Genomic DNA, 60948 nt, shown 5'->3' with positions numbered 1-60948 from the left:
TGCAGACAGGAGGAAGAGTCACCTTACAGAGGAGCAGTTGGTCAGGCTGTCTTGGCGGGGAGAAGGGCTCCTGGCCTCTGTGCTCTTCCTCCCAGAACCCCGCAGCCCAGTGACGCAGAAGGAAAGGATCAGAAGAACCCAATCGAGGGCCATGTTCTCAGAATTGTCAAGTTCACCGACAGCAAGGGAGGTGTGAGAAACCGCCATGACCAGCCTGAGGAGACGATATTAAACTGAATGTGGGGTTCTGGACGGCCTCCTAGAGTGGCAAGGGACCTTAGAGAAAAGCCTAGAACATCTGAGAGAAGTAGGGTCTTCTCATAATGATGTCCTGATGCGGTCGTTCATTGTGACGTCTGAACTAGACCAATCTACTCTAAGATGCTAACAATAGGGGAAGCCGGGTGTGACAGATGAAGGAACCCTGTGTTACCTTCACGATAGTTCTTAGATCTAAAAATTTTCTAAAATCAAAGATTTTACCAGGGTTGGTACAGTTTCCCTGATGTCATCAGTGTCTCAGTTTCCATCTGCCTTCATGTGGCTTCACCTTTACCATGTGGCGTCATCCTCAAGGTCACTTCTTGATCCAAGATGGCTGCTGGGGCTCCGGCTGTAGTGCCTGAGTCCCATATGAGAAGAAGGAGAAATAAGGGCAACTGGGCATTCCTCCAAGCTGTATCAAAATCTTCTAAGATATTTCCCAGAAGGATCACCTAACAAGAAGCTGCAGGAGAGGCTGGGAATATAGTCTTTGAGGAGGAATTTGCCACCAGGGATAAAATTGGGTTTCAGTCAACAAAGAAAAAGGAGAGAAAAGAATTGCATAGGCAACTAGCACCCTTTCAGGGCTAATGTGATTCCATTTTCTAGATAAGCAAGCTGAGGCTCAGAGAGTCCAGTGACTTGCCCACAGCCTGAGGTCTGGGCAAGAGTTTCTGGAAGATAAACTTGAGGTCAGAAATCACGTAAGCCTATGGCCCTAACCATTAGGCTATGGTGCCTTATCATCAGAGTAGCAAGGTTAATTACGTGACATAGGTGAGGCTGCTCTGCCGAGCCTGAATTGCCCCGGCAGCGTGCGGGGGGGGGGGGGGGGGCTCGATTGAGAGGCCTTCGCACTTGGGCCCAACGTGCACTTCTCCACCACGTGGTTGTATTTCACCCACGTAGACACTCCTCCCTCCCTCTACCTCTGCGTGGCTTGGCCTTCACTGAGCAGGAATTCATCCTGACATGCCAAAGCCACCTCTGCCCTTTTCTCATGACCCAAGCCAGTCGTGATCACAGGCTCTGGAATTGGTCTTGCTTCAAATCTGGGCTGTTGACCTTGATGTTACTCAACTTCTCTGTGCAGAACCTGAATCTGTGAAATGAGGAAGCTTACTACCTCTCTTACAGGATCGCAGTGAGGCTTAACTGGGAAACGGATGATAAGTCTAAAGCACAGTGCCCGGCCCAGAGTTAGTCTTCACAAACATTAATCTTGGGTGCCCGTGTCACGCAGATGATTTATGGTCCCCTTGAACTATTGTTTCAGGAATCTATTCAAAGTGAAAGAAAACAATTAAAAATTTCTTATGGGGACCTCATTAACCACCTCCCCCACTTCTCCCCTGATGCCAGCTTAAGCAAGAGCACAAAGCACCGCTTTTCAGATCTGGCTCAGACTCTAATTCAGTCATGAACTTGAACTCGTGGTGGGAACCTGGACAGTGCTGTCCCCCCTGGACTTGGTTTGCACAGCCCCTCCAATGGGACATTGGTGCTATTTCGGGGCCAGATGTGGCAATGGTGTAGGGAGGACAGTGTGCGCTCTGGAGACCTGGGGACCAGGCTCGGCCGGGGTAAACAGACCTGCAGACAGCTTGCAGTGCACCCTGACTGGGACCGTCCCCTCCAGGACTGGGACTTCCAGGACTCAGCTCTGCAGGTCTGTCCTACATGTGCTGGGTGGCTCTACATAAAGCCCGCCTCTCTGGTCCTCGGTTTCCCCATCTGCTCACTGAGGTCCCCCCTTCCCCCCCCCACTCCATCCCACACGGAGAGGCCACAGCCTGCCCCCGGCCACCCAGCTGCACTGATTATCAAGAACCAGATGCCAAGTCCAGGGCTCCTTCTGCCCAGAGGCCCCCAATAGTGGCAGCAGGGCCAGAGGGCCACCACTCACCCCCAGTCTACCCCAGGCCCCCCAGTACTGTCCCCCTGATGAGCACAGCAGCCAAGAGGAGGCAGTTATAGAAAGGGACCAGCCCCAGCTGGCTTCATGGGAGGAGGTGCCCCTCGGGAAGGGCAGGGAAAGTCCCCTGGGGGCCTGAGGCAGAGCCCTGGCCTCCTTCCTGGGGCACGGGCCAGGGGTGATGGTCTCCACCCACCCTCTGCCCCCAGTTCCTTCCTGGTCTGCTGACACCTGCCCATCAGCTGCGTTCAGGAGAGTGCAGGACCCCAACACAACCCATGAGGACATCAGGCTGATGTCCACGGCCACCGTGGCCCTGATGCATGTTCCCACGCCCACACCTGTGCACCAGGGCGTGCCCCATCCTGGAGGAAAACAAAAGGGACTTCCCACATCTGGAAACTTGCCTGTGGGCTCACGGCTTCGGGCACTGTGACTCTCGGGCAGGTTTTAGGTGGAGGCCCAGGAGGTGGGGGACAATGAGCAGGTCAGGTTTCCCCAGTGTCTCCTAGGAAAGCACACTTACCGTGTCTGGCAAGTCCTGCCCTACTGTCCCTTCCGAAAGCTCGGTGACGGGAGATGATAATGAGGAGGAGGAGGATACCATTAGCTCTTTTATTTTTCCAGTTTCAGGGATCAATCCCAGGGTTCAACCCAGGGGTGCTTAACCACTGAGCCACACCCCAGACCTTTTTTTTTTTTTTTTTTCATGTTTCATCTTGAGACAGGGTCTCCCTGCATCCCTAGGGCCTCACTTAGTTGCTGAGGCTGGCCTTGAACTTGCGATCCTCCCACCTCAGCTGGGATTACAGGCGCCCCACCAGGCCTGGCTTTAGCTGACATTTTTCGGAGCACCCTGCTAGGGATCTGACCTGTGGCTCTCACAGAAGGGTCGGTAGTATTAACAGTCCTGTTTCCCAGGAGACTGCGGCTCAGAGAGCTTACGTGACTTTTCCAAGGACACCCAGCGAGCTAAGTAGCAGGGCTTAAGTAACAGGGCCGGAATTGGGATCCCGAGATGACCAACTGTGAGAGCCACGCGGGCCCCAGAAGCAGGTCTAGGAGCCAGATCATTTATCAGCCGAGGGAACGGAGGTGGGTGAATAGGAAGTGGTTGGGGACTTGGGGACAGCCTCAGGGAGCTCCCAGCAGGGGTCTCACCACATCAGCTCTTTGACCAACTGGAGAGACGCAGCGCCATCCTGGTCCTCAGTTGTGACCACAGCAGCTCAGCAAAGGGGACTCTGGCCAGGGTCCCCCAGCTGGGGAGGGGCAGAGCTGGGTCTGAGCCAGGGGCTACTGGCCCAATCCTGTGATGCCTCCCTCCTCTGGGGTCCCAGACCTCAGCCCAGCCCTGCACCCCTGGGGAACCTCCCTGGCTCTGGGCGGAGCATGCTCAGTGGTGGCCAGTGCCCTGACAGAGGATGGGTTGGCAGAGGGACAGAGGTGACAGTCTGCTAAGAGACTCGGGGCTGGCCGCACCTCCAGGGCTTCTCTGGGGAGGCCTCCTGCAACAACCAGGCCACCAAGCCCGTCTGTCCTCGGGCCTCGGTTTCCCCGTAAGTTCAGGAGTGGCTGGACTCAAGTGTCGCTAAGGCCCCTTGGCTCTGGCATCGTGGCCTCTGAGGCGGCCTGGAATGTCATCTGTTGCTGCATAACACATCGTCACCGACTCGGTGACTTAGCGCCCACAGATTCTGTCACTGCCTCTGCAGGCCAGAGGTTGCCGCCCAGCCTCCTCAGGGCCTTGCCAGGCTGAAAGCAAGGTGTGGGGGGGCTACGGTCCTTTTGGAGGCTCAGGGACCTCGGCCAGCTCACTCAGGTCATGGCAGAGTCCAGTTCCGTGGGGCTGTCCCCTCTGAGGAGCGCCGACTTGCTGGCTGTGGGCTGGTTGGCGGGAGTCACTCCCAGCCCAGGAGGCCCCACGGTTCCTCGCCATCCTTCTCCCTGTTTCTCACTCTCCACTCAACACAGCATCGTCGGCCCCCTCCATGGGGAGACCTAGAGCCTGACCCCTTTCCCTGCCCCGCAGCCTGGCTCCTCCATCTCCCGTAAGGACTGTCCTCCTTGGGACCTGCAGCCCTTCTCCACTTGCAACTGGGGACTAGTGACAAGCCTGATCCTGCCACCACCCCCACCCCCTCAGAACCCTCCCAAGTGTTCTCAGGGTACAAGCCCAGGTCCCCCCACCCCTGTCACCACCTCCATGCTGTTCCTCGGGGGGCCCAGCTCACTTCCCCTGCCTAGAACATTCTCCCTGTAGACATCCCCGCGTCCTTCCAGCCCCTACTGAAATGTCACCGCATTGGGGAAGCCGTCCCCACCTCCCATTTCAAAAGCAGGGTCCTGGGTCCGGTGAAGTTGAACTTGGCCAGGTGCAGCCCTCCCACTCCTCAGCGTTTACTCAGGAGAAGCGAAGCCCGTCCGCACAGGAGTCACGCAGGGAGGGACATTCACAGGCGCCTTCTCTGTAACAACCCAGGAGTTTCCCCACAGGCTGCGTGAACCAGGGGAACCAGGCGTCCACACCGCGGGCCACTCAGCCCTGGCCAGGACCGAGCTGCAGAAGGGGGCGGGGGCATTTACGGGAACTCCGGAAAAGACGGACCCCACAGCAGAGGGAAACGGCCATCTCCCAGGCGGGGAGGGTGGGCGTCGGGATGTCCTGGCCAGGAGTGTGAAGGAACTTCATGGAGCGGCAGAAACTGTCCCACCGCTTGTCCACGACAGGGAGACGCGGGGACACCCGACTATCAAACTCAATGAGCGGCAGCACCCGCCTGTATCCCAGCGGCCTGGGAGGCTGAGGCAGGAGGATCAGGAGTTGAGAACCAGCCTCAGCAACTTAGTGAGGCCCTAAGCAACTCAGCAAGACCCTGACCCTAAATAAAACCTAAAATAGGGCTGGGGACCGGCTCAGTGGTGAGTGCCCTGGTTCAATCCCTGGCACCAAAACAAAACCAGAAAAACAGCCTCACGGGACTCGGTGAGTGGAGAAGGCTGCGCAGGGCTGGTCCCCAGTCCAAGGGCAAAGCCCGGCCCCTGCCACCTCCCGCCCTTTTCTCCCGGGCACTTTCACCCTCCGTGGGTAGGTGGGTCCATCCGGGTCTCCTGGAATGCCAGCTCTGCAGGGCGGGAGGTTTGATCTCCTGCGTCCTCTGCGCCTTCAGGTCCTGAGGAGGACTGCGGAGGACTGCAGGTCCTCCAGCTCCGAGCGGCTGGACCCGGCGGCGTTCAGGGGCCCCTTCGCCCGCGTGGGGCTGCAAGACAAGCAGGACACACGCACGAGGGCCGGGGCGCTGGCCGCTCAGGCATCCGGACGCCTCCCCGCTGTCGCGCCCACCGCCAGCCCGGCCCAGCCCAGAGCCTGACGCACTGCCGGGCTTCCCCACAGGTCGGTGCGGTGCGGTGCGCGGAAACCGAAGCACCCCTGCGGGGGCGGAGCCACAAGGCCGAGCTGGGCGGAGCCCCGCGGTGGCCAGAGGTGGGGGGATGGGGCCGTGGGTCTCAGGTCTAGTGCTGATCTGCCTGGGTCAGTTTTCTTAGCTACTTTCTCTCACTTCGTTTTAATTTTATGTTTTCTACATAGTCATGTGCGTGAATTCAAAATTAAAAAGGTACAAAAGCTAAAAAGTAAGTAGTGCCCTGATCGCGGCCAGGTGGGTCCCAGTCCCTCTCCCCAGGGACGGCTGATGTGCAGGGTTCCCTGTGTGACTGACTCTCCAGGGGGATTTCGTGCCAGTCCTGGGACTTATAGACCCATGGTCCTGTTTCCAAACAGTAGACACCGCGGGTTGCTTCACACTTTGCTTTGCTGGCTGACCTGGGTACTCTGTGATCTGCTTGTTGAGTGAGCAGGGTGCATTTTTGACGGCTGCATAGGATTCCGTTGGGTGGCTGGGCCCCAGTGTATCTAACTATTTCCCATGGATGATCATTTCCAATCGTCTGCTATTACAAACAAGGGCATAATAAACAGCATTGTGTGCTCAACAATGAGAGAACAGCACCTAGTAGCCATGTTTGACAGCCTTGCTTCTCGAGACAACTTAGCAGCTCTGGTCTGGACAAGCCCATGCTCCTGGGTGGGGACAGTGGGCTGTGTTAGGGCCTCTCCATTTACCACTGTCCCACCCCCAGTTTGTCAAGAGGAATGTGAGACCCAGACAAAGAGAAGCACACCTGCCTGGGTCACAACAAATGCCACAGGGTCTCGAGCAGGGAGGGGCGAGAGTTCTGCCCTGCCTGGCTGTGACCTTGAACCAGAGCTTCCCCTTTCTGAGAGCAGCTGGAAGGGAGGCGAAGGGCACCCATTTCACCCCATTTCACAACAGCACCCACGGCCACGAGCCAGCTGGAGTTCCCAGCTCTGCACGGTGGGGGGAGGGTGGGTGTGGCTTGAGAGCCACTCATCAGCTGATTCAAAATGTTATTCTAAGTGTGGAATATGGGGAGCAGATGAAGTGTTCAAAACACCCATGCAATGTGTCCTGAGATTCTGGGATGGGAGATTTGTCCTTTGAGGAGCTGCTGGGGGTGGGGGGAGCGAGTGGATCTGAACCCCGGGACCTCCCTCCCGGTCTCCGTACCAGCAGAGCTCCCAGAGAGCCAGGCCCTGGCAGAAACAGAGGACATGGGCAGGGCCAGGTCCAATCTGGGCTCCGAGGTAACTGCACCCCATCCTAGCAATGTCCCCTCCGTGAGACAGCTGTCCTTCCGAGCCTCGGTGTCCCAACCACTAAAGGGGTGCCCTGTGGGGGCAAAATTCCACTCAGGTCCAGGCAAAGCTTTGCGAGCCAACGGAGAGGCTGCTGGGGGTGGGGATTAAGGGATCACCCCGTGCATCACACAGGGTTCGGCGTCCAGCAGGCCTGCTTGTCCCTAGAGCTGCCAGCTGTCAGGTGGCCCTGCTCCAGCCCAGCGCCAAGCTGGCAGGCTCCAATGACCCTGGCTGCAGGCAGATGCCACAGGGGGTGGGAGCGGAGCTGGGCTGTCTCCAAACCCCAGGAGCCAGGGGCAAGCCCGGCCCTTCCTCCCCTCAGGCCCTGTCCCCTCCACAGCCTGGGGTCTGCCTTTCCCACCCAAGAACCTTCCTGGGGACCTCAGTGCCTCACAGGTCAACTGGGGAAGCCGGGGAACAGAAAGGGAACAGGGTGTCTGGGTCACCCAGTGGGACTCAAGCCCAGACCCCAACCTCAGGAGCAGAGTTTTCCAGCAAGCCACTCACTGGTTCCTGCCACTCAGCAAATGTTGACAGAGCACCTACTTGTGATGCCAAGGGCTGGGGACACAGCCTAGAGCCAAGCAAAGTCCTGCCTGCTGAAGCTGCTTTCAGTGACACATACAGAGTCACATAACGTGGCCTCTGTTTAAGCCAGGAGATGATGTAAGCTACAAAGAAAAATAAACCAATGTAGGGAAGTGGATAGACTGTCCTGCTGAGGGCTCAGCTGTGGGGGTGGCAGTGAGTGGCCAGGGATGGCCTCTCTGAAGAAGAGACAGGGGAACAGAGACCAGAATGAAGGAGAGAGTGAGTTGTGTGGATATCAGGGAAGAATCAATACTGGCAAAGGAAACAGCAAGTGCAAAGGCCCCGCGGTAGGAATGTATCTGGTATGTTCCTGGAGCAGCAAGGGGAGAGGTGCTGCAGCAGAAGGATACAAGGGAAATTGGAGGAGTAACAGTACTTGAGATCATGAGGGCCTTGTCCAGCAGTTAGGCTGCTGGGTTTTAGTCCAGGCATCCTGTTAAGTTAGACCCTCACATTGTTCCAGGGCTCCCAGAGCTCTACATGACCTGGCCCTCGTGCTCCACCTTTGCTGTTCCTAGAATCTCCTATTCTCAGCACAGGGCCTTTGCACATGCCTGCATATGGAATCCTTTCCTGCTCCATCACTTCTTCTTGTGGTCAACCCCTGCTATCTTGCCCATCTCAGGCTCCCCAGATCGGCCTGGCCAGCTCAGCAATTCCTCCCTCAAGCATGGAACCTGAAGTTCTCAGCTCACCCCTGACACATGACCCATCAGGCCCCTCCAATGGTCCCTCCTCTGAGAAGCCGCTCCCTTCCTCCCCTGCTCCCCAGCCACCCACAGCCTCGTCACTCTCCCCCAGGCCTCTGTGAGCCCCTGGAGGGACGGGAGACCCAAACATACACACCACAACACAGCCCCGAGCCGCGTGGGCAGGGGGTGGTTGTAGCATGACTAAATGGTCCCCATTTTCTCTATGTGAATGGATATGGGCTCCCTAAGGGCCTGAGATTCCCAGACCGGCAGAGGGGTTCCCAGGTAAGTGGACAGACCGGGGGTGGATGAGGGGAGCAGGGGCCACAGTTTCAGCTCTTATCCCTCTTGGGGATGCACGTGGGTGTCTGGCTACCACAGTGCCCAGAACCCAGTGAACACAGTGGGTGCTCATAGATGCTGACCTTACAGAGCTTGCAAGAAGTTCTATTGATGGACTTGGCTCCAACCCTAAAGAGAAAAGGGGAAGCACTTGAAGAGTTTCAGGAAGGAGATCAGCTTCAGTAACTCAGCTGCTGTGTGGGAGGTAACTGTGGGGGAGAGTGTCAGACAACCCAAGCAAAGGGACAAGCAAAGCAGGTAGTGACCCAGGAAATGCCACCCAAATGTGTGGCATGGCTTAGCAGGAGAAACAGTATTTATAAAGTCATGATATAGATTACACTAAATGTTCACGTAACAAAAAAGTGTGATCAACGTAGAATGGGAGAGGGGGTGAGGGACCCTCAACCTCCCTTGATAGTAATACAAAAAGCGCTTACAGGCACATCCACTGCGCTCAGCACTCCGCACGGTGATCCTCCTGACAATCCTAGATGCTCTTATTATTCTCATTTCACCAATGAGAAAACTGAGGCCCGAGGAGGCCCGAGGTCCTATGGCCAGTAAGGGCAGATTCAGAGCCACACAGTCAAACGGCAGAAGCCACACTGAAGACATCAGACTGGAACATCGCTCAGCCTTGGTCTCCTGAAATGAACCAACAGCAAGACAAGCAGGTGACTTAAAATAGGGAGGAAAGGGCTGGGGCTGGGGCTCAGTGGTAAGCGCTCACCTGGCATGCATGAGGCACTGGGTTTGACCCTCAGCACCACATAAAAGGAACATAAAGACACTGTGTCCACCTAAAACTAAAAAAATAAATATTTTTTAAAAATCTGTATGGAGGAAAGTACCCGGAGGAATGGCTTCAAGAGCTGAAGGTGGTTGCCTTGGGGAAGTAGGGCTGGGAGAAAAGGATGGAGCCAGAGAATGTTTTTATTAGTGCTATTTATTTATTTGTTTGTTTGTTTTTATTTGCTTTTTGTGGGCCGGGGATTGAACCCAGGGGCACTTAATCACTGAGCCACATCCCCAGCACTTTTTATTTTTTTATTTTGAGACAGGGTCTAAGTTGCTCAGGGCCTTGCTAAACTTCTGAGGCTGGCCTTGAACTTGGGATCCTCCTGCCTCGGCCTCCTAAGTCACTGGGATTATCGGTGTGCACCACAGTGCCAGGCTCATGCTGTTGAGTTTATATAGATATATAGAGATGTCCGTGAAGCAGAGGCAGGAATTGGCAAGAGAAGGACACCAGGGAACTTCCCAAGGTGATGATGATGTTTCATATCCCGACTGGGGTTTGGGGTACAGCATGCACTTGTCTAAACTCAGCAAGCAATACATTGAAGAGCTGTGCATTTCGCTGTAAGTAAATTTTAACTCCAGGAAGAAAAAAAAAAAGGGAACAGGAGCCAATATTGAACTCTAGCTAACGATACCCATGCTCAAGTGCCTGGAGTGAAACCCACTGCTTGCAACTTTGAAAAGCTTTAAAAAAAGAAAAAGTGGTATTAATGGAAGGGCAGAAGGATGGCTAGATGGGTGGATTCTTGATAGAGAGGGACAGCAAAATGTTAACAATTGTGCACCAGCAGGTGGGTATGAGTAATTCTTTCAACTTTATGTTTGGATTTTTTCTTAATAAAATGCTGGGGGAGCTGGGCGTGGTGGTGGCCCACGCCTTTCATCCCAGCAGCTGGGGAGGCTGAGGCAGGAGGATCACAAATTCAAAGCCAGCCTCAGCAACTGTGAGGCACTAAGCAACTCGGTGAGACCTTATCTCTAAATAAAATACAAAATAGGGCTGGGGATGTGGCTCAGTGGTCGAGTGCCCCTGAGTCGAATCCCTGGTACCAAAAAAAAATAGAGAAGAAAGGAAGGAAGGCAGAAAATGGTGGGGGAAACATATGAGGGTATTATTTGAAAAATAATATTGCATTTTTCAAATCCTGGACAGGGCATTCTGTCTCAGGTCCAGATGGACCCACACACCTCTAGCCTTCCCTTCCCACATGTGTGCCTGTGGGTCACCACACTCTCTCCTGGTCCCTATCCTACCCTGAAACCCTGGCGTTCAAGGACCTCACCCTGTCTGCTGCCCAGGCCCAGGCTGTCAGGCAGGACAGGGGTGATCTCCCTGTCCTCCTGAATGCCTCAGTGGCACAAGCAGACCATGTCATCAACAATAGCTCCTGCAGCAAAGGCCACCCTTGGCCAAAAGACTCACTGAGGTCCAGTGGGGAGGGGCTTCCCCAGGCGCATCACCTCTAGGACACAAGAGAGCAGCCAGGTTTTTGCCTCTCAGTCCCATAGGGATATATATAATTAGCTGGTGGGAAATAGATCAGGGAGCAAATCTCGTCTCTGCCTAATTAGGGGCTAGGCAGCTGGGGCCAGGGGGCCCAGGGGAGTGCTGCCTTGGAGGCTGGGCAGCCCCCGAAGACCAGGCAGCAGCTGCTGGCCCTCACAGGCGTGAAAGCAGCGGCCCACCCTCCAACTGGAGCCGGAACAATAGAGGGGCTGTTTCTGCAGATCCCAAAGCTGGCAGAGGGCGGGAGGGGGAGCCCCCAACCTGCTCCCTCTGCAGGCCCCAGAAGCCTGGAGGAGGGGGTCCTCCCAGGGCCAGGCAGCACCTGTTACAGAAATCAAGGCTGATGACGCCTCTGCCCCTTCCCCCACACCCCCCCACACCCCCCCACACCCCCCCCCCCCCCCCGCTCTCTGGCCAACAGATTGATCCCCTCTCGCTCATCCCACGAGCAGTCCTGTTCCCGGGGAGAAGACCCCGAATACACCCACTTTATGGTACAGGATGCGCCTGCCACGCCTGCCACACCTGTTCCCGCTCGGCTGTTCTGTGCCCTCTGGGCACCTGGGAGGGGCTCAGTAATAACAAGAAGGACACTCTGCCCGGATGGGGAAGGGAGGGGAGGAGTGTACTGGAGAATCAGGGACCCAGGATGCCACCGTGACCATGGCATGCCCGGGAAGTCCTGCAGGCCCGCTCTGTGACAGCCCACAAGTCATCACCCTTCCCTGAGTTCAACCTCCTGCTCTGAGGTGATACATCCGCTCTCCAAAGGTCACCCTGAGAATTCAGTGAGAGGATGAGCCCAGCACCTGACACTCTCAGGAGCCAGGGGCCCCCACCAGTCTGCGCCTCAGTCCTTCGTATGTGACAGGCAGCAAGCCCACCGCCTTCTGGGGTAGCGAGGGGCGAGGACCAGCAGGTCAGCAGGGCTCCTGATGGGCTGGTCTCTCACTCCTCAAGGGGAGCCACCTTTATGGCCTGGGTCTCACTGGTCCCATCTCTCTTTTTGCATGGGGATCCAGGGGCCCAGTTCCTGCACTGTCCACCTTGTGGGGCACCTGTGGCAGGTCACAGTCCTCCTCATGCCTCAGTCCCCACTCTCGTGAGCTCAAACTCCATCATCTTCTATTACCCGATCACCCCTTCTTTCCCAAACCACGCAGCACGACCCAGGTAACAGGGGCCGGGTTGTGGCCAGGGCGGACAGACAGCTGGGCTGATCTGGATATCTGTCAACAGCCCAGCGGAAATCTCCTCTTTATGCTTAAAATAAAACCTACATCAAACCTGTCACCAGAGCCCCCATTAGCGCTTCCTGTTCCTGAGTGCAGCAGCCCAGGCAGCTTGTGCAGGAGGAAACACTGCCCAGCCCCCGACTCCCACCCTGGGGCAGGCTGGCCCCCCCAGGATGTCGCGCTCCGTGTGCCTGGCCCTAGCCAGTCCACCAGGCAAGAGTGGTTTCCTGGCAGGTAGCTAACCTGAAAGGAGACTAGGAGGGGCTGGGACCTCACAGCCCAGGGCCGGCTCCTCCCGCCCGGCCCCCAAGTATTAGGATACAGCATGAAGGGCCCAGAATACAAGAATACAACACAGTCCCAACTAGGGTCTGTCCCCCCGGCTCCCCCTCTGAGGCCCAGGAGGAGGACTGGTATATCCAGGATCACCCAGAGTTAGAGGTAAGGCCACCCATGCTATACTGTCCACCTCAAGTACCTCCTCCTCCAAGTACTCCAACTTCCCATCACACTCTGTGGCCCATGTGACCCTGAATCCAGTGCTTTCCCTCTCTGAGAGTCCTGCCCCCTTGGGAACTCGGCAGGGTGGGGATGGGGGGACATTCAAGGCTGCCAGACTTCTACCACCGGCCCACTTCCTGGTACAGGGGAAGGCTGTGGTCCTGTCCCAGCTCTGTCCCCTCTCATTGGCTGGATCTGTCTCCTCCTCTATGAATAAGGCGTTCTGAGGACCCTCCCTGGGGCAAGCTCAAGCCAGCCACTGACCTCCTCTACTCCGAAGCTTCCTCCGTCTTCCCCCTGTGAACACAGAAGAGTCTGAAGGCCCAGCCTCAAGAAACAAGCATTTATTAACCAAAGGGAGGGAAGTCAGAGCAGTGCAGACCCCAACCGGCCCCTGCAGCCTACCCACCTCAGCCAGCTGCCAAGGAGCAGGAAGAGCAGCAGATAGGCCCCTTCCTCCCGGCCACCCCCCACCCCAGGGTGAGTTCCCAGGAAGCCAGGGCCCACTGGGTAAGGAAGAGGAAGTCAACAAGGGACAGAAGACAAGGAAGGAAGGAGGAAACAGAGTCACTGGGTAGACAGGCTTGGCACATCCCTCGGTCCCCCACTCCTAATGGGGAGGGCTAAATGGCCAGATGCCAGCCCCAGCACAGGAACCAAGCAAGGGTTTTGCCCATGTCAGAACCCTTGTATGAAGGGAGGAGGGTCCAAGGCCAAAAGCAACCCTCTCCAGGATCAGTCCTTGCCAGAGGATCCTGGTCTAGGTGGAAGCTTCTGCCTCTACACCAAGTTCAAACAAGGAAGCTGCCTCTGGTCTGTCCAGAGACCCAGGTAACAGATGCAGGAGAGGTCAAGGGCCAAGAGCCTCTCCAAGATCTGTCCTGTGGTGAATTTCAAGTCTTAGAGGGCTAGCCCTCGGCTGCTGGGCTCTCCCGTGCCTGCCGCAACCCATAGAGCCACTTGATCACGCGGGCATTGCGTTCTACCACTGACACGCCATAGGGGACCCGCTCCTGGGTCCGCTCCTCCACAGTGGCAGAGCTGCGGTGGGAACAGCCCCCCTCAGAGCTGCCCGGCCCAGCACTGGGCCCCGCCAGGGACACGATGTCCGAGCTGGCCCGTGCCAGATGGGCCACCCCCAACCCCCGCGCCTCCTCTGGATCCAGACCACAGAAGTTAAAAAAGCGCTCAAGGTCGGCAGCTGCCCTGGAGAAGCGCTCACTCAAGTCCGACTTGGAGCGTTGCAAACCCGGTGGCCGGCCTGGGCTGGAGGCGGCGGTGGTGCCAGGTGATGGGCAAGGCCGGGCAGGTGAGGCAGGCAGCGGGCGAACATCCACTCGGCGGACCGCAGCTGTGCTGGGTGGTGGGCGCGGAGGTGTGGCTGGGGGGTGCTGGAAGGTTCCCTCTGCCCGTCCGGGGGTACGGCTGGCCTCGGCAGGTAACACAGGACTGTCACACAAATTGATGAGACTGCTAAGGATGTCCAGGTCCAGCTGGGGCCGGCGACCAGGGCCGGGCAGGGCGCGGCGGCTAGGCGTGAGCACCGTGCGGCGAGTCCCGGGGCTGAAGAGCGGCTGTTTGGACAGCAAAGGCTGCACCGGTTCCTGGCGGGTGTTCGCTACGTGCAGGCTCTTGACGTACTTGGCCTTGTCGGCCTCCAGGCGCTCCACGGCACTGGGTTTCCGCGCTCCGCCGTCCGCTGGCCTCCGCAGGAGGTAGCCGGGAACCTTGGTCCGCAGGCGAAAAGGTAAGGAGGGGGCGGCGGCGGCCGCGGGGCTCAGCGTGTCCACCGGCATGGCCACTACATCCCCCGAAGGCACGCGTTGGGGCGGACCAGAGAAAGGGGAGACAGGGATCCCGGCACAGAGTTGGCAGCTGGACGCCGGCAATGGCTGGGGGAAGGAAAGAGAAGGGCCAGAGCTCGCTCAGACAAAGGCTCACCCCCCGGCTGCGCGAGGATGAGACGCCCGTCTTATTATAAACTGAAGGCCACGCCCCGCCCCGCCGGGAGCCAATCATCAGGCTGCGAGCAACAGCTGAAGGCCCATGGCCCCACCCATATCACCTCCCTCCGGCAGGGCCGCATCAGCCCTCGCAGAGAGAGAAAAGGTGTTAAGACAGACAGGGCCAGGCCCACCTTCAAGGGAGCAAAGCAGACTCCAGGCTCTGTGACAGGCACCAGCAGGCAGAACCTCAGCGTCCTGTCAATGGTCCCATTTTGTGGATGGGGAAACTGAAGTTCAGGGAGGCACCCAACTTGCTTAAGCTAATCCAGGCTCTGCCTTGCCTCAAAGCAGGGAGGTGCTGGTGACAAGGGTGTTGAGATTAAGTGACCAAGAGAAAGGGCTCTAGTCCCTCTGCACCTGGATGCCCACAGGAGCCTGGTACCACCTCCACCCCTCACCCTCCCGGGCAGGAAGCTGCTCTGTGCTCATTCACTTGCCTAGACACGCCATGCCCCAGGCATGGGAGCTGAGCTGTAGGGGAGGAGCAGAAAATCCCCACCCCTACCCCAGAGGAGTTCAGAACCAGTCAGCCTCCAGTGTGGGACTCCGGCTGATATGATCCTGTCAACCCTGAGTAATGCTGCTCCAAGGTCACACAGCCCTGTACAGGGGACCCAGCAGGTGCTGGAAGGGCAGGCACTCTCAGGCTAGAGGACCCACACCTGAGTGCACAGGTATCCACACGGCCACTCGTACATACATGACGGCCTCATGTCCCAGGGATAAGCTAGCCCTGTCCCCGTTTCCAAGTAAGACCCAGGGCCCAAGGTTCACCACTTTCCCCTGTCCTTCCAGGGCCCTTGGAGATGGAGCAGAAGAAAACCCACCTACCAAGTCCCAAAACTTTTCATCTGCAAAACACAGGGTAGGCATTTAGTCTAAGTCCCCAAAGGGATCTGCAGTTCAGGCCATCTAGACCCTGTCCAATTAAGTAGCCACTAGCCCCATGGGTCTATTCAACCTTTACCAAAAATTCAAATTACATAAAAACTTAAATTCAACTCCTGAATCACAATAGCATCATTTCAAGTTCTCAAGAGCTGCGTGGCCAGTGGTCCCTGCACCGGGAGGCTCACCTTCAGGTAAGGCTCGAAGCCCATGTGAGTATTCATTGAATCAAAAGGTACACAGGAGCCAGGTGTGAACGCTGACGGAGATGAAGCACAGAGGGACACCCCAAGCCCTCGGCAGGCACACAAGGCACAAGTGCACGCAAAGTCTACTTTCTTAACTCTGCATCTCCAGTAATACTGAATTTTAAAACACCGCCCATTCTGGACACACAAAACATGGCTGCAAACATATCTGCTCCCCCTCACCCCAGTCTCCAGCTTGAGACCTCAGCAGCACTGTTGGAGTACAACCTCCCGGGCTGGCCCCACAGCCAGCGCTGCCCCGGAGGGAGAAGGGATGGGCAGGTGGGAAGGGAAGGCCAGCCCCACTCAGTACGGAACCCCAGGAAGGTCTGAGGGAGGAGCGGCCCTCCCAGCTGTGTTGAGGTGGCCAGACTCTGCCCCGCCCCCCCACTCCCCATCGGCTGCTGCCACCCAAACCAGTCAAACCCGTTGGTGGCAGAGGCGGATCCCTCCCAAGCACCAACTGGGAAGTGGGGAGGAAGGAGGTCAGATGAACAGGGCCAGGTCAGAAGCCCCTCTGGAGCTCCGCTCTGTCACCCACTTCCTCTGACCGAACCTGCTGACCCCAGGGTCCCCTCCAGCTGAGCAAGTCACCAAGCCCAGCTTTGGAGCACTGGTCCAGGGCCGGTGCTCACCCACCCACCTAGGTGCTTGCCCTGAGATGGCTTCGGGCAAGACACCAGGCTCTCAACACACCAGGTTTCCTTATCTGTGAACTGCAGCTAAAAATAGACCTCCCTGGGGAGTCAGGTCGCTCTAAGCAAGAAGAGATGACAGGTCAAGAATGTCTGCAGCACCTGGGGAAAGGGTGACCCTCCACTCACTGTCCTGTGTTATGACTCTGAACATCAGACACCAGCCCCTCAGAAGCCTGCTCCACAAGGGCGTCTAAGCCCCCGTCATGAACAGAGGCGCACAAAACAGAGGTTAATCAGTGGGCAGACCTGCACAGTCCCATGTCACGGTGACCCCTGTGAGGAGAAGCCTTGGCCCCAATCACCAGGTGGAACTATGTCCTCTCTATGGCCTCCTCCCACCGCCCAAGGCCCCACCCGTGGATTTTTCAAATGCTGCCCACATAACCCAACAAACCCTTCTCCTCCCTGGGCCTCCCAGGCCACCTGGCCCACCCTCCCCAGCCCCTTCTCCTTCCCCAGCCTGCATTATCCTCGGGAGGCCATGGAATGGGTGGGGAAACCGGGGTTCCAGGTTTGGCAGCTGCTCCCCCTCACTTCTGAGAAATCCTCTAGCAATGAAGTCCTCTAGAGAAGCGGCATGCTGTGTGACACCCAATACCGGCTGCCCTCTCTGAACCTGGGTTGACCTTTATCTCAAATGAGGGGACTGACAACACGAGTCCTGCGACCCCGTTAAGTCTGAAGGGGAGCACCTGCCCTCGAGGTCCCTGCCACTGGGGGAGGGAAGAGCACGGGGGTTGCCCCCACCAGGGCCAGAGGACCCTCTCCCACCCCCGCCAGCACCTACCTGGCTGCGCGGTATTGCTGCCCGTTGCTGCGCTCCTCGCCGGCCCACCTGGTGCTCAGGTTACCCGCCTTTGCGCAACTTCCGGTGGCTGTGGGCAGGTGAACCCGCCAGCCCGGGTATTACCCAAAAGGGGGAAGTAAGCCAGGCAGGGGCTGGAGCCAAGCCCCAGCGCACTGACAGCTGGCTGGGTGCCAGGACGGCAGGGGGCTCCTCCTCGGGACAGCCCACAGCACATGGGGCGACATTCAAGCCCCTTTGACGCTGTCAGGAAGCACCGAGGTTAGGGGTGGCAAACCGCGCCCCTCCCTCAGTCTCAGCCACCCTGAGTCCTTTCCCCGTGCAGGGCTGCGAAAGTGGCTTTCCTGGGTTAATTAACCCACTTGACTCTCCCTCCCGGACCGGACGCAATGAGGTCAGCTCCACTGTTATCCCCAGTGGACGCAGGAATGGAAAACTGAGGCTGGGAGGGGCCCAGCCTCCACCCAGTCCCCCAGGCCGACCAACCTGGGCACTTCCCCCCAGATCAACTCCTTCTCCCTGGCAGCTCTGGGGGTTGCTGCCCCCTCTAGTCTATGAAGGAGGAGACTCGGACATTGAGGGACAGGCCAGTGTGAGCTCCAAGGGCCAGGGCATGCCCACAGCGACTTTGTCAAAACAGGAGACATGGGCAGAGCCATAATAGTGACCGTACTGGAGTTCAAGACCAGGCACTTCAGTTACTCAAACCCCCAGGCCTCCGGGAGGCAGGCACTCTGTGACCCTATTTCCCAGAAGAGGCTGGGGCACTGAGAGGGCGATGGCTGTGTCCCCTCAGCCACCCTGAGCCCCCTGTGCCACCCAGGTGGGTGCTAGATTAGGCTGTTTTCCACTGGGATCCCGAGGCCCAGGGAAAGAGGTGTCTGCAGGCCTCAGAGGGAGGAAGGCCAGAGGAGTCGGGTCCATTTCTGTGTCTGGGTGAGGCTGGGCCAGAACTAAGTGGGGGCACTAGGAGGCAGGAAGTCAGCTTTGCTCTAGTCCTCAATTTTAGGGGACTGGATGTAAGACCATTGCCCCCAACAGTGGCGCACAGGCTCCCTGCTTGGTCCTACACTGAGGCAGCAGTAGGTGACAGGGAGAGGAACCTCCTGAGGCACTGGTAGGACACAGAGCAACAGACGATTCCCACAACACAGGGAAGAGCCAGCCTCCTCCCCGCGGCCCCTGCTCCAGGCACTGTTCTAGACTCCAACACATGGTCACTTACCTCATTCTGACACCCACTCACACTCATTCTCACTCTTCTGAGGCAGGTACTACCATTATGCCTGTTTTGCAGATAAGAAAACTGAGGCACAGAGAAGTGAGGCCACCTGTTCAAGGTCACACAGCAGGCAAACAGCAGAACCAGGATTTGAGCCCAGGCTTGGGTTGGGGGGTCCGGGGGAGGAAGAAGAGTTTGCAACCTTGGGCTTTGACCACTCATCAGATGTATCCCCCAAGGAACCTCTAAAGAATCCACAGCCTCTTTGTCTGGGTCCCAGAAGGATGGCCACCTTCAGAAGTATACCCAGGCTATAGTTCTAGGCCTCAATTTCCTTAGTTGTAAAATGGGGAAAATAATGGCAATGTTTTCCCAACAAGCCAGACCTCATCACTGCTGGGCTGAAACCTTTCTGTGGTCAAGGAGTGGAGCTCTCCAGCCCCCCAGGACCGAGAACTTGCTTACCACTCCCACCTTATCGCCAGCCTCTTTCCCACTCCAGCCACAGAGCCCGCCCTGCTGGCCCTGAAGGTGCCGAGTTCTTTCCTGCCTCAGGGCCTTTGCACCACTTGCTCCCTGCCTGCAATCTCTCACTCTATTGCCTCAGATCTCACTTCAAATGCCAGCTTCTCAGAGAGGCCTCTATGCCCACCCCAAGCAGCTTCCACCAGTGCACTCACCCCTTTTCTTCCCTTCCAAGCATTCACACACCCAGTCACTTTAGATGTTCATTTATGTGTCGCTCCCACTGGGCTCCGCCACACCCTTCCATATTTTCTCCCTCTGGAGACCAAACACAAGAGGAAACAGAGTGATGTTCAGCCAAGGGGCTGAACTGGGAGCTGGGCCACCATCTAGATGAGCACATTAAATGCACACAGCTTCTCTGCTTGTCAGTCGCACCTCAGTTAAAAATGAAGACGGGAATAAACCAAAAGGCGGTCAGGAATGACACGGAAGTGCTCTTGTGACTTCGGTGCACCCTGTCAGGAGCGTCTGACAGCAGTTTGTCCTCAGCGATGACTGATTAACTGGGCGAGGAAATGCCTGCCAAGTTTCCCCTGCAACATTTTTATATTTATAAAGTTTCCCTTTATAATTTATAAATATAAACATATTTATAAAGTTTCCCTTTATAATTAATAATTACCTGTGGGAGGGAACAAAGCGACCAGGCCCCTCGCCACCAGCCCCTCCCACCCCACCTTGCGGCTGGCCTTCCCAGACCTGCCCCCCTGGCCCAGGTCTCCTCCACTGCTGGGGGACCCTGGCCACTGCTGGTCAAGCCCCGTTCTTCCTCCACAGACACCAACCCAACCAAAACCCTCTGCTGCGGGCAGCGCCCCACCCGCCCAGCCCTGTCCCCTCTGTCGGGTGCTGCAGGGACTCCAGAACCAACCTGCTCGGGCTCCAGTCCGAGCCCATCAGCAACTAGCTGAGACCTCAGTAAATTCCTCGCCGTCCCACACCTAAGTTTCCCCATGGTCACCCAGGGTCCAACAGTGACTCCCACCCAACACGAGGCCTGTGTGTGGCAACTGCCACCAGGGTGTGAGCTGTGCTCAATGTCCGATCCCGCAGGTCTCCAGGGCTCAGCTCCTGGGCGAGGCCTCCATCAGCCCAGAACTGCAAGCACAGCTGCAGAGACAGCAAGTCAAAGAGCAGCACGAGAACAGTAGGACCGGGGAGTGCTGTGACCAGACACCCTCCACAGACACACAAGCAGCCAGGAGTACAAGACAAGATGCTCAAAGCACCTATCACTAGGCAAATGCAAATCAAAGCCAGGAGACACCACCTTACAGCCATTAGGACAGTCATTATCCAAAAATATACCAACAGAAAACAGCAAGGGTTGATGAGGACCTGGAGAAATTAGACCCTTGCGCACTGGTGTTGGGGATCTAAAATGGTACAGTGCTGGGAAAACCAGTATGCAGTTCCTCAAAAAAAAAAAAAAAAAAAAAAAAAAAAAAACAACAGTATGCGCAATGTCGCGCTCTGTAATCCCAGCTGCTTGGGAAGCCAAGGCAGGAGGACTGAGTTCAAAGCCAACCTCAGCAAGGCCCTAAGTAACTTAGGGAGACCCTGTCTCTAAATAAAATATAAAAAGAGCTGAGGATGTGGGTCATTGGCCAAGCACCCCTGGGTTCAATCCCCAGTACCAAAAAGAAAAAAAAATTAAACAGAAAATTGCCATAGTATCATCCCTCAATTCTGCTTCTGAGTGTATACCCCAAAAAATCAAAACAGAGACTTAAAGGAGTATCTGTACACCCTCGCCCATAGCATCATTATTACATCACTAAAAGGTGGAAGAGGCTCCAGTGGCCCAGGAGGCTGAGACAGGAGGATCATAAGTTCAAAGCCAGCCTCAGTAACGGTGAAGTGCTAAGCAGCTCAGTGAGACCCTGTCTCTAAATAAAATACAAAATAGGGCTGGGAGCTTCTTCTCCACAAAAGAAACAATCAATGAGGTGAAGAGACAGCCTACATTTTGGGACCAAATTTTTGTCACACGCATGTCAGATAGAGCACCAATCTCCAGGATATATAAAGAACGAAAAAACTTAACACTAAAACAAACAAACAAACAAACAAAAACCCCACCCAATCAATAAATGGGCTAAGGAGCTGAACAGACAATTCTCAGAAAAAGATATACATTCAATCAACAAATATATGAGAAAATGTTCAACATTTCTAGTAATTCAGAATGGCAGCCATCAAGAGTACAGACAACAATAAGTGTTGGTGAGGATGTGGGGGAAAGGCACACTCATACACTGCTGGTGGGACTGCAAATTGGCTTTGGAAAGCAGTGTGGAGATTCCTTGGAAAACTTGGAATGGAAGCACCATGTGACCCAGCTATCCCATTCCTCAATCTATACCGAAGGACTTAAAATCAGCACACGATAGTGATGCAGCCACATCAATGTTCATAGCAGCTCAATAGCTAAACTGTGGAACCAACCTCGATGCCCTTCAGTAGATGAATGGATAAAGAAACTGCAGTATATATACCCACAATGGAATATTATTCTGCATTAAAATGGAATAAAAATGGCATTTGCAGAAGAATGGGTGGAGTTGGAGAATACCATGCTAAGCGAAGTAAGCCAATCCCAAAAAACCAAAGGCTGAATGTTCTCCCTGATAAGTGAATGTTGATCCATAATGGGGGGAGAGCGTGTGGAGAAACTTTGATTGGGCAAAGGTGAGGGAGGAGTGAAGAGGGAATATTCGGGCAGGAAAGATGGTGGAATGAGAGGGACATCATTACCCTAGGTACATATGGTATGATGTTACATCGTGTACAACCACAGAAATGAAAAGCTGTGCTGCAATTGTGTACAATGAATCAAAATGCATTCTGCTGCATACATATCTAATTTTAATTAATTAATTAATAATTTTTTAAAACTAGGAAAATAAGGCTGGGGATGTGGATTAGTGGTTTAGTGCTCCTGAGTTCAATCCCCAGTACCCACACAAAAAAAAAAGGTGGAAGAGACCCAAGTGTCCATCAATGAATGAAGGAATGGATAAGCAAAACGTGGTGATATATATATATTAAAAATGGAGAAAATCAGGGCTGGGGCTGGGGCTCAGTGGTAGAGCACTCGCACATAAGGCATTGGGTTCAATCCTTAGCACCACATAAAAATAAAATAAAGGTGTTATGTCCATCTATTATTAAAAATATATATATTTTTTAAATGTAGGAAATGGGAAGTCAGTGTTTATTGGGCATGGAGTTTCAGTTTGGGAAAAGTTCTGGTGGTGGAAGGTGTTGATACTTTCAACAAAATGTGAATGTACCTAATGTCACTGAACTGCACACTTAAAAAGCAGTTAAGGTGGTCAATTTTATATACAAGCAAATGGGAGAGCAAAAGTCTGCAATCTGGAACTCCACAGGCTTCCTAGATTCGAATTCCACTTCTAGGTGACCTTGTGCAAGTTTTAAACCCCTCTCGCACTGTCCCTCTGCAAGACAGAAATGGTATCAGCAGCGACTCCACAAGGAGACGAGGGAATGAAATGTGTTCATACTTGTAGAGTCCTGAGTACACAGTAAGTGCTCAGGAGGTATTAGTGATTTTCACCCTTCTTTCAAGGCTGGGAGGTGTGGCTTCTGATGTTTGTCATTTTTATGACACTCTACACCCTCCCCTCCCCCTTCCCTCCACCTGCTTCTCTCCTTCTGGCCCAGACTGGGTAGAGACAGGGAGGCCCTTGCCTGCCCCAGAGGAGGATCAGGAAGGCTCCAGGCAATGGACAGGGGCCAGCCAGTGGGGCAGCCCAGTTCCATTTCAGCCCAGCTGTCCAGGTCAGAGACACCCGCTGGGCATCCTCCAGGGCCATGCCAGGTCCCAGGCTATTTCTGGAGTCTTCCTGACGCTCCTGTCCTGGCCTGCCCAGCAGTCAGCCATGCCCAGAGCAACCCTGCACAAACCTCAGGAAGGGAGAGATGAGCAGGCTGTGGGAGGGGTGTGAGTGTGGAAGCCTCGGGCACTGAGCTCCTGCCTGGGCCACCCATGGGCCCACCTCCACAACTCAATATTCTGGGCCTCAGTTTGCACCTGAAGTTGCAAAATGGGAAAGGAGCCTTGAACGGGGTCTGGATGAGGGAGAAATCACAGGCTAGACCTTGGGGAGGGACCTGGCACACAGGAGGGAAGGTGGGGGTGAGACAGAGCCAGAGCCAAGCCCACTTCCTGTCCTAGAGTGCCCTCTGCCTAGGCCTGACCTCATCATCATGGTGTTTTATCTCAGCCCAGAGATGTGAAGAAACTTGCCAGTCACATAGCAAGTCAGTGACAGATCATAGACAGGGCAGTGATCTCATAATTTTATTTATACTTAGAATCACTAAATATAAATATTTAATGATTTTTTTTTCAATGCACATGTTTCAAAACTCAAAAACTTTAAAGGGAATAAAGTTTTAAAAAGCCAAACAATCAACTCCCTCCCACCTCTGTCCCCAGCCCTCCTCCTCACGGGCACCACTGGGACAGACAGTTGTGTACCCTTCCAGAGAAACCTGAGGCACACGCAAGCGAGTAGGGACATACATTCTTTCCCTTCTTCTAGACATACAGTATCACGCTGTGCATATTGTTTTCACTTGCTCTTTGACTCAGTATATATGTTGTTCTTGATGCCACATCAGTACATAAACAGCGTCCAATTATTTCCCATCAGCCCCTGTGCCACACAGCTTAGCATCCATCTGTCCTGTGCATCTGTTACAAACCACACTGCAGGTACAGCATTACTGCACCTATAGCTTTGTCTAGAAGTGGGACAGCTGAATCAGGGGATGCACTTATAACTGTGACAGAGATGGGGGAAGGGCTGCGCTCCACGGAGGCTGTCTGACTTGACCTCCCACCAGCAGAACACACAACAAATGGTCAGCAGATGCCAGTTAATCAAGTTACCTTGATTACCAAGGTTTGGGGCTCCCTAGATTTTGTGCTAACTTGCCTCATCCTGCCCCTGCCCTGCATCACATTCCAGTGGCTAATAGACAAAGTATATAGGGCATAAGGTGGAGCAGATATTACTGAGAAAAGCAAAGCGTGCCAAGAGGCCAGATCCTATGAAGTCAACAGGCATTTGTTGAAAGAATGAATGAATGTGGCTTGTTTTCTTCCTGAGTGTCCAAGTTCCTCTCCCCAAAGCCAGGAGGAGTGTACAGAGGAGAGAATAAGAATTCCCTTCGGGAGAGATGCAGGACATTCAAATCCTATTAGTCCATGGGTCAAAGCCTCAAAGATGAAAGCAAGACAGACTGAGAGCCAACCCCTGCGTGGCCAAGTCTGTGATAGCCCCCACCTACAAAAGGAGACCTACAATAGTAACCTGCAGGGAGGGGCATACCCAGGAGGCTGAGCAGAGTCAAACCTAAATTAGATGCTCCACCCTGGGAGGGTCCAAGCCTCGATCCCCACTCCAAAGTCTCTGATGACCAGTGGCTCTGGTTTAGAGACTGCCCCAACCCGCCTTCCACCAACCCGGGGCAGACACCCAAGAGGCCAGCAGCGACTTGCAGAGCCTTGGAATCTGCTGCCCACCCACCCGGAATCTAGCCCAGAAACGTCAGCCTCGTCTGATCCCCAAAGAGGGGCCCTCTAGGGGCAAGGGTCTCAAATGAACCCTGAGTTGGGACCCTCTAGGGGCAAGGGTCTCAAATGAACCCCGAGTCCAGCCGCTGGGGAAGGAAAACGGGTGTCAGAAGGGGTATCCCAAGGACGGTACGGGGTGGGGCCGGGGCATGGAGGATCCAGCCAGGGTTCCAGGAGACGCGCCCCTGTCCTCAGGAGCTCAGAAAGTGGCCACCACTTGTCATAGGGTCTCTCCACACCAGTGGCTGTGAGGTGACGCGGAAGGACGGGGACTCCCGGTGGCTCCTCAGGGCCTAGGACTCTGCCTCAGCCTCGGCGTCCCCACTGTAACTCAGGACGCGGGGGCTGCGCGGGGACCACGCACCCGGCAGGCGCTCGGTGAAGGGCCTCGGACCCGGGCTCGCACCCGCGGCACCGCGCGCTCACCTGGAGCCCGCGCTAGGCGTGTCCGGCTCCTCCGTCGCGGGCACTGGAGAGGCTGACAGCTCGGACCTGGCGAGAGGCGGAGGCCCCAGCGCCGCGTGGGACCCAGCGGCTTCCTCTGGGAAGCCCTCCGCCCCCGACGGAGCAGGTGGCCCCGGCTGCCCGACGGCCCCGCCCGAGCGGAGGAAGGGGAAGTGAGCGTGCCCCCCCCCCCCCGTCGCCGGAATGGTTCGCCCCGGACTTCCTGATTGGTTCCTCGCTTCCGTTCGAACGCCGCGCCGTCCCGGTTGCCGGGCAACCGCTTAGCTTCGGCCGCGTGAAGCCGGCGCCGCGACCCGGCAGCCCGCCTGGCTCCGCCCATCTGGCTCCAGCCTCTTCCCGCCGCGCCGATTCTGCCGCAGCACCGGGTTCTTTCCCTTTCTCTCCTTCCCCCTCTTCCAGCTGGGACTGCCTCTGCTGGAAGAGGTACTAGTCAGGGGCCGGGGACTAGTTCCCAGTCCCAACTTAACAACTAGCTTGCTAAGTGACCTCGGGCAAGCCCCTTCCCCTCTCCATTTTCTTAACTGCTCAATGATAAGCAAGTTTTAAAATGTGTGTATCCCGCTGTCCCGAAATTTGCAGAGAAACGACAAACGATATGACCAAAAATTAACATTGCCCAGCGTTGTTCATCATAGCAAAATTATGGAAACAACCCCAATGTCCATCAAAAGGGGATTGATTATACATACGTAAGTCTGACCTGTGGAAGAGCTAAGTTAATTGAGTTTTTTACATATCCTGTAGCTCTACATGACTTAACTCTTGTCAGTGCTCATGATATAACCCTCTGAGATAGTACATTTAATTATTCCCACTTTCCAATGAGACATATTATGCAGCCGTTAAAAATGATGCAGTTAGACGATATTTAAAGATATGAAGAAATGGTAAGGAAGTATTACATTTAAAATCTGTTTCAAAGCTCTATGTACAGCATAAATATAATTAAATACATAACCAAAATATCCTGTGAACATATGGATAATCATCCATGATAGGAGGACTTCTTTAAGAAAAGAAATACAAAATTAAAAGTATGAATTTAAGTAACAAATGAAAATTTGGTTAAAAAGAGAAAAGAAACTCCCAAATAACAAATTTCAAAAACATCGTAAAAACCTAGAAAAATAACATGATGTTTATTAGTTCCATGGGACTGACACACCCATGGAACACTCTCCACACACCAGCTTCCAGCTCCATGCTGACATTTCAGGCCTGGGACTGGGCATTGTAAGGTCATATGCATCTGCACTGAGATGCGACCTCTGACTCTGCACCTTTGTGTCACAACATTAAGTTGAGTCAGCGCGATGCGTTCAGTGGATGTTTTCCTGAAGCCATTCCTATAACAGGTCAGTTAGTAAAAATGTGAATAGTCACAAAAATGACAGGAAACTTGCAGGTCAAAAGTCTGCGCCAGCGCTGAGGCAGCCACAGAGGTCCTCTCTTACCAGTTCTTGCCATCATGCTGGAAAGATTTCAGATGTGTCACTGAGAGCAGTAGGTACAGTTTAATAGAAGGGATGGGAACGTGAGTTCAAAGCCAGCCTCAACAACTTAGCAAAGCTCTAAGCAACTTAATGAGACCCTGTCTCTAAATTTAAAAAAATAAAAATAAAAAGGGCTGGGGGTGCGGCTCAGTGGTTATGGGCCCCTGGGTTCAATCCCTGACTGGGGGAGGAAAAGGTGATGGGAAAAGGGGACACTCTCAAGGGAAGGAACGGGTCTTCTCAGAGAGAAGGACAGTGATCCCTTCCTGCTCTCCAGTTTTATTGGGGATCCCATGGAAGATTCCTGAGAGTCCCACCCAGGTCCACTTTTTGACTTTTGACTGACAACAGGATGACATCTGATTTCAAGTTCCCACTATACATGGTAAAGATGCAGGATAACTCTAGGTCCCTTTGGCCCTTGCTGACGGGTTCTAATTAGAACTTATTCTAACAGATTTTATGGTTAAGGAGAATCATCCTTATTTCCCAGAATTTTGGAACCTGGTCTGTGTAAAAGTCACAAAAGTGCCCCCTTCAGGGTAACTTGTGTGTTTATTGGCATTTCAAGCCTGCATTTCTCCAGCAGATAGCAGGTTGTTTGCTGAGGAATGGGACATGTCCTATTGACTGAGGCCGGGCAGGGCTGCAAGTAAATTGCTTCTTCAAAGAAAGCAAGTGAGGGGCAGCACAGTCAGCCCTGGGTATAGAGCTGTTCCTTAGCTTCATGTTCCCACCATGTTCCCTGCATTGGTCTGTTCCCTATCAGAAACCGTACAAATAAGCTCCACTCAGCTGCCCAAATCCTCTGAGCTAGCTGTCCCACGCGCTCATACCTGCCCCGACATCACCCGATGTAGAGTGAAGTAGGCGGTGTACTCAACAGATCGAGGTTAAAATATCCTACTTTGGCAAACACAGCCCTAGGTGCCCTGCAGATCTCAGCCTCCCTGTTGCTAAACGGGAATAGCAACAGTGGCGTTGACTGGATTCTTCTCCGAGGAGTATAATTTAAATCAGGGCTTGGGAGATGGTTGAGATGTCTGGATCAAAGCCCTGCTGACACTTGCGCAAAAGATGTCTCTTCCTGGGCAAACAACAAACAACACAAAACAAAAACCCAGGTTCACTTCCAGATGAAGAAGGTGAAGCAGATAGAGGGCAGAAAGGGTGGCCACCAGGACCCCAGGTTAGGCCACAGGAAGAGACAACATTTGGGCACACACTTCGATTCTAGGACGCTGGGCATCTTTGTGTGCCAACGGCATGTGAGAGATGTCCCCTGTGTCCAAGGAGTTGTTACAAACACCTGCTGTGAATTCAGAGTGATTCAAAGCATCGCCGTGGGAAAAGAGAGTCCAGATAATAAGAAGGTGAGCCAACTGTCATTAACTGACTTGGATAACAGGTTGTTTGCTGAGGAACGTGACACGTCCTATTGACTTAGGCCAGGATGCTGGACGTCGTGGTGGCTTTATCCTGACCCAGCACATGAGTAGCAGCAGCACTCGCCCAGTTGACAGGCCTGTGGTTCAGAGTGTGGGTCCTGCCTCCTCCAGAACCTGACCTTGGCACTCTTCATTCCAATCCCTCGAAACCAAGATGGAATCAGCTCAGATGACCGCTCCCCATCTCCCGTGCACCCCGTGCACCTCGGGGTTCTGTTCTGTTTTGATTTATTTGATTTAAAGGGTACAAGTGTTAACTCACGTCTGATCTTTTCTGGGAGGACCCAAGAGAAACTGATTCCTTGGTGGCAATTAGAGGTGACAAGGGAACGGGGAGGGATAAAAGCTTTTACAACATAGGTTTTATATCTTTGGGATTTTGTGCCTTGAAAACATATAGCGTATTTTTAAAAGCATAAGACACATTTCAGATAATCCATGAGAAAAGAAACAAGGCAGCAGAGTCAAAGACAATTCATCCAAGACATGTCCCTCTGAACCCGGTGGGTGGACATGAGATGGAGATACCCCTTCTGGAAGACGACAGTCATATTTCCAAACAAGACCAAACAAATTTAAATGCTGTATCAAGAGGTCAGTACTTTGCTTTCAGAAATTGACCCAAAGCAATTAATGCAGACTCAAAAGACCTAACAAGACTATTTACTGTAGTATGTCTACTGAAAGAAAGAAGAGGAAAAGGAGAAGAGGAAGAGGAGGAGGGCACTGGGGGAGGACAGTCCCAAGCTCACCACCTGACCATGGGGCAATGGCGAAGGTGGCCCTTGGGACTCTCCCAGGGTCTCTTGTGCGGTTTCATCTGAAGGCTGGGCAAGGGAGGTTGGTGCCTGGCTGGGTAGCAGGTGCCCAGCAGCCAGGAGCTGCAGACTGGGGTGAGTGGGGGTGGGGGGCAGAGCCTCCTCCCACTCTTCTTGTAAGGCTGCAATCCCATCATGAAGGTCCCATCTTCAGCCACCACCACACTGGAGGTTAATGCTACAATATATGAATTTTGGGGACACACGCTGAATCCCTAACACAGGACTGTATAAAGCAACTTCGGGGCTTCCTGCCCAGATCCCCAGAGATCCCACATGCTCACCTGAGGCCACTGAGCACAGAATGAGGGGGTAAACAGTCTTGGGGTGGGGGTGGGTAGCGACAGGCCTGCAGCTGAGAGAGGAGCATCAGGCCTGAGCCTCAGAGGAACAGCCCCAGTGGGGCCTTGCCAGCTCTCCAAATCCTGGGACTTCCACCGCCCAGGAGCAAAGAATGAGGTTTGAATCTGAACCTCTGGAAATGTTTGATCCAGAGGGCTTTGAATCCTTAGAATCCTGCAGTCTAAAGCCCTGGGATCCCGCCACCCTGGGCTCTCAGAAAGAATTACAGAAAGCAGAAGCTTTCACCATCTGGCATGGGGCACACATGAAGAAGTCGGAGTGGAAAGACACAGAGCTGAGGTCAAACCCAGCGCTTCCAGAAACAGGGGAAGGGAGGGATGATGGTTTTCAAATGGAAGCGTCAGGAAAATCCTCTCTCAGAACTTTCTGGGAGGATGCAATGCTTGACGTCCGCCAACATGGTACCCAAGGCCTGTGTGGCTCTTGAGACCTTGCGATGTGGCCAGTACAATAAAGAACTGGATTTACATCTTACTTAATTGTGTTGACTTAACTGTCAGCAGCCGCACAAGGCCGGTGGCCACCGCACTGGACATCAGGACTCCAGAGTCCAGGTTGTCTCTTCTTCGATTTCCCTCCCATATTCCAGGCTTCCTCAGGGAGAAGGGACCAATCTGTGTTCCTCTGTGAGTTGCTCTCCCACAGTGGCTAATTTTAACAGAGAGGCAGCCTCAGATTTGGAGCTAAGGTGGAATTTTTGTTTCTTTTTTAAAAGTGAATTGTACATGCAATAAAATTCTCTAATTTTAAGGCTACAATAGGGCAAGCCAGGCACAATGGCACATGCTTGTAACCCAGCAACTCAGGAGGCTGAGGCAGGAGGATGGCAAGTTCAAGGCCAGCCTCGGCAACTTATCTGAGACCCTAGACACCTTAGCCAGACCCTGTCTCAAAATAAAAAATAAAAAGGGCTGGAGATACAGCTCAAGGGTAAAGCTTCCCTGGGTTCAATCTCTGGTACAAAAATAAAAAGCCCACTAGGGTGATTTTTGACAAACTTATAATCTCTGACCACCATCATAACAAGAACCAATATCCATGACCCCCCAAACTTGCCTTTCCCCCTTGACAATTCCCCCTCCTTCCTACCCTGCTGGTCACTCATCTGTTTTCCTTCTCTAGAGTTTTGCATTTTCTAGACACGACTCATTTCCATTCCAATATTTTCTAACCCTGGCAGGTGATATTGACTTTCCATCTACAGAGCTGGTATAAAACTTTTTTTTCGATTATATTTTTTGAGGAAAGGAAAATAAATTCACTTAAAGAACCTTAAGCCACCCATAGAACAGAGGATCCTGACTATGGCGACAAGGACCTCGGTGGAGAGAAGCGGGGCGACTTTGGGAAAGCCACGTTCGACACGTGGGGAACCGAGGTTCAGAAAGGGGGGGGGGCTGGGGGGGCGGTGTAGAGCCCTGGCCCGGCACGTGCCAGCACAGAAGGAAGGGGGGAGGGGAGAGAGGGGGGGAGGGGGAGGGAGGGAGGAAAAGAAAGAGGGAAGGGACGGGAAGGGGGAGGTGGCCTGGCGTGGAGCAGGTGGCCCAGCGGGAGCGGGCAGATGGCGGGGAACAGAAAGCAGGGCTGGGGCCGCGCCCGGGGTGGGGCGGGGGCTCTCCCCTCCCCCACCTCCAGCCTGCGGGGCGAGAGAGGTCACAGGCCAAAGGTCGGGCCTGACAGATGGGATTCTGCGCGGCGAGGCCTGGGTGCGAGGGGACCTCTGCTGAAAGGAAGTAACCTGTCCGCGCGGCCCCTCCTCGCCCCAGATGGCAGGTCCAGCCCGAGGGGCGTGGGTGGCCCCTGGGTGGGGTCGTGACCCCGGTCTTTGTGGGAGGGAAACCCCAGGCCCCCCTCTCCTGGGGCTGGCGCGGCCCTTTCAGCTTTCAACTTGAACCCCCGGCTGCCATGAAATCAGATGCAAATCAGATGCAAATCAGATGCAAAAGCGCCCAACCGCCTGCCTCCCGCGCTCTCGCCCCGGGGCCCCCGGGTCCGCCGAGTCCCCAGCACCGGGCTGGCCCCGCTCACCCGTCCCTCCCCGCCCTGTCCCTGTGCGTCCTCCGCAGCGCAGTGGCCTCTTGCCCACCCCACCCGTCCTCTTCCCTGGGAACCTTCCCCTGGCCTCTGGGTCAGGACAGCCCTCAGCCCTGTCCCAGCCCTGCCTGGGCCGGGCCACACCCCTGCCCAACTCCGCAGGGTCCCAACGCTTCACCTTTGTCTTGCTGTCTGTCTGCCTTCCTCGTCCCAGGGTGCGCTCCAGAGAGGGAGGCTCCGCACACAGTAGGTGCTCAAGGAACACTTGTGAAGGAAGGAAGAAGGGAGGACCAAATGCCCATCGCGAGACCCCTGCGGATGCCGGACCTGAGAGCGGGGATGTGGTAGTCTGGGTTATGGCCCTACTACGTGCTGAACACTGCCCGGGTGAGGATGTGGCAGTGAACAAGACAGGCCGGAGGGGGCAAGGGCTGGAAACAGAGAAGCCCAGGGGGTTACAGGTGATCCCAGGTGGCTCCAGGCCCAGGAGAGGGGCCCCTGGTCCACTCCAGCTTCAGGCAGGCTTCCAAAAGGAGGTGACATCTGGGCTGAGGCTGAAGAGTGAGCAGAAGGGGTCCCACTGAGGGGAGGAGGTCTGGGGCTGGAAGGGAGGTCACCAGGGTCCTGGGGACCCCATGGGAGTGGGAGGGGTGGTGGGGAAGGGGTGGGGTCCTGTCCTGGAGTCATTGTGACTCCTCCACATCCCTTTCAAACCCCACGACATCAGAGAGAGAGAGAGCCACCTTCATCCTGCTCTGCCTTACACAAGTCCCCACTGACATCCTTTATGGCAAACCAAGCAGGTCCCGGGTCTGGGGTCTGGGCTCGCAGCTCCACCTGACCTGGGGGCTGAGCCGGCACAGCACTGTGCCCATCTCCAGGGCTGCTCCCTCTATGACGAGATCTTGCTCTCCCTTTAGAGCGTCAGGCTTCTTGTTACACTGGTCCTTTGTCCACCCAAGGACACACTTTATGGGCCATGGGGAAATCAGTGGCCGACTGATTATTGGATATCAGAGAAGTGTTACTATCAGGCAGGGAAAATACAGCCCTCTGTTATTCAAGGAAATGGCCCCATTTTTTATAGATAGCTCTGTGTCCCCTCTATCAGGGCCACCCAGGGTCCCTGGCTTGGGGGTCAAGGTGGAGGCATCCTGACCTATTGCTCAAGCCCAAACCTCCATCACTCTCAACTCGACCTTCCCCCTTGCCCCACATCCAGTCAGTTGCCCCTCCTCGAAGTCATTCATTCAGCCAACAAACACTTATTGAGCCCCTTCTGTATGCCAGGCATGGACTAAGCACCAGACCTCAGCTGCAAACGAAACAGACACAATCTCCACTTGTGGAGCCAACACTAATGGGCAGACAGACCCCAGATAAGATTTATAAATGAACATATAACAACAAACCAGAACACCAAGGGAACAGGGCAGAGGTGCAGAGCAGCCTGAGCTGGGGAGGATTGAGGCATGAGGTTATTTTAATGAAGGAGTCACTTCTGGGACAGAGCAGAGACCTGAATAAGGGGAGGAAGGAACCATGTGGTTACCTGGGGAGAGGGGACTAGCAAGTGCAAGGGCCCTGAGGCAGACAGACACCAGACTGGCTGTGGTGGAGCTGGCTGGGGAGAGGGAAGAGAACCAGCTAGGCACCAGGGGCAGGGGTTACTGAGCAGCTCAGGAGAGATCTGAGCAGAGAATGGCCAGGTTGACAGCGTCTTTTTGGCTGAGAATGGGGCAAAGGGGAGAAGGACAGAAGTAAGGTAGTAAATGAAGAGGTCACGGCAATAGTCCAGGCGAGACGTGGGAGAGGTGGACCTGGCCATGCCCAATTCTGGGCCTCCGGGATCTTCAAAGGGGTCAGAGTGGAATTCCAAGGGATGACGGGCAGCTCCGTTTGGGGGACCATGTCCTCTGTATCCTCGGTGCATGGAATATAGTTAATTTCAACAAATAATATGGAAAGAACATTTTTTAAAGGGAAGAGGAGGGCGCCCCTTTTTTTCCGGGGCGAACTTTTTTCCAAACCTATCAGCGCCATCTTGTGGCGGATTTCTGAAACTGCACGTCCTCGGGTTCTGGGCCTCCGCTGAGCTCACCCGCCACAGAAGATCACCCACCCTCACTGGCTTTGCCCTTGAGGACAGGAAGGTCGGTCTGGGATTGAGGTCTGGCCTCCATCTCCACCCCACCGTCGCTGCTCCTCCAGACGTCTCGCTGCCATCTTCCATCGCGGCCTGAGGCTCCCCAGCGACATTCCAGGTCTCCCCACTCCAAGCCCCACAGACGACCTCACCTAGTGCCAGCCCCACTCTGCCCCAGCAGATGATGGTGACATTTCCTGGGCTGGAACCTGCACCATCCCACCCTGCTGGATTCCAGCGGTGTGCTCTGTGTGCCAGCATCCTTTGTCACACACACACACCTGGAATCTGCTCCCTCCCCATTCCGTTCTTCCAGCTTGGTTCAAGGACGTGCTTCCCGGCCTTCCCGCCCTCCGAGCCAAGCAGGGCCTGCTACAGGTGTCCTGTTCACATAGGAAAGGAGGCCCAGGTTTGGACAGAACAGGGCAAGGGGGCAGTCCCCTCCCTTAATCTGCATGTAAGATTGTAAGGGTCTGGCAATCGTCGGAGAAAGACCACAGGAGACTAGCTTCATGCAATGGCAAGGGGGATTTATTAGGGATCCGTTCCAGCACGCTGGGGCTCCGTGCTCACTCAAGAAGGGAGAGCAGCCCAGAGCCCAGAGCAGAGGTCAAGCAGAGCTTAAGTACACTTTTTGGATAGGGCGGGGGGGGGGGGGAGGCTTTGCATACATCAGAACAAATCATCATGAGGCGCGGGGAAATTGAACAACAACTTTGAGACGTGATTGGCACATTCATTGGCAGGAACAGGTCGGGCGGGGGTGATTGGTCACTCCTAACCGGGATACACATTCAAACTGATTGGTTCGGGCCCTGTGACAAACTGCACAGGGCCCTAGGCTGAATGGTCAGTAGGGCGTTGTCTTAACTATCTCAGGAATCTGGGTGTAACAGAGGAACTTAATAATACCTAATCTTTTACATTTTAATTCAAGCTTTCCAGCTTAGAAACTTTACCCTTTCAAGATCTTTATTGGTACAACACAAAATAACATTTTATGTTTCTTTTGTTTCTCTTTCTCCCTTTTTTTCTTTTTAAAGTAATTTTTAATTTAAGGTCACACACTTAACAGGTGTACAGACTCCTAAATAATTAAAATACTCCAGTTAAGGCTAAATTTCCTTTTGATCACTCTTCATTTCCCCTCCATGTTCCCTGTCATGCCACACACACACACACACACACACACACACCCCTTAAAAATGTGTAGAACGTATTCGTGTTGCCCCCCACACACACACACACACGCAAATGGATTGTATGCACATATTTATCCTCGAATTTCTCCACTCTGTTCTGGGCTCTCGAGCTCAAGTTTATTTATTTTTTCTTTTCAATAATTGTTTGTTGGTATTAACTCTGCTCAGAGCTTGCTCGGATGGAAGATCAGGTTGGCTGGGGGGGGGGGGACTGTGTCGCGCTGCAGGTCCCTAAACCCCTGTAACCATCTCCCCACCCCCACCCCCATCACTTTTTCACCCACCGCCCTATTTTCCACTTTTCGCCTCTTTCCCAACCTGGCCTTAGGCCCACACGACGCCCTTAGGGGAAGGTTCCAAGTCCCCGACGCCTTACAAGGTTCCCCGGGGCCGGGGTGCAGCGCAGGGTGGATCGCGGCCCCGCGTGCGCTCGGGACTCAGCGCCGCCTGGCGGCCTCTCTGGGTGACTCCAGCCGCGCCCGGTCCCTGAGGCTCACTCGCCGCCAGGAGGAGCCGCGGTGGCCGGGCGGGTCCCGAGCTGGCGGGGCATCTCTGCTCCAGCTTCGGTCCCGGGCAGGGTGCGGGCCTCCGGACCTGCCGGGAGGACTCCACGTTTGCGGGGGCCGGGGCCGCGCCCTGGGGTGGACGGAACCCGCGCTGCGCGTCCCAGCGGCCCCTCTGGAGGGCGGCGGGGGCCTCGCCCCAGTTCCCCACGGGGTGTGGGTGCCACGGTCTCTGCGCATGGGCGAGACGACAGACCGGTCCTCATCCAGGGCACCTGTCGTCAACACCCCTGGGCTGTAGGAAGGGGCCGGCCACAGCTGGCCAGCGGCGGGCCTCAGGGAGCACTGGGGACAGCCCCCGCTCCTGGTCTCCCAGGGGACTTTCTCTGCCTCCCGGTGGCTGTTCTGACTCCTCCCACTAAGTAAGTGACTTATTTCGTGTTTAGTTGTCATCTCCTAGAGCTGGCACTTAATCCCTAATGGGTGAGGGACTTCCACTGAATGAAGGTCTCCGTGTGCGGGACACAGAAAGAGGAGGGGACACCAGGTGGAAAGTGACCCGTGGGTAGTGCCCCCCACCCGACGGAGACAAGGGGGTGGGATGTTTCTCTGTTAAAATCACTCGGCGGAGACGGCACTGAGCAGGCCTGTAATCCCAGCTACTGGGGAGGCTGAGGCAGGAGGACCCCAAGTTTGAGGCCAGTCAATAAAATTTTAAAAGGTCAGGGTATTAAGCCCAATGGTAGAGCCCTCTGGGTTCCGTCCCCGAACCACACAGAGGAACAAAGCCGACCTACCCACGGGGTGGAGAGGGCCCGGGGTACCGGCTTCCCTAGCAGGCCCTGGGCCGGGGCCAAGGCCCAGCGCCGCAGGGGGCGGACAGCTGGGTGGGCTGGGAGGTGGCTCCGTTGGCAGAGCGCTGTCCTCACATGCACAGTTCTGGGTTCCATCCTCAGCACCACTTGTTAAGTAAATGTGTTTAAAATGATTAAAAAAAAAAGAAACTTCTCAAAAAATAGTCTATTGAATAAACAACAGAGGTTATAAAATTTCCGGAGAGCTCAGGAATGGGGAGAATATATTGGTTGGGTCCTGTGTGGTGGCACATGGCTCAGCGGCTCAGGAGGCTGAGGCAGGAGGATGGTGAGTTTGAAGCCAACCTCAGCAACTCAGCAAGGCTCTAAGCAACTCAGTGGGATCATGTCCCTAAATAAAATACAGAAAAAAGGGAGGGGGGAATGTAGCTCAGTGGGCACTCCTGGGACCAATCCCTGGTACAGAGAGAGAAAAAATGAGAATATATTGGTTGAGGCTCATTCATGAATGCAACACATATTAAGCTCCCAATGTATGCAGGGTATTAAAGATAACAGGAAGATCTCTTTGGAGGAGGGGCATTTGAGACTGGCTTGAAATTTGGATCAGATACTGCCAGAAAGAGATGAGGCAGACGGAGATTTACTGGGAGAACAAGTCTGGTGGCCCTGAGCTACCATGGATACTTAGAGTGGCAAGTGGCTCTGAGTGTGAGTGGCAAAGGTGACAAACAGGAAAGAGGGACAGAGTTGTCAAGGTTTGCTGGTCTCGGTTGCAAAAGGACTTAAATGTGAGGCTTAGCCATTTTCCTGAGTTTGGTGAGCAACAGGGAGTATCTGGAGGTAATGATAAGGATGTGCTTTTTAAAAATATATATTTTTAGTTGTAGATGAACACAATATCTTTCTTTATTTTTATGTGGTGCTGAGGATCGAACCCAGCGAGGAGGTGTTCTACCCCTGAGCTACAGCCCCAGCAGGATGTACTTTTTAATTAAAAATAAAAATAACATGAGAGGCAACTGTGAGAAGATGGCTGGAGGTGAGGCTGCAGCAGCAGGGATAGGGGTCAGATCTAAGGGAACTTCCTTTTGGAGTTGGGAGGGGAGCATCAGCTAGGAAGGGGGGTTGGGACCAAGAGTAGCCTCACTCCTGGAGTCCTTGCGGAGGACAAGCCTTCCTGGCTCCCTGGGGAGCAGAGCTGTCGTCCTTAACTTCTGAGCCTCAGTTTCTCCAACTGTAAAGCAGAGGACTGCGGAAAGATCGAAGCACAAATTAACTCTTACTGTTGCCAGGGGCGCTCGGCGAGCATGGAGACGAGCTGTGTGACTCCCCAAGACTCCGGACTTCTCTGGGCCTCGGTTTCCTCATCTGAACCCCAGGAGGAAGGAGGGGGGAGGAGCACGCCGGCTGCCATGCTCGCCCTGCGCCCAAGGGGGCGCCCTTCCCGCCCACAGCCCGGTGGCCCTTAAGGTCCAGGACTTCCACCGTCCGCGCCGGGGACCTGGATCCTGGTGAGGGAAGTCCTGGCGCCCCGGGGTGGGGCCGGCAGCTGCCTGGGCAAGTCCCCTGCCCGCTGGGGAGGAGCCGGAGAAAGGCGGCTGCAGGAAGCGCTCGATCCAGCCGGCCCCTCGCGGAGATCCCGCGGTCTGTCGCCGGCTCCTCCGGGTGGCGCCCGGCGGGCTCCCGGCCCCGCGGCCCCGCCCACCCCGCCCTCCTGCGCGGCCGGGGCGGGGACAGGTGCCGAGCCCCGAGCCTCGCGGCCCGCCCATCAGAGCCGGGCCGCTGGACCAGCCGGTGAGTGGGCCGCGCTGGGCGCCGCGGGAAGAGCCGCCGATCCTGGGCGCGGCCGCCGTCGGGAGCGCGGGGCGCCGGGCGGGGGGCGCTAGTGCGAGGACGGCGCGACCGTGACCTTTGTCCCAGTTCCGGGCGGCCGGGTCGGAGGAGGCAGAAGAATGGGCGGGAAGAAGGGCTCCTGCCCCGGCCGCGGGGCGCGTGGTGCCGCAGACCCGCCCCGTGGCCACCCAGCCCCGGCTCCGCGCCACCGGCCACCGTGCGGCCGTCCCTCCAGGTGGGAGCTGGAGCCTCACCAGCCTGGCCCCGACGGGGGTTGGGATGGGGACGCAGGGCAGGGGAGTCTCCTGGGGGAGGCTTCCCCGCAAGGTCAGCCTCGGGGGAGGCCGGAGTCCCTTCCTGGCCTTGGGGGGAGTGAAAGGAGGAAGGGAACTCCCAGTCGAGCCTGGCGAGCCCTGGCCTCTCCAGACCCTTTCACAGGAGACCCGAGGCCCAGAGAGGGTGAGCAGCTGGCCTGAGGTCACACTGCTAGTGAAAATGGACCTAGATGACCGCCACCCCCTGGGGTCAGGGTGGGCAGCGTGCAGAGCAATCACTGGCTCTTCTTGGGGCCTTGGTTTCCCAAGGGACATTGAGTTGGAATGAATTTGGGGGAACTCTGGGGTCCGGGGCAAGCACAGGTGAAGACCTCCTAATGAGCGTGGATGTGAGATGCACGCTCAGGCTCTCGGCTCGTCTAGCTCCTCCTTTGCCTCCGTCCCCTCCTGGCCTCTGCTCCTTTTCCCTTCTGTCTGTCCCTCTGTCTGTCTGCCCATTTCCGCCTCTGGCTTTTTGTGGTCAGTCTCGACCGCGCTCACCCCGTCTCTCCCTCTAGGTTTTCTGAGTTGGACCCTCGGGGCGCCTGTCCTGCCTCCTCCAAGCCCACCCGGTCCTACTTAGTCTCACTCCGGTTGGCCAAGGCCAGGCCCTGTGCAGAGCCTGCCGCGCGCCCCGAGTTCTCCAGGAGCCTGGCACCTGGGACACCACTGACTCAGAGGCTTGTCACCTCGGACCAGCGAGCACTGGCCGGTCCAGCGTGGCCAGAGCATCCCCAGGGCCGAGGCAGGTCTGTGGTCTGGCCTACAGGGCATGGTGCCCACCAGCTGCCCCATTGCCCATGCGGAATGAGGACCCAGACGTGGCACCAGGGGCTTGGGTGACCCAGTCACGGGCAAGCCAGGGGCCGCCCCAGCACTGGGGAGGAGGACGGCCCCCCTTCTCCTGGAGAGAAGGCTTCCTCCCCATCCTGCAGCAGGTGGACGCCAACCTGCATCCCTGGGCTCCTGCCTGATAAGGCCAGGAAGAGGTGAATCAGGACAGTGACCAGGGGACGGCCCTTGGGCTCTGATGGCCAAGATCAGGCGGGTGGGGAAGGAGATGGGGCAGCCCCCAGTGAGGGTGCTTAGCCCTGGGGAGAGCCCTGCCCCCAGCTCCCCCATTTTCTCCAGCCTGGGACTCTCAAGTTCAAGGACAGAGCAGAGGAGAGGAGAAGGTGGCTCCGTTGTGCGGTACTTGTGGGCACGCGCCAGGCCCTGGGTTCAGTCCCCCCACAGGAAAAATATAGATAGTGCCACAGGCCCGTTGGCCTGGGCTGCCCCTCAGGCTTCCATTGCCACCCAGGCTGGAGGGCCGTCTGGAGGGTCTGTGTCACCATCCTCAGAGCTTGCCCACTGGATCCTGGGGACCTGGCGATGTCTCGGGGCTTTCTCGGGCTCTCCTGGGCCTGTCCCCCTTTCTCCTCTCCCCAACCCAAGTGCTAAGGAGGCTGCAGAGGGTAGAAAGCCCTGCTCAGCCTGGCCCCGGTCTCTTCCCAACCCTGCACCCCCAGGCCTCTCTCAACCCGGTGAGGAGGCTGCTCCAAAGGCCGAAAACCTCAGCTGTCAGCTGTGCATCCTCAGGGAAATTACCCTCCCTTCCTGAGCCTGAGTTTCCTCCTCCGGGGGCTGCAGACCATCCTGCTGCCCACCTCAGGACTGTCAAGAGCTGTGATGGATGAGCACCCCAACTGCCTAAGGTGGCCCAGCACCATGCGCAGCCAGCCCCCGCCAGCCTGGGCTATTTGATTCTCTTTCACCGGGATGATTTCAGCAGCTTTCTATCAGGGTGACAGGCTTCTCCCCTGCTGTGCCCCTGGCTCTTTGTGATCATCCTGACCACAGACAGCAAGTTAAACATTAAGTGAGAGCCGGTCCTCCTCTGCCCTGGAATGGGGCTGTGGGCTCCAGAGAGAACACTGAAGGGTGCCCCCCTGATCCCGCTTGGCGGCAGCCACAATGGCCACCCACCCAGCTGATCTTTAAATGCCCAAATCTATTTCTGGTTTGTGGCTGGTGAGGCCCTACCCCAGGGCCTTTGCACTTGCTGTCTCCACCCTGGACCCTCAGGGGCACTCTGCCAGCTGCTCTTCCCTGTGGCTCCTGCCCTGCTGACCGGCTCCTGGGTACTCCTGAGAGCATGGCTGCTGTCCAGCTCCTAGTGCACCACCAATAAATTCTCTGTTAAGTAAATCAGCAAGAACTTCGGCCACTTGAAAATATTTATTTTCTCTTTTTCTGTGTGTGGGGGGATGGAACCAAGGCAGCTGCGTTCGGCTCCACCACTCAGCCCCAGCCCCAGCCCCAGGTTCCTCTTTCAAAGTGTCAGCCATTCGGAGCCAGGCCTTAGATCTCTGCAGCAGCCCGACCCCTCTGCCTGGGACATCCCCTCGCTGTAAGTGGCGGCTGTCCCTCCCTGTGTCCTCCAGGCCAGGGGCACATAGCACCTTGGAAGAGCAGGAGGTAGCTTGGGAGTGCGCCAGGGCAGGGTCAGGAGGCACGCGGGCGGCCACCACCTCTGCGCCAGACTAGGGAGTCTCCGGGAGGAGCCAATGACTCCCTCAGAGGCCACTGCTGTGCGATGCCAGGTCAGAACCCAGATGTAGGGGGCGGGGCTGCAGGCCGGGGACCTGAGCGTCTAGGTGAAGTCCCGGCTCCTCCCGCAGCTGCGCAGGAGAGCGGCCCAGGGCTGCCGAGTGTGACGGCCCTGGCTGAGCTCCCACCTGGCCGGCCACCGCCGTCTGCCGCCGCCCTGTAATTATTTACTGACCCCCGGTCGGGTGTATCGTTTATTGCCTCCTCTGCCCTTCGGGCTTTGGTCCCTTCTGCTGTCACCGCTGGAGTAGCCTCGTCAGCCTCGCCACCCTCCTGTGGCTCCATCGCACCCCGGGGCAGGGCTGAGGTCACTTGGAGAAGTGCTCTTCAGAACAGAGAGGGATCGGTATCACCCAGAAATGACTCTTGAATGCCAACTTAAACTTCTGCCACCAGGTTCCACACGGGGCTCCTTATTCTTCCCCCAGCCCCCTCCTTTCTCTCTATTTTTGCATTTCTCTGGAAGACTTTGTCCCCAAGGTCCAAGTTTACTAGGAACCTTGCAGCGTCTTTTAAAGGTGTGTCTCAGCCACGACGTTGGTTAGGTCTTGATTTTTGATCAAATTCAGATTGCGAGAGGACCTGAGTTCCTGCATTAGGACATGGGTGGCCCCAAAGGGGTCAATGTACTTATCAGCCTGTGGTTACCAAAATCAGCCATGTGCCTCCTTGAACCTGTGTCTCTGTACACGTAGCCAGTGTTTTGCTGTTGGTAAAATAAGTGGCAGACAAGACAGAAGTTTAAGAGCTTCAACTACATTAAAGAAGCAAACAAAATAGTTCAGCAAAGGCCGAGCAGGGCTGTGATGTGTTCCCGACTCCAAAAATCCCAAGGGAGTCCAGTTTCTGTCTAGCCCCCTCTCCATCCTTCCTAGTACAAAATGGCTGCTAGAGTTCTGGTCCTCACCTCTGGGCTCCAGACAGCAAGATGGGGGAAGAGAAGAAGGGCGTGGGCCTGAGCAGGGATTGCAGTTCCTCTGGAGGTCAGTGGGGGAGCCTAGGTTCAAGAAGGCAAGAAGGATTATTATTGCCACATGGGCATAAAGACCTGTGTAGACAGGTCTTCCAGAATATTCCTGATAAACCAGAAGCACTGAATTTTGAAGTCCCGCCCCTGACTTGTGGCTGATAGTGGAGGATCCTCTCAAACTCAGCGGATCAGCCAGCCAGTTCCCGGTTTGCCCACCCTGAGCTGGGTCATGGGGCAGGGCCCTCCACCTTCAAACTGCCAGGTCACAAAACAGCCCCTTGCCTCCTGGAGCCACCGACTCCGGGCATCTGTCTGTGTCACCAGAGCAAGACCATCAACACAGACGCCGCGGGGCTGGAGGGGGGGGACCCGGGGAGGCTGGGCAGCCAGATGTGATTTTCTGGGGCAGGATCTTGCAGGAAGCCGGGATGACAGAGGGTGGCCAGGCTGGAAAGGACAGCAGGGACGGGCAGGGGTGGTCTGGGGCCTCCCTCTCTCCTGGGTCCACTTGGCAGACAGGTGCCAGGCCCAGTCTGTGCTTCTGCGCCCACTTCCTGCCTGGGAGAACAGAGCTTAGTGACCTGTGGGGGGCCCGAGGCCCCCAGGAGGGAGGCCACGGAGCAGGCTGGAAGCAGCTCTGGTAGCCTCTGGGCCTCTGGGACCCAGGAGAGGGGCTGCCAGAGCCTTGGAGGTTCCTGGGTGAGGCGTGGTCACCAGGACAGGGCTGCTGGTCCTACAAGGAACGAGGGGTTCAGGCTGAGCTTGCTCCAGATCCCATGTCCCAGCTCAGAGCCCCTCCAGGGAACGTTATCCTGTTTTACTTTTAACAATCACGGGCTAATTTTCATGTAAATTCAAAGCAAACAACTCTTGTCACCAAACCTGGGATTTCTCAACAGTAGTAGCTACCCTTAGCGCATGCCCAAAGTGTGCCAGGCACAAACTCACTGATGCATCTACATCTCATTGAAAACCACAAGAGGGCAGGTGAGGGCGATGAGGCCCAGAGAGGCAGAGTCAGCTACCTAAGGTCACCCAGCCAGGAAGTAACAGGAGCTGAGGTCAAGTCCAGGCAGCGGCTGCAGAACCTCATTCCTGAGCTCTCTAATATTTGGGCTCAGACTAAGGTTAGATTGAAGGGTGTTCCTAAGAGTTCCAGTGGAGTGATGCTGGGGGTTGGCAGAGGTGATCTCCAAAACCCTGTCCAGCTACAGAGACCTGTAATTTCAGGAGGGAAAAAAAAAGGCAGATTTAAATATTATTTTAGGTAACCATGTTTTTTTGTGTTAGGTAATATGTTTGCCTAGCTCACAAGTTAAAGCCACATAAAGATAGCCAGGCGAGGTGGTGCACACCCATCATCCCAGCAGCTCGGGAGGCTGAGGCAGGAGGATCACAAATTCAAAGCCAGCCTCAGCAACTTGGTGAGGCCCTCAGCAACCTATCAAGACCCTGTCTCTAAATAAAATACAAAATATATATATATATAAAAGAGCTGGGGATGTGGCTCAGGGTTAAGTGTCCCTGAATTAAATGCCCAGTACAAAAAAAACAAGAACAACACTAAAAGATCTGGACTGAGGGACCCCGGGTGTCAGGTCGCTTTAGGCAAATACAGCGTGGACCACGTCCTTCCTCCTCCCCTATCTGGGGTTTTGCCCCCTGGATTCGCCCCCTTTGAGACCTCTGCCTGTCGCCTGGGAGACCTCCCCCTTCCCCCGTCCTCATCCTGCCCAGGTGGGCTGTCCCTGCAGGTCACTGAGCCTCCCCTGGCCTCTGCCGCTGTCTCCCACCTTTTGCTATTGCAAGGGGGCAGCGAACGCTGACCTTGTCCATCAGTCATTTCACTCAGCGCAGGTGACCTTTGGCTCTGGGACAATCTCACGGTGAGAAATGGCACCTTGCATTCATTTTCCAGATTGCAAGAGAGTGGTCATCTTTTCCTGCATCCCAGACTTCTTGGTACCTTTCCTCTAAGCTGTTAGATCCTATCCTTGGCCTCCTTCTTTCTTGGGTCTTTTGTTCTTGATGGTAATACCACTTTTTAGGAATTAGAAACATGAGCCTATGTACCTTGTACTATGTTGCCCACGTCCTTGTTTTGGTAGGAGGAGGTGTTGGGGTTTTGTTGTTTGAGATAGTGTCTTGCTAAGTTTCGGACGCTGGCCTTGATCCTGAGATCCTCCTGCCTCAGCCTCCTGAACCACTGGAATTACAGGTGTGCGCCACCACACCTGGCCACCCTTGGACTTTTTGCAGGTTTTTTGTTGTTGTTGTTGTTTTTTGCATGTATGTGCGTGAACATTTACTCCTGTGAATGTCTCAAACTTTTCTTTTGTGGTCCCTGGATTTACAAGTTGTGCTTAAGAAAACCTTATTCAGAGGCTACTTATAAATGCATTTGTGTTTTCCGCTGATACAAAGCAAACTTATTCACTGGGAGAAAAGTAAGGGGCGGGGGGGGACCCTGAACCCCAAAGCACAGTCTCTTGCTTGGTGATGAACTTGACTCTGAGCTCTCTCACCTGGTGTCCTCCTCTGTTTGCCCATCACAGACGGACCTGGACACACAGTGGCCTCTGGCCCGGGACAGACCCGCCATGGCCGCCCTCACCCACCTGCTGGTCTGTGTCTTCGGCATGGGCTCCTGGGTGGCCATCAATGGGCTCTGGGTGGAGCTGCCCCTGCTGGTGACGGAGCTGCCCGAGGGCTGGTACCTGCCCTCCTACCTCACGGTGGTCATCCAGCTGGCCAACGTCGGCCCTCTGCTGGTCACCCTGCTGCACCACTTCCGGCCTGGCTGCCTTCCTGAGGTGCCCGTGGTTTTCACTGTGCTGGTTGTGGGCACCGTCGCCTGCGTCCTCTTCGCCTTCCTCTGGAACATGACCTCCTGGGTGCTGGGCGGCCAGCACAGCATCACCTTCATCGTCCTCACCTTCCTCCTGGCCCTGGTGGACTGCACCTCCTCCGTCACCTTCCTGCCCTTCATGAGCCGGCTGCCCACCCACTACCTCACCACCTTCTTTGTGGGCGAAGGGTTCAGTGGCCTCCTACCTGCAGTGGTGGCTCTTGCCCAGGGCTCCGGCATCACCTCCTGCGTCAACGTCACGGAGACATCAGTCACGACCTCAAGCCCTGTGACTTCCAGGAAGACCTACGTCACTCAGGTACCCAGCAGGGCCCGGAGCCATTGCAGCCCTGAGCTTGGCCTTGAGGATACGGGAAGGAAAGATGGCTCCCTGGTGGGCTCCTTGGCAGGACCACAGGTTAAAGTGACCTGAGTCTGGTAGGCAGCAGAGAGGTCATTCGAATGACGTACACATGCACGGAAGTGTCACAAAAATATGAGACTTAAAGAAGGGCCAAAGATGGGGAGCTTAGGTAGCAGCTGGAGCTACGGAGAGGAAGGGGTTGGGTGGGGTGGGGTGGAGTGAGAGGCGAGTTGAGGAGGGTGCCCAGAGGAGGAGTGTGGATGCCTTTACTAATGAAAATGTCCTTTTGAGATGTAAATGTCCTCTACACATCAAATCATTTTGGAACTGCTCCCCTGTCTCCAGTTTCTCAAAATAACCAGCTCAAAACAACCGGGGCCACAGAGGTCTATTTTGGGGTCTTGTATTAGTCAGCTTTCGGTCACTGTAACAAATTACCCAAGAAGAACACTTTTTTAAAAGAGGAAAGGTTGGGTCTGGCTCACAGTTCCAGAGGATTCAGTCCTTGGTCGGCTGGATCTGAGCCCGAGGGGAGGCAGCAGGTCTTGGGGGAAGAAGGCCATGGAGGGATGCTCCCAGCTCAGGGCAGCCAGAAAGCAGAGGGAGAGAGAGAGAGGGGGAGGGGGGGAGGGAGGGAGGGCTGGGGACAAAATATGGCCCCCAAGGACACACTTCCTTTAACTAGGTGGCACCTCCTAGCCTCCACCACCTCCCAACAGTCCCTTCAGATCAGGAAGCCGTCAGTGGACGGGTCGGAGCCCGCAGGATCCAGCCATTTCCTCTGGACACTGGGGCCCTGGGGACTGAGCCTTAACGATGAGCCCTTGGGCCACATTCCAAATCCAGCCCTAATGGGTGGCATAGTGTGGTCTGTCACAGGTTTGGGGTGGTGTGTCCTGAGCCCCAGCACCAGCAGGACCACGGCCCTGGGGCCAGGCTCCCTGTGGATGGGGCTGATCTGGAGTCCTGAGGGTCAGGTTTGGTTTTGGAACCCGCCATAGCATTTATCAATTATTGATAATAATCATCCAGGATAATTTATATCATGATAATAATCCACTCTCTGCTCGGGGGGTCTTGGTGTCATCCGCGCTGACCCCCCAGGGATGTGGCTGACCGCTCTGTTCCTCCCCAGGGAGTCCGCAGCATCCACAGCGCTGTCGCCTGGGTCCCCGCCGGGAGGGCCGGCTCCCTGGGCCAGCTGGAGAGCCGCTACCTCCCGGCGCGCTTCTCGCCGCTGGTCTTCTTCCTCCTGCTGGCCTCCATGATGGCCGGCTGCCTCCTGGCCTTCCTCCTGCTGCAGCAGCAGGCCCAGGGCCGGCAGGGCTCCATCGAGGACCTCCTGCACTCCCAGGTCACCCTGCACTCCATCCAGCCACGGGAGGGGAAGGACGAAGGACCCCCAGGCCCCGTGGTCATCCGCAGGAGACAGGGGCATCGGGAGGAGAAGCCGGCCGCCCACCGCCCAGCCCAGCTGGCCTTCATCTACACCCTGGTGGCCTTCGTCAACGCGCTCACCAACGGCGTCCTGCCCTCGGTGCAGACCTACTCCTGCCTGCCCTATGGGCCCGTGGCCTACCACCTGTCGGCCACCCTCAGCTCGGTGGCCAGTCCCCTCGCCTGCTTCCTCTCCATGTTCCTGGCCAGCAGGTACTGCCCGGGGCCCTAGGGGGCCGGGGAGCGTCCAGTCCAGAGCCCCGATCCCGGGCCCCCCACTGGCTGTGGGTCACGTCAAGGCTGCGGCTTCCGAGGCCCCCTGCCTGCTGCGCCCCGGGCCTCCTTCTCCTTTGGGGTCCTGAGGACTGAAGCTCGGGGCACCCTACCCCCGAGGGACAGCCTCGGCCCTTCTCATTTTATTTTGGGACCTTGTTCTAGTCAGCTTTCTTACTTCTGTGACCAAAAAACCTGGCAAGGACAATCAGGAGGAAAAGGTCACTGGGGGCTCAGGGTTTCAGAGGGCTCCGTCCTGGGCCAGCTCCACTGCGGGGGGCCCGGGGCGAGGCTGAGCATCACGGCAGAGGGGTGTGGTGGAGGGAAGTAGCTCAGCACATGGCACCAGGGGGCAGAGAGAGAGAGGGAAAGGGAGAGAGGGAGAGAGAGAGGGAGGGAGGGAGGGGGGAGAGAGAGAGGGAGAAAGAGAGAGAGGGAAAGGGAGAGGGAGAGAGAGGGGGGGGGCGAGAGAGAGGGAGAGGGAAAGGGAGAGAGGGAGAGAGAGAGAGAGGGAGAGGGAGGGGGGGAAAGAGAGAGAGAGAGAGAGAGAGAGAGAGAGAGCGCTCCTTGCCACAGACAGTATACACACCCCAAAGACCCACCTCCCCTAGCCACACCCCACCCTACCCCCAGTTAACCCACTAAAGTGATTAAGGCACTGATTAGGTTAAGGCTCTCATAACCCAATCAGTTCGCCCTTGGAATTTCTTGCATCTCCTCACCCATGAGCTTTTGGGGGCACCTCATATCTAACCAAAATAGACATGGGCTCACTAAGTAGCCCAGTCTGGCCTCGAACTGGCAATCCTCCTGCCTCAGCCTCCCGACTAGCTGGGATTACAGGCATGCACCACCACACTCAGCGGGTTTCAATTTTTTTTAATATCTTTATTTTATTCTTATGTGGTGCTGAGGATCGAACCCAGTGTCCCGCACATGCCAGGTGAGCACACTACCACTGGAGCCACATCCCCAGCCCCGGCAGGTTTCAGTTGTTAATAACTCAAGTGGTTTTGACTCAGGGGCTTCAGATCCCCACAGGAGAAACATCCGGACCTTGACCTCTTAGGTCCTCCATACTCTCCTGACCACCCCTCTGTCCTGTCTGCCTCCACTGGTCGCTCAGACCTGTTCACCTCCACCAGCCCAGAGGGAGAACGGGGACAGGAGAATTGGAAAATGGCACGACACTGGCTTTTTCTCCGTTGGGGCCTAAAACCAGGGAGCAAGGAGAGGAGGGGTCGAGGGAGCAGGGCCGATGGCCGTGGACCCACAGGACCTGCAAGCCCCGAGGTTAGGTTTGTAGCATCTGAGAATCTAGGATGTCATGTAGAGTCGCTAGTATCCGCAGCAGACCCCTCCGCTTTCACCAAGGGTGTGGATGGTGGGACCCCAGGGACAAGGACCTCGAGGGAACGACAGGTCCTTGGTTGTTGGGTCGAGGGTCTGGAGGAGGGCTGCCTGACCACCTGCAGCCGAGCTCCGGAGAGCGTGCCAACCTCGGGTGTCAGGAACAGTGCGCCCCGCCAGGGAGGGCAGGAAGGTCGCCCAGCACCCCTGCAGGGCCCTGCCAAGATCAAAGCCACCTTTCATCAGCCTGGCTTCCTGGCTGAGACTGAGATTGTCACCAGAGGAAATGGCAGCAGATAAATAAAATTCCAGACAAAGCCCAGGGCTGAGCCAGGCCCTGCCCACGCTGCTCCTGTAGGTCACCGTGGCCCTGAAGTCTCCCAATTTGCAGGTGAAGACACTGAGGCTCAGGGACCAGTTACATGGTGAGACTGGGTTTGCACAGGGTCCACCTGACACTGGAGTCCGTGGTGCTTCCCTAGCCGGGAGGCTGGGCCCTGCCATTAATGCTCAGGGTGTCCCCGCTCTCAGGAGCCTCTCCATTCCACTTGAGCTGGGGAGCCTGCAACTTCCCCTTGGTCCTAACCTTGAGCTCTGGAGGTGCCGGTCATTCCACATGGTCCCCAGGAGCGGAGGGGCAAGGTCAGGCTGCTCAGCTCCCCCACTCACCTCCCCACTCTGCCCTAGGTCTCTGCCCTTCCTGGGGGTCCTCACGGTGCTGGGGACCGGCTTCGGGGCCTACAACATGGCTATGGCTGCGATGAGCCCCTGCCCGCTCCTGCAGGGCCACTGGGGTGGGGAAGTCCTCATCGTAAGTATCTGGACGGGCTGCGACAGCCCTCCTGCCTTTACCTCTTAGCCAGCCCGGGGAACCCCAAGGACACCCCTAGTGACCAAAGTCTTTGCCCTTGTCCTCTCCAGAAGCCCCTGGTGGGAGGGTCCCCTTCTCATTGGAAAGTGGGGCATGGGGGGAGGGGTGGTGGTCCAGCCTGTGCCCCCATGCTACCCTGCGACCTCGTGTGCACCACCAGTGGCCTTGGCGCTGATGCTCCTGACCTGATGGTGGAGTGGGGAGCGGCTGAGCTCTCCTCTGCCCTCAAGGGGTCCCCTTACTGGGCATCCCTGAGCCCTGTGGGGTCACCCCCACAAGGGTGTCCTTGAACTCCCAAGCCATTCCACGGTTTCCCTTAGCTCTGTGCGGTCCCTGTGAGACTCCTGGACCCCGGGGCTCACCTGTCACTCCCTTCCCTGCAGGTGCTCTCCTGGGTGCTGTACACGGCCCTTCTCAGCTACGTCAAGGTCATGCTGGGTGTGATCCTGCGCGACCGGAGCCGCAGCGCCCTCTTGTGGTGCGGGGCGGCGGTGCAGCTGGGCTCGCTGCTCGGGGCGCTGCTCATGTTCCCGCTGGTCAACGTGCTGAGGCTCTTTTCCTCGGCGGACTTCTGCAGCCTGGACTGCTCTGCCTAGGCCGTCGCGGGTGGCGGGCCCATGGCAGGGTGCCAGCTGCGCCTGAGACTTGCAAACTGGGCTTCAGACAGCCAAAGGGAGCGCCCAAGGGCACAGAGCCAGGGGTGGGGAGCTGGGAGGCAGAGGCTGAGCCTTTGAACCGTGAACATGAGGGATTGGCACAGGCCTTCAGTGAGACCTGGAGTCGCAGGCCCAGCCCTGCCTCCAGCTCTAATGCGGTCCCTGGGACCCACTAGTTCCCAACTTCTTCTCTTTGCATACTGAAAGCTCTAATTTGTACCATCCAGCTGGAGACAGGCCTAAGAATGTCAGAAGGGAAACGGCTGGGAGGTGAGCTGCCCTTGCAAGCTGTGTGATCTTGGGGAAGTCACTTGACTTCTCTGTGCCTTGGTTTCCTCATCCATAAAAGGAGGATTATGAGAATAGCTCTTACCTGGCGTGCCTGGCACAGGGACGAGGCATAAGTGCCCAGCATGTAGCAAGCTGTCCTGAGAGACTTCATGATCGAAATGTGCAGTCATAACAAGACTCCACCTGGAAGTTGCCAGAGGGCTTGGATTCCTAGAGCAGCTTCTTCAAGACAGATGGCGGGGCAGGACCCAGGGGGCAGGACCCAGCGCAGCCCGGCTTTACCTTTTCCAGTGTGCATCCCACCCGCCCCTTCCTGTCCCCCTCCCTGGGTGGTGGAGCCCTGCCCCTTGGAGTGTAAGTGCCCTCCTGAGTGTCAGAGAGATGACTTGGTGGGATCCCACCCCCGTCCTCTGAAAGTGACCCCACCTGGTTGCAGACTGGACAGCGAGGCGCTTCAGAAGCAGCGGAGCCCGAGGGCGACAGGCGATGGTCATCGTGTTACTTTTTGTTTTTCTTTCCTTTTGCTTTTCTTTTTTAATAAAGACATTCCTTGATTTTACACTCAGATCAGCTTCAAAGGAGAGAAGTCCAATGGGAACCCCCACCTAAAAAAAGGGGGAGGGGTATCAATATAATCAGTTTTCAGTCAAGGCTGAGTTCAAAGATGAAGGGAATCAAGTACAGAAGAGGGCGCGGCCCTGGGATTTCTGTTCTGTACTGTTTGTCTCGTCTGCTTGCCAACACCACCACACACTTCCTCCCAATTTATTTCACATAGTGTTACTACATGTTTCAAAAATCAGAAAGTAGAGCCATCTGGGAGGCTGAGGCAGGAGGATGGCAAGTTCGAGGCCAGCCTCAGCAATTGAGTAAGGCCCTGTGTCAAAATTAAAAGGGCTGGGGGTGTAGCTCAGTGGTATAGCACCCTGGGTTCAGTCCCTTCCCTGTCCCTTCCCTGCATCTGCTCAGTTCCTGTTTTACACACACGTGTGCAATTGTGCACCCAAGCCCTTTTTTAGTTCCCTGTTCCCCCCCTTTCCCAAGATTATGCAAATGTAAGAAATACAAAGAGCCTCTCTTCTTGGACCTCATTTTACAGAAAGAGCAGCAAACTAGAGCGAATCTTATACTTTGCCATCAACGAAATGGAGAGAAACTTCCGGTCCTTCCTGGGGCTGCGTAATATCAGACGCTGAGGTTAAGAGACCACACTCCTCCCAACCCAGAAAACCTCTACAAAAGTAGAAGAGAAAGAAAGCAGTTCTTTTTCCAGATGAGCTTTAACCCAACTGCAGAGTGTCACCCAGGGAGCCCGCAAGAGGGTGCGGATGCAGGAGTGGCCCCCTTTCCTATGGCCAGGCGGGTACGGCGGTCACACACGTGCTCTCCAACAGTGACCAGTCCTCAAGCAAGGTGACTAGACAACAGCATTGATGACATTGCTCACTCTGAAGTCACGTGGTCCTTGGAGTGGCCCCCAGTGCCTGCTAATTTCTTTATCCGAAGGAAATATAAACTGGTATCTTTACGAGGTGGGTCTTGCAGCCTGTCAGCTGGGCTGCTGCCTCCCGAGGAGGCTGGCAACAGAGTCGTATGTTTCTTGATGTTTGTGTCCTGGAGATGGCACCCAGGTCCTTGGGAATGGTGTTTCTATGCTGTAAACTGGCAAAGGCGTCACAGCTCATAAAAGGACTCACACACATCTAAAAGGGACAGAGGAAGAATTCACAGGTTTTCTACCATAAATACCCGTCAGTCAGCGCGTCAGCCTCCACCTCGACTATGGGATGATAACAATCTCCTTCCTGGGACGTGTATGGAGTCATTGGACTGATAGGTGAAAGTGCTTAGCACTGCACTGCAAACAGTAAGTGCTTAATACATGTCACGAGAGCTGCCACTTTGGGAGAATATCCCCCCCAGTCCCCTGATGCCCCTGAGCTACACTCCTGCCCACTGTCCCTCTTAACTGAAGTCCAGCTTGGGGGCTGGCCCCAGACCAAGTGACCAGCCCAGACACCCAGTGCCCTCACAGTGAGATCTCTGGGGCTTGCAGTCCCAGCTGCTCAGGAGGCTGAGGCAGGAGCATTCCTTGAGCTCAGGAGTTTGAGGCCAGGCTGGACAACAGAGCGAGACCCCATCTCAATAAGTAAGTAAAACAAGAGTGAGATGGGGACTCGGGGCTCAGCCTGGGGCTGGCAGGGGCCAGCTTCCCTGAAGATGCCCCCAACCTGGTGTCTGAGGAAGGCAGGAGGAAGGGAGGTGCAGCCGTGTGCGAGGGGCCTTCAGTGTGCAAATCACACTAGCAAGAGCCTGGGGACCAGGCGGCAGGGGCAGGAAAGCCCTGAGAAGAAGGCAGGTGGGGACCCAGGGCAGCCCATGGCCCCGAGCCTGGGGGCCTGGATTCTAGGAAGTGGGGGGTGGGGGGCCTACGTGGATTTAGGGGAGTTGACATTAAAAGGGGCTGCAAGAGACGTAAGCAGGCTCAGAAGCCGCCGCAGCCTCCTGGGAAGGACCCACGGAGCAAGGTACAGAAAAAGGACAAAGTCTTCCTCTACCCAGGCCCCACTCAGACGCTGAGAGAAAATGAGATGGAGAGTTTGGGGGCCCCAGCCCTGCCCCAGAGACCACAGCCAGAGTGGCTGACATACAGCTGGCCACTAGAGCACCCTGCGGTGGAAGACCCCAGGAGACAGTCCCCCCTGCCATTTTGCTGGGTGACACACTAGGGCAGACTTTTAGAACTGCCTGGAAGCCAGACCAGACCAGGGCCCGCCCATCGCGGCGCCCAGGGAGCTTGACCCGGTCAGTCAGTCCTGGATTTGGGCGAGGCCAGCCCCTGCGCAGGAATCCTGGACCCACGCCCAGGTTCGCCCTGCCCCGTCCTTCCTTGCCTGGGCTGAGCCCTGTGCTGCCAGGGCAAACCACTCCCAGGGGCCTGTGGCTTGGCCTTTTTTTAAGGCTTTAGCCCATGGCCTGGGGCCTGCCTGTGGGTCCCAGGCCCTGGGAATGGGGGCTAGCACAGTGGTGGCCTCTGGGCTCCATGAGGGAGGGACCAAGTCTGGACTGTTCCCTCTCCCCCTGCTTTTGGGGCCTGGCCTCACCCTGAGAAAGTTTGACAAGGACACACATGACCTGGTTCCCAGAACCCGCAGGTACGTGACGCCTTACATGGCAAGAGACTTTGCAGGTCTAAGCAATGAGCCCCTAAACACAGAGGATCACGGGGCTCAGCAGGGAGGGGAGCAGAGGGCGCCGCAGGCACCCGGGAGATGGCGGGGTGAAGGGTGGCACTCCCGCCTTTAAGGGGTCCAGGGACAAGACTGAGAGCGCCAGGAAGCCTCAGGAGGGGGATGACCCCAGACCACGGTCCTGCGTCTGCAGCAACTGGATGCCCCCACCCCAACAGCCTGAGTGAGCGCAGAAGCAGAGGGGACCCCGATCATCGGTGGGGGGGGGGGGACACAGTCCTGACACTCCTGGGTGCAGCCTCCGAGTCCCCGACCTGACTGCTAACCCCAGAAGGAGGCAATAGGACACTTGCATTTGTCTAATTTTTATTTGTTTCTTTATTGTGAAACAGGGTCTGTATTATCTCTAGAGAGGGAGGCGGTAAGATAGCGCGTCCCTGAATGCCTCCATGCTGTTCCCAAACACCCACCCAGTGAAGGGAAGGACGGGAGCGGCCGGCCCGAGGCTCCAGGGACACATGATCTTGAAGGACAAGGACTTTCTCTGTGCGCCTGGGAACTAGGGCAGGTTCGTGGTATCAGCAGAAAGCTACTTTCTTTCCCATGGGCCAGGACTGTCGCTCCTGGGGATGCTGGTCACACAGCAGATAAGCCAGTTAATGCTGATGACGTCAATCCTGCAGCCTAGCGTAGGAAGTCCCTCTTGGCAGGGATGGAGGAGGAACTGAGGGCACCAGGATACTTGTCACGTGTCTGGTCTGTCACCACGGGGCACACCACTGGAGCAAGAGAAGGTACAATCTGACATCGCACAGTGAGGGACAGAGGTGCTACCTGTCAGCCTGTGGCCACTGAACTCTCCTTGGAGCAGTCTTTGGTCTCTTGTCAGCTTTCCCCGTAAGCTGTTGTCGAAAGCTCAGTCCTTGTCCCTGATGCCGATCCACTAATGAGGACACAGTTTTGAGAAAAATGAAAAAGAAGGTTTGTTGCTTTGCTAGCAAAGAGAAACAAGGGGACTCCTGTCCCAGAGGCTGTGATTCTGCCCATCAGCAGGAACAGGGGCTTTTAAAGAGGTGACTCCGGCTGCATTCCATGTCTCTCTGGGGCTGTAACTCACTTATTCGTTTGGGAGACAGTCATTTCTGAGATCTTCTGGTGCCATCCCCAGAGTCTGGGTTCCTTCATTCCTATGAAGGGTGTGGACTCAGAGACAGATAACTGGGGAAGAAAGGTGATCCCAATCCCCTGAGATTATAGAAGGGGAGAGGTTAGAGAGGAGCAGGGAGAGAGGAGGAGAAAGAAACGTCCATTTAAAAAATAAGTAGCAGTAGCAGAGCAGCAAGGGCTGTGTTCAAAACATAAAGTGGACCCCATGACCTTTCCCCACTGTCGATCTCTACATGCCATTTCTATGGAAAAGTGGCAATGGCCTCTCCAAACTGCTTCCTGCTGAAGGGAGGCAGTTGGGGGAAGTGACCCAAAATCCTTGTTCTCTGTCAAGTGGGGCGTGGACAGTTCAGGGCATTCAGCAGCAGAGCAGTCCAGAGGTCCACAGTGGCAGATGACAGGGGACTGGACAAGGCATACATAGGGCGGGGACCATGCTAAGACAACAATAAAGACAGCCAAGCATCGCATGTTTGTAAATAATTAGCACAAAAATAATTAGTATTTCAGCCAGTCTCTGAAAACCATGAGAACAGTAATCCATAATCGTATCAGTGAAAAGCAAGTCAAGTTCATCAATGTAGGAGGTTAGGAAGACTCGTAGGTCTAGGAAATTAGACTCAAATTAACTCAGGACAAATTTGCAACTCTTGTGGTCATTATTACTAGGCACTCTCACGTAAGAACCCTTCCTTTATAACCTCCGGCTTTACTTACTTTTGGTAGGGCTGACACAGTGTACCTCTTAGGTTACATAAAACAAACAAACAAACAAAAACATTGTTTTGCCTTTTAAATTTCCATGTGGGACTACGCTCAGGCTGTCTTCTCCTTCTAGGTGTTTCAGAACAAGTTGGTCACAATTGACCTTGTTTCTATCTACTTTTTTTTTGTGGGGGAAGTTACAGGGATTGAACTCAGGGGCATTCGACCACTGAGCCACATCCCCAGCCCTATTCTGTATTTTATTTAGAGACAGGGTCTCACTGAGTTGCTTAGCGCCTTGCTTTTGCTGAGGTTGGCTTTGAAGTTTGGATCCTCCTGTCTCAGCCTCCTGAGCTGCTGGGATTACAGGTGTGCATCACCACACCCAGCTTCCTATCTACTCTTAAGAGTCGCTGAAATGCCTCAGAGATCACTTTTGGGGACATGTGCAAAGCCTCCTGACTCCTTTAGCTTTCCTTTACCAGTGGTGCCACCTTCCAGGATGGGTCAGGGTCTGGCTGCCCATATGTGACTTCTCTTGGAAGCATCAGGGACATTTCCATCTCCAGTGTCCCACCTCTTTGCAGAATGTGCACTGGTTGGCTCCCTGTTCTCTGGGGTCCTCTTAATCTCCCTGATCAGCAGATTAGATGACTTACCAGAGTTGCAGGGCCCAGAGGAGTTCCATCATTCTCTGGGTCCTGGCTGACCTTAGAGGACAAGGGCCAAAATGTTGGCTGCTTTTTCCATGGCCCTTACACTTCCTTGACTTTGGTCTCCAAGTTTTTGGTTTTAAACACCCAGAAAGCCAGTTTTATCAGTCTTAAAGAGGGTGTCACAGGTTATAACTTCCATGTCTAATTTTGCAGGTACCCCCTTTCATTTAATTGGGGTTAGTATTAGTACTGGAAGTCAGCATTATATACTATCTGTCCTGTAGGTGACGGCTTATTATCTCAAATTAACCCAGGTTGGATTTTTTTTTTCCTTTTAGAAGCAGTACCTCTACAAAACACTAACAGGCAACAGTTATAAAGTTTACAAGGATAATACAAAGTGAAATTAACAGAGAAAAGACATATTCAGTTTCTGTACTATCTATGAACCAAGAAAAATTACTTTTGTAACCTTGAACCTTTACTTAGTTGCTTAGTTATATATTATATCCCCTGTTTGAGATCACAGTCATCTTTACAACAAAAATCAATATTTTGATCACAACTTTAAATGAGCTGAAGTCTAGCCTATTTTGGAGCCATTCCAACATGGAGTAATGTGGGAGGCAGAGCCTTGTCTTGGGTAAGGCAGAGCTCTTCACAAATAACACAACACACTAGTACATCTGAAACATCAAAGAGGGGCTAAGAGGGCTTTTAACTTTCTTTCTGTAGAAAGAGTGGCAGAATGCTTCTGTGTTTTATAGTGTCATCTTTAAATATATCAGGCTCTCCTTAATACTTTCCAAAAAATATATTCCAATTCCAATTCCAATGTGAAGAGTAACACAAAATTGTATATATAAGTTATTGACAACAGGTTACTTTATCCAGCTGAAAATGGATAAATACCAACCAAATTTGTTATTTCCCTTCAAACCGGACTTTTACCACACATAAATTTAGTTTAGACAACACCATCTTGGCTATGTGCTCTCCAAAGCTTTACATTTAACTAAGTGTAACTTTTAAAGTGCAATTTAGAATCCAGAGAATATGGTAACAATAATCATAAGTCCACATGGGTTGACAAAAATCAAAGGATAGCCTTAAATCTCTTATACATTTAGGAAACAGTGTTAATGATCAGAAATTGACTTAGTCAAAGCAAACAGATATAAGATAGGTCTTCAAATGACAGGGTGGCCCTTCTATGTCAGATACAATGTATAAAAGAGAGCACTTATTGGTTATCTTACCTTTAAACTTACATAAACTTTCATTTTATAAACTTTTACATAACACTAGACAAGGTTTAGATTTCTCAGATGCAAACACATATATCGTCACATATATTTAGGGTGTCAACTATATCGTTATAATCTAAGTGACAGTTGTTTGTTTAACCAGTTACAAAGTAACCATTTAAGACTTAAACAGGTACAAACCCTAATTCCTTTAAAACTTAGTTTCCCCAAGTAATAAAACCTAACAAATACACGAAAATTGTCTCATAGAAAAGAGCAGATCAATGGTTCAGACTGCTTCATGTCGGTACATTAAAGTCCATAACTTTGTGTTAACTATAGTCAATTTAATCACAAACACAAACTTTTTTGCTATTTACCTCCACAAACCTTCTGTGACTTCCTTAGACATTCACAACTTTACATCCTTAGCTTTGTCCTCTTTCATCTTGGACTTTAGCCCAAGAATATTATTTTATCAGACAAAATACTTTCTCATCCAGAAACATTTCTTTTACCTTCTAATTTTCCATACAAAAATATTTCCATACCTATAACTTTCTTTTATCTTTTCTAATTTTGGACCGTTTCTTAAATTCAGATTCTGAAACGGTCCTTATGAATGTCACCTGTGCATTTAATTTATACAACAAATCTCATCCCAGGAGAGGGCTGGACAATCCAGCATGTACAAAATCCGTGCCTTAATCTTTTTTTCTCCCAGGTTACACTCAAGGGGTTGGAGCACAGGATATTTCTGAGGCTGACCTGTCTCCATGATCAGTATCACAATGCCATCAGAGTTCCCCTCTGTCAATGTACCCAGAGGCTCCTGTTGGGCCTTTTTGTTTATTTGTTTGTTTATTTAAATTTTTGAGTTGTACATGGACACACTACCTTTATCCTATTTGTTTGTTCTTATGCACCCCTGAGGATCGAACCTAGGGCCTCCCACACGCTAGGCCACTGCTCTACGACCTGAGGCCAGCCCAGCAGGGCCTGTTTCTCATTCGGGGCACATAGATATGCGGTGGAGGAGGCCTTTCCATCCCTGTCTTTAGATTTCCTCGGGAGTCCTTTGCAGAGCTGCCTGTGAAGCCCAGGATGGCCTCGGTTCCTGTCTTGTTCTTTCTGGGTGCACTCACTTACTCTGCCAGTCTCCCTGGGCACTGAGTGGACGGGACACTGTTAGGACACGTACTGCTTGGCCCCAGTGATGGACATCCCCTGGATGAATAGGGGGTCCTGTCTGATCTCAAAGGGAGACTCTTCCTATCCCCAGGTCATACACTGACAGTGCTGGACCTACTGCCACATCCTGTGTGGCCTCAGCCTCCACCCTCCGTGAGCAAAAGGGGCTGAAAGGCAGGGCAGAGGCCAGTTCTCCCTGGCCATTTGTTTTACAGCCCAGGCACCTTCTCTTTCCCCTAGTCTAGGGCTGGTGTCCTTGACCACACCAGGAGGTCTGCGGCTGCTGGGCCCGGCTGAGAGGCAGTGCTGGGAGGGCCAGCCTTGGGCTTAAAAGATCGAAATCTTTTTTCAACCCTTTCTCCTGGAGTCCTGCTGTCCTTGCCCACCAGAGGCAGTGCCTTCGTCACCTTCAACTTGGCTCCTGATGGTTCCGACCCCTCATCATGCAACTGCATAGATGGCTGTAATTAGAGGGTCTCATGCACTGTACCCCTGAAAGACCAGTTCAGTGTCAAGATCACATAATAATCCAGGAAAACCACTCAAGCATCAGAGTCTGTCACAGTAACAGACTGTTACAGGACAGGAGTGGACCTGTAGGTGCCCGCTTCAGCCAAGATCTCTTTGCTCAAGAGACTAATGGCAGGACCATGTCTTAAAGGGCCAGTAACAGACAAAAACCCAGACGGACAAGAGGGAGTCACTGAAACCCGGGCTGACAGGTGGGAACCTCTAAATCGACCAGCCAAGATCTTTCCCAGGAGATGACCTGTAGAATCAGTGCAGTCCTGGCCATGTCTTAGAGGGCAGCAGCAGATTCAAACACAACAGACAACAGAGGGACTTCCCCAGCCATGGCCAACCCACAGACGAGAACCTAGAACAGACCAGAAGGGGGTGCATCTCCTGAAGTTCCCCAGTCTCGCTAACCATGACCCCTACGCCATGATACCACAGAGGTCCCCAGAGGGACCAGATGTTCCCACAAAGAGGGACCAGGTGTACGGAGTCAAGGATCTCAGCTTGCGCGTGGAGGGACTTACCAAATGGCCAAAACTGTCGCCACTTTCCTGAGTTCTGTTTCCTTTTTCTCAAAGTAGACCTAGACGGAGCGGCCTGCACCATTCAGAGAGAGAAGGCAGAAGTTTCTGGAAGCCAAAGGGGCTTTGGCAGTTGCTGGATGGTCCCCGGGTCCCTCCCTCCACTCACAGGAACAGTCCTCTGGTTCGACCCCAGGAAACTCACCCCCCAACTCTCCTGCAGGTGGCTCTCACCCAGTCACCAGATCCACGAATCCTCAGCACAGAAGTGGGGTTCCCTGGGGGCCAGGCCTGCCCAAGAAAGCTGGAGCAGGGCTGCTCTGGGGTCTCCTCTGAGGTGCCAAATTTGTTGCCAACATCTCGGTCCTTGTCCCTGATGCCAATCCAATAACGAGGACCCGGTCCTGAGGAAAAAGAGAAAGGTTTATGGCTTCGCTAACAAGGGAGGGACACAGGGACTCCTGTCCCAAAGGCTGTGGTTCTGCCCATCAGCAGGAACAGGGGCTTTTAAAGAGGTGACCCAAAGGCTCCCTTCCCGTGTTCTCTCTGAAGTGGTAATTCACTTGTCGATTTGGATTTCTGAGACCTTCTGGTGCCATCCCCAAAGTCTGGGTTCCTGTGGTGGGTATGGACTCGGGGACAGATAACCTGGGATGGGGAAGAAAGGTGACCAACCCTGTTTTCCCTGAGATGAGGGAGGGGGAGAGATTAGGGAGGAGCAGGGAGAGGAAGAGAAGGAAACTGTGTCCATTCCTAAAAAATAAGTCACAGGGGCAGAGCAGCAAGGGCTACCCTCAAAGCACAAAGTGGACCAGGGTGACAAAGCCACCTGTCTGCAGTACTGTCTCTGGGCACTTTGTTGGCTTTCATACAGCCCACCCCTGTCCTGCACAACAGAGCTGTGGACAGAGACAGGGTCTCCCTGTGTTGCCCAGGCTGGTCCCAAACTCCTGGTCTCAAGTGACCCTCCTTCCTCAGCAGCCTGAGTAGCTGGGACTCCCAGGGGCCGCCGGGGTTCTTCCTAATGAGCTGCTGGGGTAAAGGCAGAGGTGGCCCTGGGGAAAGACGGCCCCCAGGGAGATGGAGATGTACAGTCAGGCCAGAATCACTTCCAGGACAGACCTGAAAGGTCATTTGAAAGGGAATGAGTGGAGGCCATGCGTCCTTGGCTCGGCCAGCCCTGGACTGGCTAGCACCTGTACACCCCCACTCGGGGCCACCTAGCAGCCCTCACCTCCCTGGCTTTAACCAGGCACAGAGGTGCAGGCTGTTGTCCCAGGTAATCGGGAGGCTGAGGAAGGAGGATCCCTTGAGCTCAGGCAAGTTCAAGACCAGCCTGGGCAGAATGGCGAGGCCGCATCTGAAACAAAAACCAGAACAAACAAAAACCCAACAACCTCCTGGCTCTAAAGGGCCTTCCTGCTGCCACCTTTCCTGATGGGCCCTGAGCCAAGCCACCAGGCCCTTCTGGCAGCCTGCTGAGGGCCTCCCGCCCCGCTCTCCACCCAGGCTCTCTGTGCTTGACTTTTAGAGGCCCCAGGACGCACCTCCTGATATTCTCAGCCCTACTTTACAAATAAAGAAACTGAGGCACAGAGGTTGCGTCCCTTGCCTAGTGTCACCCAGCCAGTGGCAGAAGAAGCTCAGATCCAGGTCACAGGCTCCGAAAGGTAGGGTCTTTCTGAGTCAGAGACAGGAGACTCAAAGCAGTTGACACGGTCCAGAAAACCTTGATCCAAGATGAGCCCCGGAAGGGGACCCTGAGTCCCGGGAAGACTAAGCTCCCTCCCTGGCTCACAATCCTCTGGCCTGACCTTGAAAAGATGAAGTTCAGCCCCAAGTTCAACCTCCCCCACCCCCCACCCTCCCCCCCCCCCCACGCACACAAACTCCCTCAGACCAGGAAGAGGAATCAAGTGCCGTGTAGACGGTGGGCGGTCTCCACACAGACTGCTGGGTCCCTTTGAGAAGGACGAGCAGAAGGGTCCCTCTGAGGGTCTGGGTCCTGCCTGGGAGTTTGTCACGTCACATCCCACGCTGGGTCTCGCAGTTCTGGCTTGGGCTCCTCTCAAGAGGTTTACAGGG

At 54.9% G+C, this 60948-nt stretch overlaps 2 protein-coding genes across 5 annotated transcripts; one reads left to right on the top strand and one right to left on the bottom strand.

The window, feature by feature from the left end:
- Positions 1–12901: 12901 nt before the first annotated feature.
- Positions 12902–25198, bottom strand: FAM110A (family with sequence similarity 110 member A). The gene is made up of 2 exons (XM_081290829.1): positions 25004–25198; positions 12902–14463 (listed from the first exon to the last, which is right to left on the bottom strand). The coding sequence occupies exon 2, from the start codon at positions 14365–14367 to the stop codon at positions 13480–13482; it is 888 nt and encodes a 295-aa protein (XP_081146955.1). The 5' UTR covers positions 14368–14463; positions 25004–25198; the 3' UTR covers positions 12902–13479.
- A 10180-nt stretch (positions 25199–35378) lies between these two features.
- SLC52A3 (solute carrier family 52 member 3) lies at positions 35379–49436 on the top strand. Of its 4 annotated transcripts, none has more exons than XM_081291553.1 (5): positions 35379–35471; positions 44132–44743; positions 45924–46438; positions 48536–48659; positions 49103–49436. In XM_081291553.1, the coding sequence occupies exons 2-5, from the start codon at positions 44177–44179 to the stop codon at positions 49313–49315; spliced, it is 1419 nt and encodes a 472-aa protein (XP_081147679.1). In that variant the 5' UTR covers positions 35379–35471; positions 44132–44176; the 3' UTR covers positions 49316–49436. The 4 variants fall into 4 exon arrangements, with proteins under 4 accessions (XP_081147679.1, XP_081147680.1, XP_081147677.1 ...); XM_081291554.1 differs by lacking the exon at positions 35379–35471 and adding an exon at positions 37396–37661; XM_081291551.1 differs by lacking the exon at positions 35379–35471 and adding an exon at positions 37842–37935.
- Positions 49437–60948: the final 11512 nt, after the last annotated feature.

The sequence above is a fragment of the Spermophilus citellus genome (genome assembly GCF_964194105.1).
Source record: "Spermophilus citellus genome assembly, chromosome: 4".
In the NCBI taxonomy this organism is placed as follows: Eukaryota; Metazoa; Chordata; class Mammalia; order Rodentia; family Sciuridae; genus Spermophilus; species Spermophilus citellus.
Note: the sequence above shows the minus strand (reverse complement) of the source record. Positions and strands in the feature narration are given on the sequence as shown.

Excerpts from the sequence above, each read along its gene's own strand:
- FAM110A (XM_081290829.1), bottom strand. The coding sequence starts at position 14,367 with ATGCCGGTGGACACGCTGAGCCCCGCGGCCGCCGCCGCCCCCTCCTTA.
- SLC52A3 (XM_081291553.1), top strand. The coding sequence starts at position 44,177 with ATGGCCGCCCTCACCCACCTGCTGGTCTGTGTCTTCGGCATGGGCTCC. Across the intron at positions 44,744-45,923 it reads GGAAGACCTACGTCACTCAG|GGAGTCCGCAGCATCCACAG; the intron begins GTACCCAGCAGG and ends GTTCCTCCCCAG. Across the intron at positions 46,439-48,535 it reads TCCATGTTCCTGGCCAGCAG|GTCTCTGCCCTTCCTGGGGG; the intron begins GTACTGCCCGGG and ends ACTCTGCCCTAG.